Consider the following 72,089-nt stretch of genomic DNA (forward strand, 5'->3'; position numbering starts at 1 on the left):
CACATGCAAAGTATTGCATCAAAAATTGTTATTAGACACCCCTGTTACACAGGGGCAGAAAAATTAGGCCTTAGGCCTTAGGCCACGTGCAAAGTATTGCATCCAAAATTGTTATTAGGCGCAACATAACACTGCAACCCCTCCCAATATCTGTAATTGGAGCGCAACAAGGAGCCACGTGCAAAGTATTGCATCAAAAATTGTTATTAGACACCCCTGTTACACAGGGGCAGAAAAATTAGGCCTTAGGCCACGTGCAAAGTATTGCATCCAAAATTGTTATTAGGCGCAACATAACACTGCAACCCCTCCCAATATCTGTAATTGGAGCGCAACAAGGAGCCACGTGCAAAGTATTGCATCAAAAATTGTTATTAGGCGCCCCTGTTACACAGGGGCACAAAAATTAGCATTGCACAGACCCTTCTGCAAGGCCTCCCGCAGAAGTTTCATCTTCTGCTCCCTCTGCGATGGCAACATAAGATCCATTACCTTACTCTTGTAACGTGGATCAAGGAGAGTTGCCAGCCAGTAATGATCCCTCTCCTTGATAGCACGTACACGAGGATCCTTACGCAGGCTTTGCAGGATCAGGGAGGCCATGCAGCGTAGGTTTGCAGAGGCATTCGGGGCACAGTCCTCTGGGTCACTGAGGACGACAGGATCCTCAGCCACCTCATCCCAGCCACGTAAAAGTCCACGTGTTCCTTGGGACTGTAAATGATCCCTTGAAGACTGCTGCTGTTGATGCTGAGTGCTAGGCTCCACCTCCATGCTGCTGATACAATCCTCCTCCTCCTCCTCTTCCTCATCCTCCTCCTCCTCTTCCTGTGTTCCAGGTGGGCAAGCAGGAACAGTGTCTGGATAAAGGGGGCCTTGAGATGTAAGGAAGTCCTCCTCTTCCTCCCTCTGTTCTGCCTCAAGGGCCCTGTCCATTATTCCACGTAGGGTGTGCTCCAACATGTGAATAAGCGGGACAGTCTCACTGATGCATGCACTGTCACTGCTCACCATCCTCGTGGCCTCCTCAAATGGTGACAGGACAGTGCATGCATCCCTGATCAAGGCCCACTGGCGTGGTGAAAAAAACCCAAGCTCCCCTGAGCCAGTTCTGCTGCCATATTGCCACAGGTACTCATTGATGGCCCTCTGCTGCGTGTGCAGCCGCTGCAGCATGGCCAACGTAGAGTTCCATCTGGTGGGCATGTCACAGATTAGGCGGTTCTTGGGCAGGTTGTATTCCCTCTGGAGGTCTGTCAGCCGAGCAGTGGCATTATATGACCTCCGGAAATGCACACAGACTTTCCTGGCCTGCCTCAGGACATCCTGTAAGCCAGGGTACCTGCCCAAGAACCGCTGCACCACCAAATTGAGAACATGCGCAAAACAGGGCACATGGGTGAGTTTTCCACGTCGCAGGGCAGAGAGGAGGTTGGTGCCATTATCGCTGACCACCATTCCAGGCTTCAGCTGGCGTGGCGTCAACCACCTCTGAGCCTGCCCCTGCAGAGCTGAAAGAACCTCTTCCCCAGTGTGGCTCCTGTCTCCCAAGCACACCAGCTCTAGGACCGCATGGCATCTCTTGGCCTGCATTCCTGCGTAGCCCGTCTTACGCCTACGGAGCACGGCTGGTTCTGAGCCAACATCACCACAGGAAGAGGCCACAGAGGAAGAAGAAGAGGAGGGGGTGGAGGAGAGAGGTGTGTCACAAGCAGTTGTAGTGTTTTGGAGGCGTGGTGGTGGAACAACCTCCAAAACTACTGTGCCTTGACCTGCGTCCTTCCCAGCTGCCAGCAGAGTCACCCAATGGGCCGTAAAAGACAGGTAACGTCCCTGTCCATGCCTGCTGGACCATGAGTCAGCGGTAAGATGCACCTTACCACTGACCGCCCTGTCCAGCGAGGTATGGACATTGCCTTCCACATGCCGGTAGAGAGCCGGAATCGCCTTCCGTGAAAAAAAGTGGCGTTTGGGTACTTGCCACTGAGGTACTGCACATTCCACAAACTCACGGAAGGGGGCAGAATCTACCAACTGAAAAGGTAGCAGTTGAAGTGCTAGCAATTTTGCTAAGCTAGCATTCAACCGCTGGGCATGTGGATGGCTGGGAGCGTACTTCTTTCGGCGCTGCAGCAGCTGGGGCAGGGAAATTTGTCTGGTAATATCAGTAGATTGGCCGGATGTACTACCACTACTACGTTGTGACACACCTATTTCTACACCTTCGGTGCAGGCTGCAGAGAGGACTAGGGGTCTAGTGGGGTTTGAGGTCACAGAAGGGCAAGGGGAGGACCGCTTTGGTCTTTGGTGTGGGTCTTTCTGGTATGCCTGCCAACGAGCTGCATGGCAGGTCGACATATGTCTGGACAAGCATGTGGTGCCCAAGCGGGTGATGTTTTGGCCACGCGAGATACGCTTGAGACATATGTTGCAAACAGCAAAGGTAGCATCTGATGGACAGGTTTCAAAAAAGGCCCACACCAAAGAACTTTTGCTGTACCGTTGAGACACAGCAGCGCCACGTAATGCAGTTGGTGTACTGCCCTTAAGCTGACCCCTGGAGGGCTTCCTGCCTCTTTGAAGATGTGCCTGTGCCTCGTCCTCTTCCTCCTCCTCCTCTCTCCTACCAGGCACCCAGGTAGAGTCAATGACCTCATCATCCCCTCCCTCCTCATCATCAATGGCGACAACCTGGCAGTATGCTCCAGCTGGGGGAACATCACTCCCAGATTGTTGTCCCTCTCGGCCACCCCCTCTCCCTGGGCTCACATCAATGCCTTCCTCTATCAGTGTTCCGTCATCGGAGTCTTCAAAACGCTGTGCATCTTCAGCTAGCATGTACCCAACACTGTGTTGAAACAGTTCGGGGGACTCCTCAGGAGGACACGGTGGGACTAGGGAAGGATTGTGTGATCCCATTGTGCAGAGGGTAGAGGACGCCTTGGCAGCTGCTTTGCCAGACAAACTATAATCAGTCTGTGTGAGAGAGGATGAGGAGGATGAGGACGGCTTGGTCATCCACTCAACTAATTTCTCAGCATGTTGAGGCTCAACACGGCCAGCTCCCGAAAAGAAGGACGAGCGGCCACGGCCACGTGCTGAAGAGGATGCACCACATCCATCACCAGCGTTACCTCTAGATGCAGAGCCTGCTTGCCCTCGTGACTCTCTGCCTCTCTTTGTCCTTCCAGCCATAGTTATGCGTTCAGGTGTTATGTAACAAAATAGTCGCTGTCACACCGACTGCGTTCAGATGGTATTAAACAGCAACCACACAGTAAGAGCGACTTGGCTCAAGTGTAAAGTAACAAAATAGTCGCTGTCACACCAACTGCGTTCAGATGGTATTAAACAGCAACCACACAGTAAGAGCGACTTGGCTCAAGTGTAAAGTAACAAAGTAGTCGCTGTCACACCGACTGCGTTCAGATGGTATTAAACAGCAATCACACAGTAAGAGCGACTTGGTTCAAGTGTAAAGTAACAAAATAGTCGCTGTCACACCAACTGCGTTCGGATGGTATTAAACAGCAACCACACAGTAAGAGCGACTTGGCTCAAGTGTAAAGTAACAAAATAGTCACTGTCACACCAACTGCGTTCAGATGGTATTAAACAGCAACCACACAGTAAGAGCGACTTGGCTCAAGTGTAAAGTAACAAAATAGTCGCTGTCACACCGACTGCGTTCAGATGGTATTAAACAGCAATCACACAGTAAGAGCGACTTGGTTCAAGTGTAAAGTAACAAAATAGTCGCTGTCACACCAACTGCTTTCAGATGGTATTAAACAGCAACCACACAGTAAGAGCGACTTGGCTCAAGTGTAAAGTAACAAAATAGCCGCAGTGACACCAACTGCCTTTAGTTGCTATTAAACAGCACGCACGCAGTAATAGCGACTGCGGTCAAATGCGATTTAACAGCACGCACGCAGTGACACCAACTGCCTTTAGTTGCTATTAAACAGCACGCACGCAGTAATAGCGACTGCGGTCAAATGCGATTTAACAGCACGCACGCAGTGACACCAACTGCCTTTAGTTGCTATTAAACAGCACGCACGCAGTAATAGCGACTGCGGTCAAATGCGATTTAACAGCATGCACGCAGTGACACCAACTGCCTTTAGTTGCTATTAAACAGCACGCACGCAGTAATAGCGACTGCGGTCAAATGCGATTTAACAGCACGCACGCAGTGACACCAACTGCCTTTAGTTGCTATTAAACAGCACGCACGCAGTAATAGCCACTGCGGTCAAATGCGATTTAACAGCACGCACGCAGTGACACCAACTGCCTTTAGTTGCTATTAAACAGCACGCACGCAGTAATAGCGACTGCGGTCAAATGCGATTTAACAGCACGCACGCAGTGACACCAACTGCCTTTAGTTGCTATTAAACAGCACGCACGCAGTAATAGCGACTGCGGTCAAATGCGATTTAACAGCACGCACGCAGTGACACCAACTGCCTTTAGTTGCTATTAAACAGCACGCACGCAGACTTTTGGCCTGGCTCTCTAGGGAGCAGTCGGGTCTGTCCGCCATTGCACAGGTCAGGGACGGGGAGGGGACCCTCCATTCCACTCCACGGGAGATCAACCGATGCTTCGCTGATTACTACCAACGCCTATACAGCTCCAAAGTGGCATATGATCTACCCGATCTCTTGAACTACCTGGAGGAGGTGGACGTCCCTGTTCTCACTCCCTCTTCTGTGCGCAAACTAGATGCCCCATTCAAGCTTGAGGAGATACACGTCGCTCTAAAGATGATGCAGAAGGGGAAGACTCCGGGACCGGATGGGTTCCCGGTGGAATTCTTTAAGGCTCATGAGGAGGATCTGGCCCCTAGACTAAAATCCCTCTTCTCCTCGGCCCAGGAGGCGGGAGCACTCCCGGACTCGATGTGCGAGGCGGTAATTGTGGTAATCCCTAAGGCCGGTAAGGACCCTACCCTGTGCTCATCGTACCGCCCCATTTCCCTCCTCAACGTTGATGCAAAGCTCTTTGCGAAGATCCTTGCAAACAGGCTCAACACTGTCATCACGGCCTTGGTCCATCCGGACCAGACGGGCTTTATGCCCGGTCGCGGCACCGATATTAATCTTCGCCGACTACATACTCACCTGGCGCTGGCGGGCCCTGATGACCCCGGAGTGGTGGCCTCACTCGATGCCGAGAAGGCTTTCGACTCGGTGGAGTGGGGCTATCTCTGGGCGGTTTTGTCGCGATTCGGTTTTGGTCCCCGTTTCCTGTCCTGGATACAAATGTTGTATGCTCACCCCAAGGCGCGTATTCGCACCAACGGGACCCTCTCTCCTTCCTTCTCCTTGGAGAGGGGGACCAGGCAGGGCTGCCCACTGTCACCGGCATTATTTGCCCTGGCTTTGGAGCCGCTAGCCGCGCACATCCGACGAGACCCGGGGGTCCGAGGGATTAGGGTGGGTCCTCTTGAGGAGAAACTCTCGCTCTATGCCGACGATGCCCTGCTGTATTTGGCGGATGCTTCTGCATCCCTCCGTAATGCGCTGGCGCATTTTGAGACCTTTGGGCGTTTTTCGGGAGTGCGAATAAATTGGGACAAGTCGGTGTTGCTCCCGCTCCACCCCTCGCTGATGCGCACCGACACTCACACTTCTCTACGATGGGTGGACGAATTCACCTATCTGGGGGTAAGGGTGGGTCTTGAGTCGGGGTCATACATGGAGAAGAATATCCTCCCAACGCTAGACCACCTGACCAAACGCTGTGCGACGTGGCGTGCTCTCCCTCTCTCACCGGTAGGACGGGGAAACCTTATAAAAATGGTTATACTCCCCAAATTGCTATATTTCTTCCGCCAGACCCCTGTTATTATCCCGAAGTCCTTCTTTCGACGTCTGGACAGTATAGTAGTGTCGTTCGTGTGGGCGGGTAGCCCTCTCCGGGTTGCGAAACGCTCCCTCTATCTTCCTCTGTCCGGGGGTGGGTTGGCTCTTCCCAACTTTATTGCATACTATTGGGCGGCGGTCCTAGTGACGGTCCGGTGGTGGTTCTCTCAGCCACGACAGAACCCGGCGGTCACCCTAGAGGCGGCTGTCCTGGGATCCTACGCTGCCTTATCCAACCTGGTATTTCGGGGGCGCAGGGCCCACTCCTCCGTCACGGGGCCCATGGTGACAGTTATTCGGGTGTGGGCGACCTCCAGGGCTCGAATGTTGAAGCCCAACACTGTCTCCCCACACACCCCGCTTTGGGGTAACCCTCTTCTCCCGCACCTGAACACGGTCCCCGACCCGGTGGTCTGGGCTCGGCGGGGCATCCTTACCCTCCGGCATATTATGCCGGGGGGCGTGGTTATGCCCTTTCAGGAGCTGAGCCGGCTCCACAAGGTTCCATCCTCCCTCGCTTTTCGGTATGCGCAGCTCAGGCACGCACTCGCGGCCCAATTCCCGGAACCGGTGACGCTCGAGTCGGATTCGATTGAGCGCCTCCTGATCTCGGGTGTCATGGGGAAGCCCCTTTCGTCCCTATACCTGCGTTTCACGGTGGCGTACGACACGAACACGGCGGGGGTCCTGGCCAAATGGACTGCTGACATCCCGGATCTAGACGAGGAGATTTGGGAGGAATGTGTCTCTTCCTTTCTTCCGTCTATGATTGCCTCTAGAGACCGATTCATACAACTAAAATTTTTGCACCGGGCCTACTACACCCCGCAGAGACTGGCTAAGATCTACCCCTCTAGGAGCCCCAGGTGCACTAGGTGCCTGGGGGATACGGGCTCGTTCCTTCATATGGTCTGGTCCTGCCCCGGGCTGGCCTCATACTGGGGGGGGGTGGCGGAGGTCCTAGCGGACCGAAGTGGTGTAGAATTTGTGCTGGATCCGAAAGTGTTCCTCCTTAGCTACCTGGGCGAGGTTGAGGGTGACAGGTACACCAAACTGAGCATCACCTTTGCATTATTCTATGCCAGAAGGGAGATCCTGCTTCGATGGCGGGGTACCGAGCTCCCCACAGTGTCCTCCTGGCTCGCTACGATTCATAGGGTTCTCCCACTGTATAAGTTAACGTATGAAAGCAGAAACTGTCCAGCGAAATTTGAAAAAATCTGGTCGAAATGGATTGACTCTCCCACCTTATCTGTTGATGGTCCCCCTGTGATGGCTCCTGACTGAGGGGTCTGGTGGGTGGGTGGCTGTCCCCCCCCCCGCCCTTCTCCTCGTTGTCCCCCCCCCTCCTCTATCCACCTCTTTCCCCCGCATCGGGTGCGGGGGGTGGTTGCCTACAGGGGTGTGCCTCGAACCTGGCTACTGTACTACTTGTGGTATATGCCCAGGGAACTGTGTAACTGATCTGCTATCTTGCCATGGATGTATTATCTAGCCGCTGAAATGCTTTGACTTTGTGCAATCATTCTGTTGCCTCTGTGACTTGTACTGTCATTGATTTGTATGTGTGTTTGTCGTCTGTCTTCAAAAAATAAAAAACTTTTACTGTAAAAAACAGCACGCACGCAGTAATAGCGACTGCGGTCAAATGCGATTTAACAGCACGCACGCAGTGACACCAACTGCCTTTAGTTGCTATTAAACAGCACGCACGCAGTAATAGCGACTGCGGTCAAATGCGATTTAACAGCACGCACGCAGTGACACCAACTGCCTTTAGTTGCTATTAAACAGCACGCAGTAATAGCAACTGCGGTCAAATGCGATTTAACAGCACGCACGCAGTGACACCAACTGCCTTTAGTTGCTATTAAACAGCACGCACGCAGTAATAGCGACTGCGTTTCTGTGCAATTCAATAGCCCAGTTGCATTAACAGCGACTGCGCTTCTGTGCAAATAAATTGCACACGTGCAGTAACAGGTAATGCGTCTGTGTGTGCAATTAACTAGCACACGTTAAATAACACAGAATAATTATATTTAAAGTAAATCCCTAATGCAGGCAATACAACACGTTAGAGCGCTGCATGTAGAACAATCTCCTGCCTGATAGATAAACTAGCTGAGCTGTACAGTTTATAAATATATTGACAACGCCTAAGGATGTGAATATATTCTCTACAAACTGTACTTTTAACTATACTGACTACACTTCCTACTCTATCTATCTATCTATCTATCTATCTATCTATCTATCTATCTATCTATCTATCTATCTATCTATCTATCTATCTATCTTTCTATCTATCTATCTATCTATCTATCTAGTTAAGACACTGTGTCTCTATCTCTCTATCTCTCTCTGTCTGACTGACTGATCTTCTCTAGAACCGCCAACACACTACACGAGGTCGCCGTGCAGGCTGCCTTTTATAGTGGGGGGCGTGTACTAATCCCCCTGAGCCATAATTGGCCAAAGCCACCCTGGCTTTGGCCAATTATGGCTCTTCATTTTTTGAGCGCTGTGATTGGCCAAGCATGCGGGACATACAGCATGCTTGGCCAATCATCAGCGCTCAACGCCCCAGTGAATTATGGGACGTTTTGCGTCACTCGAATTTGGCGCGAACGTCCCGTTTTGTTCGAGTTTCGACGAACGATCGAACGACCGATGTTCGAGTCGAACATACGTTCGAATCGAACGCGGAGCTCATCCCTAATCCTGAGCACATTTACTACTAATAGAAATTCATGCATTGCCCCCTATTCAGGTGTCCGGCCCCTTGTCGGGCGCCGGGCATCTAAATTACAGCGGCTCTAATAGGTGTCCTGATTAGAGCCTTTGGCCCAGATTCACAAAACACTTACGCCGACGTATAACAAGTTACGCCGATGTAAGTGCAAATGTGCGCTGTCGTATCTGTGCGCCAGACCCACAAACAGATATGCGCCTAAAACCAGGCTACACCCCGCCGACGTATCTTGCTTAAGCCGGCGTAGAGTGGGCACACATTTAGGCTGGGAGCATGGTGCCGCTCCCATTGATTAGCCATTCAAACATGCAAATGAGGGAAATATGGCGATTCACTAACGTACATGCGCCCAACGCAGGCTATGTGAGGTGCGCGCAAGTTGTATGTCCGGCGTAAAGTTATTCCCCATAAAGGAGGTGCAACCCAGCAGCAGACATGCAAAGGTCTGCACCAGGGAATACAAGCCGGCGTATTTTACATTGGACGTGTGTCTGGCTGGGCGTAGGTTACGTTCACGCCGTACGCAGTAATCCGGCGTAGTTTAGGCAGTTGTTCCGACGTGGTTGTTAGCAGGCGCAGGGGGATGCATCCACGTCACGGCGCATGCGCAGTTCGTGATACGTTTCTGTCTGGCGCTCGGCCCATCATTTGCATGGGGTCACGCCTCATTTGCATGGGTCACGCCCACTTCCACCTACGTCGGCCTACGCCTTCGAAACTCACGCCACGCTGGCGCATCGTTGGGAGCACTGGCTTGCTGAATTCCATGCTTGCCTCTCTGCACTGCGTTAGCATAGCGTACAGTGGTTATTCTACGGCGGCGTAATGTGCGCCCACACTCTGTGAATCTGGGCCATTGGCTCTAATAGGCTTTCAAATGAGTAAACAGCGGGCACAATGCTGTGCGTTCGCTGTTTACACAGTGTTGTGTTAGGGAAGTGAATACATCGCTTCCCTAACACTGACCCGCCTATCAGGATGCTCGGGTCTGATTACCCTGTCACCTGATTGGCTGAAGCAACAGGCGCTGTGATTGGACGCCTATCAGGCGTCCAATCATAGCAGAGGACAGGAAGAGGACTGGAGAAGACATCGAGGACTTGGAGCGTGGAGGACAGCGCCGAGACAGGTAAGTGCCACCTAGTGTCAGAGGCACGAAAGTCCCTTAAGCAGGGTCTGGAATAAGAAAAATAAAACACATTCTTGAACCCAACATTCTCAGCACCCTTCTCTGTCTACCTAATTTCTCAAAGTCCAGGGATCCGGCAGGGTCAGGGTGTTTCCCTGCTTGTCCAAGGTGGTAATCGAGTGCACAACATCTTCTTCCCATACATTACAGATGACCACTCGATCCACATGAATGTGCTGGCCGTAATTCCAGATCCACCGGCATCCTCTAAACCGGTCAGCCTCAAGAATAGAGTCCCGTACGCGGAGGGGCCTTGGTTTAGCCAGGCAGTGCCAAACGGCTTCATCATACCATTGATCCCTGTTTTCTTCAATTTCCTGCATCAACTTTCTTGGTACATACGGAAACTCTAGGCCATACTCTTTGGCTACTCTGTCCATAAGCATCCTCTGCAAACTAGCAATTTTGGGCAACGACTGACGACTTCCTGTCCCGAGCAACACACATGAGTCTGGGGACCTCTTCGCCAAGGACTTAGCAGGTTTACGTTGCGCTCTTTTAACTGGCAAAATCCATTTGTCACTATCCAGGGTCTCCACCCAAGATGTTTCTTTGGAGTTGGCGGCTGTCCACTCTGCAGAGCTGCATGGGGGAGCAACAACCTCACCCTTGTTCTGTAGTAACCCCTGAACCATGGCTTCTCCCATGGCTCCGGGAACATATAACACAATTTTTTTTCTCCGCAAGGCAAATAAGCAAGAGCAGTCCCGGTCACTTTATTCCCAGTCTCCTTACCGATTCCTGGTGTGGCCTTCCTGGATACATCACCGCTCACAAGGTCCGGTTCCGGCGGGTGCTGGGGTAGGCCTCTACCGCGGCCGCGGGAGGCCTTGACATATCCCAATTTACGTTTCACAGGTGGGATTAGGGCATAAGCTGTGACAGCAGTATCCGCTGCGATGTCTCCGTATTGACAGCGACACTTGCTCCGGACTCACTTGGTGCAGCGGCTGCAGCACACGCAGGCTGAACCGCAGGGGTAAAGACGGCTTCCTCTGGAGTTACGGTGCCTGTCATCCAGTCTATCTGATAGGCGGGGGGTGGCACAGTTGGTTGTTCCACCTCAAACTGGTACTCTCCACAGGACAGGCATCGTCCGAACGGGCACAACTGCACAATCAGTCCCTCGCATCCAGGGCACAGCCTCTCTCGATCTGGCAACTTCTGGTCTTGGCGCTAAACACGCACACGTGTTTCACGCAGTTGCTGGGAACTCCTCCTCTTTCTACTCTTTTGGCAAGTAGCTCACAGGCTTTTCTCTTTTATGGCTCTGCCCACGGCCCACGCGGATGGCAAATAAATCTGTACCCTTTACCCCTTTCTCTCTCTTTTAAAGCACAGTCCAACACTTCCTTGATTGCAGACTTTCAAAAAAAGTAAAACACATTAATCCGGTTGTCAGAGGCAATGGCAAATGACCCCGGACGAGCCCCCACGTATAGCACTACCCCTGAAGGAGCTGCTGGTTTTGATTGGGCCTGTACTCTGCTATTAAACTCCACTTACTTGGCACAGCTGTGGCACAAAGTTGGTGTAAAGCTAATAGTAAAGGATAACCCCACAATACGCAATATAACAATAGTATACCTTTGTTATTACTTGGGCATCCAAGGTTCAACCTGCTAGAAAAGGAACACTCCACACCAATTATCTTAACCAGGAACAAATTTTACTGGAACTGGTAGAAAATAATAATGACAGTATTTGCACTGTCACACAAACAGCACATTAGATATTCACAACAGTTAGTACATATAAAGTTGTCTTATATGACCCCTGAGAGTATGTCTCCAAGTGGGACCAATGTCCAAAGCGCCAATGCCTCAACTTTGAGCACCTTCCCACTTCCAGCACACTCCTATAACCAACAAGATTGCAGAGCTATAAATATGGTACAACACAATTATTAGGGAGCTCCCCCTACTTTATGACGCAGTCCCTTTTAGAATTAATAAGATGAAAGGCCTTGCAACGAGAGATGCAGTCTTTTATAGCTGGATTCAGAGACGCCGCCGCAACTTTAAGGCGGCGTAGCGTATCGTATTTACGCTACGCCACCTTAAGTCAGAGAGGCAAGCACTGAATTCACAAAGTACTTGCCTCCTAACTTACGGTGGCGTAGCGTAAATAGGGCCAGCGTAAGCGCGCCTAATTCAAATTAGGATGAGGGGGCGTGTTTTATGTTAATGGAGGGTGACCTGACCGTGTACATATCCCAGTGTGCATTGCGCTAAAGTACGCCGCAAGGACGTATTGGTTTCGACGTGAACGTAAATTACGTCCAGCCCTATTCGCGGACGACTTACGCAAACAACGTAATTTATTTTACATTTCGACGTGGGAACGACGGCCATACTTAACATTGACTAGTCCAGCTATTTGATGAAATAACTTTACGCCTGAAAACGCCTTACGTAAACGGCGTATCTTTACTGCGACGGGCGCACGTACGTTCGTAAATAGGCGTATCTAGTCATTTACATATTCTACGCCGAACTCAACGAAAGCGCCACCTAGCGGCCAGCCTAAATATTGCACCCTAAGATACGACGGCGCAGGCTGTCGTATCTTAGCTAGGTTTAAGTGTATCTCCGTTTGAGAATACACTTAAACTTAGGACGGCGCAGATTCCGAGTTAGGTCGGCGTATCTACTGATACGCCGGCCTAACTCTCTCTGAATCCAGCTATTAGTCTTCTGTCTTTGGCTAGCTATTTGTGTTGTAGTAATTGTAATCCAATGGTTGAACAAACAAGAATTAAAGTAAGGTGAATGTTAGAACTGTTCTTGTAATGCAATACACCTGTAACTGCCTCCAGTGTAATCGGCATTAAATAACAGTGTCAGTATTACAGCGGAGAGTAGGCTTGAGGCCTGCTTAAACTCAGTCTTCTTGGATAAATCTCCTCTGCGGGACCACAGGTACCAGCAACACTTGTATTAAATGGCTAGGTGTATAAAAGTGTGTTAAGAAACTATGGGCAACAGACCTTTCACCCAACTAGGCCTGGAGAGTAAAACAGCTCCGCTCTCTTGGACTCAGTCTTGCTTTACGCCAGCCAGCTCTGCCACAACACTCCGCACGGCAAGATTTACGGGACCCTCTCGTGGCTCCGGCAAGTGTCGCTGAATCCTTCCCATTCCGGTCACGCAGTCCTTCTCGTACTCCGGTACAAAGCAGAGTCTCCAATGGTTCACTCCGCAGTGGATGTAAGCCCTCCAGAAAACTCCCCATAGGTCCTTGCCGGCAGGTCACATGTCCCGAAGAGAGCTAACAAAAGCCCCTGCATCTCCTTTTATCTGCTACCCAGCATGCAGTTCAGTGCTGAGTGTTCATGGGTAGGTCACTTGGCATTCTAGGTAGGTAGGTCAAAGTAAAATGTAAACAAACAGTCACTTCCTGTCTTTACTACTAGACGGCGTCAAATACTAAATTCTAATACTGTTAGAGATTAACATTGCTGTACATTAGCAGGCAAAAATACCAGCGCAACATATATATTTTGATCTTTTGCTTTAAAAAATATATTTAATTCCACCTGAACTGGAAGTGATGTCGATTCGGTCCTTCAAGGCCATAGAGATGATCAAAGAGTATCTACTCTTTAATCGCCTATGGGAGCAGCCGGCCACACCATCGGATCGTTTCTCGGGTGAACTGGTGGAAACAGTAAGCCTGAGAAACACCAGCTATTGCCTGGAGGGGTGGGGGGGTTTGGGTGGGGTATCCGAGGGGCAGAAAGCATTCCAGCATCTCATGAGAAAGCCAGCAACTGGTTGCACAAAACAGTAGGAGGGTTTAGACCAGTGTTTCTCAACTCCAGTCCTCGGGGCGCACCAACAGGTCATGTTTTCAGGATTTCCCTCAGATCAAACTGCTGTGGTAATTACTAAGGCAGTGAAACTGATAAAATCACCTGTGCACAATAATGGAAAGCCTGAAAACAAGACCTGTTGGTGCGCCCCGAGGACTGGAGTTGAGAAACACTGGTTTAGACTGATATCTTAATTCATAATCCCGGCAAACCAGTTGCAATCTGCAAGGTATATACAGTATACATATTGCAGTCGGCAAGTCGTTTTAATTATGATTCCAGTACCTATAAATTAATTTTGAGTTTATTGTTCATCCTTTAAAGCTTTTATATGTATCAGTAATGAGTTTTGTCTGTTTTCTTCCCTAGGCTTGGAGGGTAAAGTCTTTGTCTTTCCCAAAGAAACCAACACATCTCATGTCATTTTAAGACCTACAATTACACAGCCATTGAGTAAGGTCAGCGTCTGTCTACGTTCTTATACCGACCTTTCCCGCCATTATACTACCTTCTCTCTCGCTACTCCCGAGAAGGACAATGCCTTTCTCTTCTACTTACAGCCACCAAACACTTTTTCTATGAGTGTCAACCAGGAAGACACTTATTTTAAAACAGACTCAGAGACTTTGGGCTGGAGGCACACTTGTGTGATCTGGGACTCCGACACCGGAGTGGTCCAGCTTTGGGTCAACGGGAAACCCTACCCCAGAAAGGTCTCCATGAAAGGGTCTTCTATCGCAGCTAAGACCAGCATTGTTCTTGGACAGGACCAAGATTCTTTTGGTGGAAAGTTTGAATCTAAGCAGTCATTGGTTGGTGAAATAAGTGATGTCCACATGTGGGATTATGTCCTGACTCCAGAAGATGTACAGAAGGCCTATTATTGTGACTTCCATGGAAATGTCATTAATTGGAAGTCTCTAGTCTATGAAATCAAAGGGGATGTTCTTATCCAGCCCAAACTGTAATGTCTGTCTATCGGCTTATAATACACACCTTGAGGTTGATTTACTAAAGGCAAAGAAGCTGTTTATGTTGCAAGGGAATTTTCCTTAGTGTATGAGGTGCATCTCTGCTGACATCCATCATTTGGTTTAGAACACATCTGTGTGACCTGGAACTCCGACACTGGAGCAGAGGCATACCTAGGGTCTCCAGCGCCCTTGGCGAGAATCTGTATCGGCGCCCCCCCCCCGGCACCCCCCTTTGTTAGAAATGTGGTGGTAGTAGTATACAGTATAATATAGTATACAGGTGGAGCGGCGGTAGTAGTATACAGTATAATATAATATACAGGGTTTGTATATGGAGGTCGGTCAGTATCTCTCCCACATCCAGAGAGTGAACTTAGGCCCCGACCCCGGGTACACACCTGTTGTCTGAGGCAGAGCCGTGTGCCGTGTTGGCCGGATCACACCCCGGCTCTGTCCGCCTCATACCTGTCCCATCACACCGAAGCCCCGTAAACCGATCCCCAGCTGGCACTCACCACTCTACAGCCTGCCATTACTGCCCTGCATTCCCATCATCGGGCCACCTATACCCACACAGCCGTCACATCACCGCTCCCTCACCGCCAGCAGAACATTCCTCACCTGCCCTGTGTCCGGTACTTCCCCCCGATCCGTGTCCCGTGGGAGGCGCCTGGGCCGCAGCTGCTTTCTGGTTCTCTCAGACAGGGGACGGCTTATTACATATTCATAACTCCCTCATGCTGGGCAGCCAATAAAAAAAGGGAGCCTATAGCTTTCAGACCACGCCCTGTATGGCTGGATAACGATGATGTTCAGTGTCTGTAGGCCCACCCCTCAGCTCATGAATAATGTGTGATGAGAAGCGCTGCTTTGATTCCTTCACGCACGTGACCTGGCTCACCTGTGTACAACACTGGGAGGACACGCCCGTAACACCCAGCTGTGCAGAAAAGTAAACCCTAATTTGGGGTGGGGGGCCTCATAGACGGGGCAGAGATCGGTGGGTGCTGGGGACAACGTCCATAGGGGGACAGAGCAGTAGAACACTGCCAATTTGCACCCCTGGTGGGCACCAGTCTCGCCAACCTGTTGGTACGCCCCTGCACTGGAGTGGTCCAACTTTGGGTCAATGGAAAACTCAGAGGTGAAGCTCTGCTCACTTCCATCATCCAATCATCTGCAAGAAAGACACAGGTGTTTTCCTGGCATGTGATTGAGTATTCTTGTCACCACATTGACTGAGTTAAGTGAAAATTCTCCTGCAAACAATACCACCTGTTTGCCTTTAGTAAATCAATTTCTCCGTTTTTATGACGCCCCAACTTCTGGTTTTCATTAAAAACAATAATTTATTTGTCATCCACATCAGCAAAGAGAGTTCTTATATACTCAACCCTTATATATGGGTATATTTTGTGTTGCACCATCCTCCTCGTAATTACAGAACCACAAAAATAAATAACAGGAAGGAATTTTAACCCTTTTTCTGCAAGTAGAACCTTTGTGAGTTTTTTTGCCACTTTTTGCCAAACGACGTACTGGTACATCATGGCAGTTTGAGTGGTTATACTGGGGCCATGGCTGCAGTCATGACTTCAGTACCCTATTTTAAAAGCAATCCTAGTGGCTTATTAGCTGCTGGATCACTTCTACAGGAAGTGGGAGGTGTCATTCCTCCCCTCCCCCCGCCCTTCAGTGCCTCTCCGGGCTCTCCTGTCCAACCGCAGAACCCGCGACCGAAGCCAGTGGTTCTGCCGGCTTATCATAGAGCTGAACTTCCATGATCATCTCTATGGTCTAAAACAATTGTCTCCAAAACAAAGCAATATTTTTTTACTTTTTGCTATAATAAATATCCCCAAAACATATATTCCCCAGTTTAGGCCTGTGAAGGACTTTTATGCAATTGCCTATATGCTTCAGTCTAATTCTCTCCCTGCTAGTTTAAGGTCTGTGTGTGTGTGTGTGTGAAGAAGACCTGTGTTTACCCTTAAGAGATGTGTATTGTATTGTCAGGCTAAATGATTAGATAAGTGGCTCATGTTATTTATTCTGATTGCTTCATTGTGGTAATTACCTCTTCTATATGCGGGGCCAAGCTGTCTAGATAACGTATTCTGTTACAACTAGTAATTAACTTCACTGATGTCATTATCTAAAGAAATGTGTCTTGTCAGGGTCGGCACCAGAGTGTCTACCTATAATCTGTATGGAAGCCCCCAGTGTGTGAAAAGGGGGTGGAGATTTCATTGTTCTTTGATTGATGATTAGCTTGTAAACTGTATATATAACTAGGAGAATGCTGCCATTAAAGTGTCTCTTGTTCCAGCAGTAAGCTTGGCTCATGTGTGGATTATTGGGCGATCCCAGGGATTTCTACTCATGGAATACTGGGAGATTTTCTTTTATGGGAAGAAGGGAATGTTTGACGGGGATATCATTCTACTACCGTCACAAGGCCGATACATATTTTTGGTAAAAAATAAATAAAATAGCAATAATCGTATATTGATCGGTTTGCGCAAAAGTTATAGGCCCTGATTCTCAAAGGAGATACGACGGCGTATCTCCAGATACGCCGTCGTATCTCTGAGTCTGGGCGGTCGTATCTATGCGCCTGAATCATAGAATCAGTTACGCATAGATTTCTATTAGATCCGACCGGCGTAACAGTCTGTTACGCTGTCGGATCTTAACTGCATATATACGCTGGCCGCTAGGGGCGTGTACGCTGATTTATGCCTAGAAATATGTATATCAGCTAGATACGCAAATTCACGAACGTACGCCCGGCCGACGCAGTACAGATACGCCGGTTACGTTAGGCTTTTCCCGGCGTAAAGTTACCCCGCTATATGGTGGCGTACATGCGGCGTACCAATGTTAAGTATGGACGTCGTTCCCGCGTCAAATTTTTTATATTTTACGTCGTTTGCGTAAGTCGTCCGTGAATGGGGCTGGACGTCATTTCGGTTCACGTCTAAACCAATATGTCCTTGCGGCGTACTAGGGAGCAATGCACACTGGGATATTCCACGGACGTCGCATGCGCCGTTCGTGAAAAACGTCAATAACATCGGGGTCACAAGTTATTTACATAGAAAACGCCCCCCTGTTCCAAATTTGAATTAGGCGGGCTTACACCGGCCTATTTACGCTACGCCGCCGCAACTTACGGAGCAAGTGCTTTGAGAATACAGCACTTGCCAGTCTAAGTTGCGGAGGCGTAACGTAAATAGGATACGTTACGCCCGCACAAAATTACGCCGATCTACGAGAATCTGGCCCATAAGCGTCTACAAAATAGGGGGTAGTTTTATGGCATTTTTATTAATATATATATATTTTTTTTGCTAGTGATGGCGGCGATCAGCGATTTTTATTGTGACTGCTATGACTAAGCATCTATCCATGATGTGAAACATGTTGGCTTTTTTGTCTCCTATGTCCACTTTCTACCATTGATTGCATTTTTGCATGAATTTTTGGATGTTATACAGCTTTGGATTTTATCCTTTGTTCATTTTGTTTCAATAAGTCGCCTATCAGAGTGCGGCAGTCCAGGAACATTTCTTTTTTCCACGACTGCGACATTATGGCGGACACATCGGACACTTTTGACGCTATTTTGGGACCATTGTCATTTATACAGCGATCAGTGCTATAAAAATGCACCGATTACTGTGCAAATGACACTGGCAGGGAAGGGGGTTAACGACTAGGGGGCGAGGAAGGGGTTAAGCGTGTCCTAGGGAGTGATTCTAACTGTGAGGGGGCGGGGCTTACTGTGACAAGACACTGATCACTGTTCCTGATGACAGGTGAGCAGTAGATCACTGTCATGTTTACAAGGCAGAACAGGCAAATGCCTTGTTTACCTAGACATCCCCCCGTTCTGCAGCTCCGTGGCACATGATGGCGGGACAAGTCCTGGGGGTCCCGCGGGCACGCGAGCGCTAGTGGCGGCACGCGCGCGCCCACACGGTTTCAAATTTAAAGGGGACGTACCTGTACGCCCATTTGCCTGTCCGTGCCATTCTGCCGAAGTAAAAGTGCGCGCCAAGGCACAGATTCTGAAAGGGCTTACGACGGTGCAATGCAATGTGCGCCGTCGTAAGTCCTAATCTTGGCCGTCGTATCTATGCGACTGATTCATAGAATCAGTTACGCATAGATAACCATTAGATCCGACAGGCGTAAGGCTCTTACGCTGTCGGATCTTAAATGCATTTTTTTTTTCGCCGCTAGGTGTCGCCTCCATTGTTTTCCCGATTGAGTATGCAAATTACCAAAAAATATGCGAATTCCCGAACGTACGACCGGCCGACGCAGTGAAGTTACGACGTTTACGTACGATTTGCGTCACGTAAAGTTGCCCCTGCTATATGAGGGGCAACCAATGTTAAGTATGGCCGTCGTTCCCGCGTCGAAATTTAAAAATGTACGTCGTTTGCGTAAGTCGTCCGTGAATAGGGCTGGACGCCATTTACGTTAACGTTGAAACCAATGACGTCCTTGCGACGTCATTTAGCGCAATACACGTCGGGAAATTTTAGGATCGGTGCATGCGCAGTACGTTCGGCGCGGGAACGCGCCTAATTTAAATGATCCACGCCCCCTACCCGGATCATTTGAATTAGGCGGGCTTGCGCCGGAGGATTTACGCTACGCTGCCGCAACTTTACAGGCAAGTGCTTTGTGAATCAAGCACTTGCCCATAAAACTTGCGGCCGCGTAGCGTAAACGAGATACGTCACACCCGCATAGTTTTACGCCAGTCTACGAGAATATGGCCCCAAATGTCTAAGTTTAGGGTAAATAATTATCTCCAAATATTTCCAAAAAAAATATTATTTATTGATTCGTTTTACATCATAAAACATTGAATGTGTAAAAAAAGTGCAGTATGGCAAAATCAATAAAAACAAATTCATTGAAATATTTTGGGGTAATTATTGATTATGTGTTAATGAGTTTCTGTGGTTCAACAATGAGAGTTGCCAATGATCGGTGACGGGAACGGAGGGTCTCACAGCTCAACTAAATGAAAATTGTAATCAAGATTTCAAATGAATTGTAATTTTATTTTTCATATTAACAATATTTCTTTCTTGTCATTTTATATTCTTGTTCACAACAATATAGAGAGTATAAAGAAATATAAATCATCTGAAATAAAATATAGAGAGAGAAACAATATGCAAGCTGCATTCTTATTTTTTTTCCCCCCAATAATTGTAACACCCTACTCAGCGCCAATACAGAAGATCGGTCCACCGCACGTATTTACATATGGTAATAATATCACACCTCAATATATCGCCAGCTGCCACTATAACAAATACATTTCATTAAAACAAAATAGCGTTAAAAACACTCAAACACTAATAGTGGTTGAGTACATGGACCATAGGGTGAGTACATGGACCATAGGGTGAGTACATGGACCATAGGATGAGAACATGGACCATAGGGTGAGTACATGGACCATAGGATGAGTACATGGACCATAGGGTGAGTACATGGACCATAGGGTGAGTACATGGACCATAGGGAGAGTACATGGACCATAGGGTGAGTACATGGACCATAGGGTGAGTACATGGACCATAGGATGAGTACATGGACCATAGGGTGAGTACATGGACCATAGGATGAGTACATGGACCATATGGTGAGTACATGGACCATAGGGTGAGTACAAGGACCATAGGATGAGTACATGGACCATAGGGTGAGTACATGGACCATAGGGTGAGTACATGGACCATAGGGTGAGTACATGGACCATAGGGTGAGTACATGGACCATAGGGTGAGTACATGGACCATAGGGTGAGTACATGGACCATAGGATGAGTACATGGACCATAGTATGAGTACATGGACCATAGGGTGAGTACATGGATGATAGGATGAGTACATGGACCATAGGGTGAGTACATGGACCATAGGGTGAGTACATGGATTGAAAACTGGCTACAAGGGGGAGTTCAGAGGGTGGTGATAAATGGGGAGTACCAGGAATGGTCAGGGGTGGGTAGTGGGGTCCCTCAGGGTTCTGTGCTAGGACCAATCATATTTAATTTGTTCATAAATGACCTGGAGGATGGGGGTAAACAGTGCAATCTCTGTATTTGTGGACGATACTAATCTAAGCGCGGCAATAACTTCTCCGCAGGATAGGGAAACCTTGCAAGAAGATCTGAACAAATTAATGGGGGGGGGGGGGGCAACTACATGGCAAATGAGGCTCAATGTAGGAAAATGCATTTGGGTGGCAAAAATCTCAATGCAATCTATACACTGGGGGGAGAACCTCTGGGGGGGATCTAGGATGGAAAAGGGGGTCCTAGTAGATGAGAGGCTCAACAATGCCAAGCTGCTGCTAACAAGGCAAACAGAACATTGGCATCAAAAAGGGGATTAAAGAGATAAAACAATAAATTCTCCCGCTCTACAAGACTCTGGTCCGGCTGCACCTGGAGTATGCCGTCCAGTTCTGTGCACCAGTCCTCAGGAAGGATTTACCTACAGTAGCCCCCTTTGCTCCCGGGATACCTCCCCTCTGGGGGTCTCCCTAGGGTACCTTCTTTTTGTTGTGCCTATATTGTTTGGCTATTGTTTGGCCCGGTCTTTCCCAGTGATGTACGAGGGTGCATCAGAGGGGGCGGGGTCATGTGACGGGTGGCCGCTTCCCCTATATAAGAAATGTCACAGCTCCAGCGCGTCATTCCGCTGGGCTGTGTCCAGCGGAGAGAGGAGCTGCCTGCTGCGCTCTGGACGGATGGATCTTCTCATCGCTGGACCGGACCGCTGATCACCCGACGCTGGAGAGATCATCCGTCGCTGGATAGAAGATAACGTTGGAGCGGGGGGGGGGGGGGCGGACCGAGAGTGGATTCACATAACTGGATTTTTTTTTTTATTAATAAAGGATTTTTTTCTACGGTGTCTGTGTGTTTTTTTTTTTTTAACTATTTACACTTCCTTCATGGTAGAGGTACAGTGTACCCCATTACCAATTCACATAGGGGGGGCCAGGATCTGGGGGTCCCCTTTGTTAAAGGGGTCTTCCAGATTCTGATAAGCCCCCCCGCCCGCAGACCCCCACAACCTCCGGGCAAGGGTTGTAGGGATGAGGCCCTTGTCCCCATAAACATGGGGACATCCTCCCCATGTTGAGGGCATGTGGCCTGGTGCGGTTCAGGAAAGGGGGGGGCGCACTCTGTCCCCCCCTCTTTTCTGCGGCCGGGCCAGGTTAACGTGCTCGGATAAGGGTCTGGTGTGGATTTTTGGGGGAACTCCACGTCATTTTTTTTTATTTGGGGTGGAGTTCCCCTTTAAATCCACACCAGACCTGATTCCCCCAAAAATCCACACCAGACCCTGGTATGGATATTTGGGGGGAACCCCACGTAATTTTTTTTTTTTAATTGACGGCGGGGTTCCCCTTAATATCCATATCAGACCTGAAGGGCCTGTTAAGGGAATTTGGGGGGACCCCCAGCTTTTTTATTTTTATTTTTTATGAATGAATCATCTCTGTAATTGCCAGAGCCGACAATTCATTAGAGCCGCAAAGTTTTAAATGCCTTTTTTCCTTTCAGAAATGACACTTTGTGCAGGGACAGTTCTATGTACGGGAAACATGCGCTATTTCACATGCTGACTTTACACCTCCCCTAGGTACGAAATTTAAAGTAATATTACACTTTTATTGTTTCACTATAAGCATTATTAAATTCACTGCTCCTGAAAAAACAGCCGTTTTTAAAACTTTTTTTGCATTGATACATGTCCCCTGGGACAGGACCCGGGTCCCCAAACACTTTTTAGGACAATAACTTGCATATTAGCCTTTAAAATTAACACTTTAGATTTCAAATGTTCGAGTCCCATAGACTTTAACGGGTTCTAAAGTTCACACGAACATTTGGTGTGTTCGCAAGTTCTGATGTGAACCGAACAGGGGGGTGTTCGGCTCATCCTTAGCATCCACTGACACAGACAGCGGGGCTGGGCTGCGCCCCACCGATCCCTCGTTACTGGAGTTGACTGAGAGGGCGGGAGTTGACGGCTCCTCTTCTTGGGTCCCCCGCCAGAACTCCTGGCTCCTCCTCTCTTGCTGTGCCCCAATAGGAAACCAATTCCCAATAGGGGCACCCGTTCAGGCTCACTCCCAAGGCCTGCTGCTGCATCCATTGGCACAGACAGCGGGGCTCCGCCCCACCAATCCCTCATTACTGGAGTTAACTGAGAGGGCGGGAGCCGATGGCTCCTCTTCTTGGGTCCCCCGCCAGAACTCCTGGCTCCTCCTCTCTTGCTGTGCTCCAATAGGAAACCGATTCCCATAAGGGCACCCATGCAGACTCACTCCCAAGCCCTGCTGCTGCATCCATTGGCACAGACACCGAAACCCCCCCCCCAGCCTGCCCACCCTCACTAGAGTTGATTGTTTGGAGCAGGAGCCAATGGCTGCTATCAATCTTCCCACTGCGGAAGATGGTCATGCTGGATTGAATTGGGCTCAGGTAAGAATAAGAGGGGGCTAGGGGGATTCTGCAGCAGAGAAGGTGCTTGAGGCTTTAGAAACACTTTAAGGTGGGGGGTCAAAAACTGGTGGCCCTCCAGCTGTTGCAAAACTACAAGTCCCATGAGGCATTGCAAGGCCGACAGTTACAAGCGTGACTCCCACAGGCAGAGGCACGATAGTTTCTCAACAGCTGGAGGGCCGCCAGTTTGAGACCCCCTGCTTTAAGGCACTTTGATATTTTCATAACTCCACCCAAGAGCCCACCCACTGCTTCCATCAGGGCTGAGGGCTCTTGAGAGGAGTACCGTGGCAGCTCTGTATAGCGCCCTGCCCGCCCCTCCCACCAGCATTGCATAGAGACCCCGAACACTCCCAAATAAGCAACACGGAAATAATTTGGGTTTGCAAAAAAAAGTCATCGTTGACAAAAATGGAATGTTCCACATCTGTTGTGGTCGGGAAGGCTTGGGTTGCACATTGGCGCGGGTCAATGCTTTCCTATAGGACATTGCCTGTGTGGGTCCTGGAGGCTCCTGATGTTTAGTCTCTTGTATTGTGCAATGGTGGTCCCTGGGGGGGTGTGATGGGGGGGGGGTTGGAGGAGGAGGAGGTGTTGTTGACAAGGAGCAGATGTTATAAGACCCCCGCCGTCTTCTCATCCCGCCATTACTAGAAGGATCTGAGCGCTGAGAGGAGCTGAGGCTGGAAAATCGGAGAGAGATTCAACCAGACGGACAACTCAGAGATCGGAGGTAACAAATAAATGATCGGGGGGGGGGGGTTACATGGGATGTGTATGGGGTGATTGACCAGGGGGGGGGAATGCAGATCAGAGAAGTCAGAAATCGGGAGGGGTCACCTAATACAGAAATATCTATCTGTGCGCCCCCCCCCCCCCATCTCCGTCTTCCCATCCTGCTGCAGTTGACCTTTCTTAATGACCAGGGTTGGGTGCACCCTAAAAAATGATAAATTCACAGATTTGTAAATCTTTTCTTGTATCTTTTCTTGTGACAACACTGAAGAAATGACACTTTGTTACAATGTTGTGTAGTGAGTGTACAGCTTGTATAACGGTGTAAATTTGCCTCAAAATAACTCAACAAAAGTAAGTACACCCCTAAGTGAAAATGTCCAAATTGGGCCCAAAGTGTCAACATTTTGTGTGGCCGCCATTATTTTCTGGCACAGCCTTAAACCTCTTGGGCATGGAGGTCACCAGAGCTTCACAGGTTGCCACTGGAGACATCTTCGCCCCCTCCATGATGACATCAAAGAGAGTGGCGGCTGGTGCTCCAAATTTTTGGGCGCAAAGTCGCAAATAAACTGACAAAAAAAATATCAATTGCAGCCTCACTGTGCCCATCAAACGCAGAAACTGTGCCCATCAATTGCCACCATTGTGCCATCAAACGTAGCCATTGTGCCATCAAACGCAGCCACTGTGCCCATCAATTGCTGCCAGTTTGCCCCATCCAAATGCTACCAGTTTGCCCATCAAATGCCACCAGTTTGCCCCATCAAATGCCGCCAGTTTACCCCATAAAACGCCACCAGTTTGCCTCATAAAATGCCACCATGTTGCCCTATAAAATGCCACCAGTTTGCCCCATCAAATGATGCCATGTTGCCCCATCAAATGCCGCCATGTTGCCCCATCAAATGCCGCCATGTTGCCCCATCAAATGATGCCAGTTTGCCCCATCAAATGCCACCATGTTGCCCCATCAAATGATGCCAGTTTGCCCTTTCAAATGCTGCCATGTTGCCCCATCAAATGATGCCAGTTTGCCCCATCAAATGCCGCCAGTTTGCCCCATCAAATGCCGCAATGTTGCCCCATCAAATGCCACCCGTTTTCCACATCAAATGCCGCCAGTTTGCCCCATCAAATGCCACCATGTTGCCCCATCAAATGCCGCCAGTTTTCCCCATCAAATGCCACCATGTTGCCCCATCAAATGCCACCCGTTTGCCCCATCAAATGCAGCCAGTTTGCCCAGCCCCCCCCCCCTCCCCGCCAGGCACTTACCTTTCTCGGGTCAGTGCCATCCTCCATGCTCCCTCCGAGTCCTCGATGTCTTCTCTGCTATGACTGGATGCCTGATAGGCGTCCAATCACAGTGCCCGTTGCTTCAGCCAATCAGGTGACCGGTAACCACACCCGGTGCACCTGATTGGCTGAGAGGCGGGTCAGTGTTAGGGAAGCAATTTATTTGATTCCCTAACACAGCATTGTGCCCGCTGTTTAACAATTTGGAAGCCTATTATAGCCCACAGGCTCTAATCAGGGTGATCACTTCCAAAACACCAACGCCGCTATAATTCAGATGGCCGGCGCCTTGAATAGGGGGCTGCAGCAGCGACAATAGATAGATTCTTGCAATGCATGAATTTATCTATTGTTGATTGACGGGTGCAGGAGAGAGGGGGCGGCGCTCCTGTGCCCTCTATGGACGCACCGCCACTGATCACGGAGCTGGTGGATGTTGGAGACCTTGCGCTCCTCCACCTTCCGTTTCAGGATGCCCCACAAATGCCCAATAGGGTTTAGGTCTGGAGGCATGCTTGGCCAGTCCATCACCTTTACCCTCAGCTTCTTTAGCAAGGCAGTGGTCATCTTGGAGGTGTGGTTGGGGTCTATTGTTGCGGGGGGGGGGGTGAATTTTTTTGCCGTTGTAATTGAGATGCCTGGTGCCCGACAAGGGGCCAAACACCTGAATAGGGGGTGGCAGCGACGACCATAGATAGATATCTATGGTGATAGAGGGAGGGCAGGAAAGAGGGGGTGGAGCCAGTGCTCCCTTTATGGACGCACCACCACTGGGCACAGGGTGACCGAGAACCCCAGTCTGATTTGCATTAATCAGACTGTGACACACCCCCCCCCCTTAACAGTAGATCCCTCCCAGCAACATAGCCCTCACCCCCAGAAATAATAGATCCCCGCCAGCAATAATAGACCTCCCAAGCAGCAATAGACCCCTCCCCCCCTCCCCACACACACAAAAATATAGATTCCCTCCAGAAACAATAGATCACCCAGCCAGCAGTATCAATAGACCCTCCAGCACACCCCAGCACCCCTCGCCATTGTTAGGGGATGTTATGGGATGCCCACTTGACTTTTCATCAAAATAATTCTTCAGGGACACAACATGGACACGGCCGTACATGGTCAATGATGTAACTTGTACCCCGTGATGTCATTAACCAACTATGGTCATGCCCATATATGGTCACTGACATCACCTGGGAGGACCCGCCCCTTTGTATATATCAGCTGTCATCAGCCAGACTTGTCATCCGGCATGAGGGAAGCGATGGAACAAGACATGTTCCGTTTGGACTGAACATTCAGCTCGTGGTGACTTCTTTGGTCGCTGTCATGGATATGCAATAGTCTGGCAGCTTACCTGTTTCCATCTGTCCATTAAGAGGCCTGACTCTGTTCTGGTTACCTTCTTATCTCCTCTACTTCCTGTATGGCCCCACCCAGGCCATCCCAGGAAGTCTATATTAACTGTTGCACTACAGGTCTGCAGTGCTGTTCAACCGTGTTGTTTGCTTAAGTTCCTGTCTGCAGTGTGCTACGATTACCTTCCTGTGTACCGTTTTTGGCTCGTCCCTGACTTCTCCTGTTTGCCTGTGCCCTTGACCTTTTGCCTGTCCCTCGGGTACCCCTGTCTGCCTGTTGCCCTGACCTTGGCTTACCCATCACTTCCGTTTGTCCTGCTTGCTGCTTCCCCTCTCTCTCTGTGGAGCGTGACCTAGGGGATCCCAGGGTTCGCGACCTGGATCCAGCGGCGGCGAAGGCCATCCTCACCACTAGAGGCTCTGGTGAAAACAAAGCTGGGCCTTATACTCCGCTCTCAGATAGCAGCAGTCGGCTATAGGGTTCACTACCCTGAGGTGCATCCCTGACCCCAACAGGGTGCACTTGTCACCTGGCCACAGGTGACGTGATAGTCGCTAATTGAAGCCCAGATACCATTGGCCATAACATTTTTGTCTGTTTCTACTAACAAATGCTGACTATTGTTTAGCAGAGAGTGATTTTTATTTATTTTTTGTAGGCTATTCAGAGAGATGGAGCTGAGTGTGGTGGCGTTGTTGATGGTGGTGGTCTCTATGTCTCTTGCACAGGAAGGTAAGTGATAGAGCCTGTGTACACTTACTGCTGGAGGAAATAAGGGATGTGTAATATTTCCACTCTTCTCCACTTTTCTATCTCTCTTTATTTAACCGATTATGGACCAGCGCACGCAGATTTACGTTGACAGAATGGCACGGCTGGGCAAATGGGCGAATATATACGTCCCCTTTAATTTGCCACCACGCGGTCGCACGTACGCTCGCAAAACTGCCGTGAGCTACGTGACCGTGCCTGTGGGACCTCCAGACTCGATGTCCGCCGGTGTCCCTTGATCGGGTCACAGAGCTGAAGAATGGGGAGCTGTCAGTGTAAACACAACGGCCCGGATTCACATGCATCGGCGCATATTTATGCCGCCGTAGCGTATCTATTTTACGCTACGCCGGCGCAGCGCAGAGAGGCAAGCACTGGATTCACAAAGCCAGTGCTGCCAAATCTGCGCTAGGTTTCTTAGACTCCATTCACACCTCAGCGTAGGTGATCTGCCGCATATTGCGGCGACATCAAATAGGCGTTTTGTCCCGCGATTTGCGGCGACAAAACGCAACGTTTTAAACAATGTTTTTTGCTGGAGGGGTGATTTTTTACATGGTCGGCTATGCCCGAACGCCGAAGCTGCCCGAAAAAAAGGGTCCGGGACTTCTTTTGAGCTTCAGGCGTCTCGGCATTCGGCATTCGGCGTGGAGATGTGAACCATCTCCATAGCCGACCATGTAAAATCACCCCTCCAGCGTATTAGGGGCGGCTGCGGCGTCGCGCTTCAGGCGTATATACGCCTAGGTGTGAATGCAGCCTTAGGCCCCGTACACACGACCAAACATGTATGCTGAAACTGGTCCGCGGACCAGTTTCAGCATACATGTTCGGTCGTGTGTAGGCGCGAGCGGGCCGAATTCCAGCAAACATTTGCCCGCCGGGCCTTTTCCCAGCAGACAAATATTCCTGGACGTGTTTTAAAACCGTCCGCTGGAATCCTGCCCGCTCGGACATGTACGGTCGTCAGTACAGACCTACCGTACATGTCCGAGCGCCCGCCGTCCCTCGCATGCGTCGAATGACTTTGACGCATGCGTGGAAGCCTTTAAATGGCAGGCCCGCCCACGTCGCCGCGTCATCGCCGCGACGACGACGCGGACACGCCCCGCGTATTGTTTACGCGCGGAATTCTGTACGATGGTTAGTACAACCATCGTACAGAAGCCCTCTGGCAGGCATGTATGGTGAAAACGGTCCGACGGACCGCTTTCACCGTACATGTTTGCTCGTGTGTACCGGGCCTTAGACGTAAGTCGTCGTAAGTGGAAGGGGGCGTGAGCCATGCTAATGAGGCGTGATCCCATGCAAATGATGGGCGGATCGCCAGATAGATACGAATAACGAACGGCGCATGCGCCGTCCCGTGGATGCATCCCAGTGCGCATGCTCAGAATCATGTCGGAATGAATGCCTAAGATACGACGGATCACTGCCTACGGCGTGAACGTAACCTACGCCCAGCCCTATTCACCTACAACGTAAACGACGTAAAATACGACGGCTTGTAGGCAAGTTACGTCGGTCGGATGAAGCCTATTTTCAGGCGTATCTAGTTTTGTGGGCATGGCGCACAGATACGACGGCGCATGTTTACACTTACGGGGCGGATTCAGATACATTAGAGTATCTTTCGGCGCGGCGTAACGTATCTCAGATACGTTACGCCGCCGTAAATTAGGGCGCAAGTTCCGTATTCAGAAAGAACTTGCGCCCTTAGTTGCAGCGGCGTAACGTATGTGGTCCGGCGTAAGCCCGCCTAATTCAAATGTGGATGATGTGGGCGTGTGTTATTTAAATTCACTGTGACCCCACGTATTTGACGTATTTTACGAAAAATCCCAGTGCGCATGCTCGAAATTACGCCGCAAATCGTCATTGCTTTAGATGTGAACATAACTTACGTACAGCCCTTTTCGCGAACGACTTACGCAAACTACGTAAAATTTTCAAAATTTGACGCGGGAACGACGTCCATACTTAACATAGGATACCCCTCATATAGCAGGGGTAATTTTACGCCGGAAAAAGCCTAACGTAATCGGCGTAAAAAAATGCGCTGGGCGGACGTACGTTTCTGAATTGGCGTAACTACCTAATTTGCATATTCCTTGCGGAAATATACGAAAGCGCCACCTAGCGGCCAGCGGAAATATGCAGCCTAAGATACGACGGTGTAAGACACTTACGCCGGTCGGATCTTAGGGAAATTCTGGTGTATCTTGCTTTCTGAATACAGAAAGAAGATACGCCGGCGCTTCGTAGCACTTACGCGGCGTATCAATAGATACGCCGGCGTAAAGGCTATCTGAATCCGGCCCACGCGGCATATCTCGAGATACGTCGGCGTAAGTGCTTTGTGAATCCGGGCCAACATCTCCCCGTGATTCCTAGTGACATGTCAGTGATCGTCTGTTCCCTGTCATCGGGAGCGGCGATCAGTGACGTGTCACGGTAAGCCACGCCCCCTAACAGTTAGAATCACTCCCTAGGACACACTTAACCCCTTCCCCGCCCCCTACAGGTAAACCCCTTCGCTGCCAGTGTAATTTTTACAGTAATCAGTGCATTTTTATAGCACCGATTGCTGTAAAAATGACAATGGTCCCAAAATGGCGTCAAAAGTGTCCGATGTGTCCGCCGTAATGTCGCAGTCACGATAAAAATTGCTAGTAAAAAAAAAAAATCGTAAAAATGCCATAAAACTATCCCCTATTTTGTTGAAGCTATAACTTTTGCGTGAACCAATCAATAAACGCTTATTGCAATTTTTTTTAACAGAAATATGTAGAAGAATACGTATCGGCCGAAACTGAGGAAAAAAAACTTTTATATATTTTTGGGGATATTTTTTTTTATAGCAAAAAGTAAAAAATATTGCTTTTTTTCCAAAATTGCCGCTCTATTTTTGTTTATAGCGCAAAAAAATAAAAACCGCAGAGGTGATCAAATACCACCAAAAGAAATCTCTATTTATGGGGAAAAAAAGGACGCCAATTTTGTTTGGGAGCCACATCGCACGACCGCGCAATTGTCAGTTAAAGCGACGCAGCGCTGAATCGCAACAAGTGGTCCGCTCATTGGCCAGCCAAATGGTCCGGGGGTGAGTTAGCAGTTAAAGAAGTTCCACAAGGGAGAGCTTGGCTCTTTCCCTTCCCTTCTGGAAGCTCTGCTTACTGTAGGCCCTTAGATCATCACCCAGTGGTGGCCGGTGCTCAATATTTTTTTTTTGGGAGGGGGCGGCACAGTAATATCACACAACTGGGTGGGCTCAGGGCACAGTGCTCTGCGCCCCAAGCCCACCCTTTTTTTAAGCCAATTAGAGCCTTTAAGCTCTAATCATGTGCTTGAAAAACCCATTGGAATGCACGCAGATTAGGGGCCGGGCGCATGGATTGAGAGGCAGCGCCCCAGCGCCCCTAACGGATGGGCCGCCAATGGGATAGCCAAGGGCTATGTAAGGTCTGAGCCATGACCTGAGTTCATCCACATGGAGACAGACAAGTTTTTTAAGAACTGATCTCTCATAGACACCCATCTGTGGCATGTAGTCCGAGTGGAGTATTGGCCTGGTATTGGACAAGTAATGGGGTCACGAGAAATGAAATTGAAGCACCACTCCACTGGTAAGAGGACCAGATACAACTTTATTCCATATGATCCTAAAAATACCCAACAAGTTTTGAGGGGGTCCATGTACCCCCCCCCCCCCCTCATCAGGGCTTGACTGGCAACAATGTGAACAAACCAAAAGTGATCTGGACCTACAATTGTATTCCCCCCCCCCCAGTGTGAATTCAGCAGCTTGTCAGTTAGCAGACTTGGAGGTTTTTGGAGGGGACTGAATGCTCGCCTCTTTCCTTGCGATCATGGGCCCTGGCATTTGGGGGAATGGTGCTCTTTGTGAGCTGTATGCCTGGGACCCTGTATATGCCATATGAGAGTGACTCATTCATACTGTTGGGACATACAGTGTAAGGAGATGCTAATGCCGTCACCTCCAGCCATCTGTCTGTTCTCTGTGCTAATTGACCCGGCTATTGTGTGAAGATGTCTTGTGTTTACACTTATGATAATGTTTATTGTAGAGCAGGTGAGCGAGGAGACGTGACGTCTACCCTGAAAGGTCACATCTATGAGTCACCTAGTCTGGGTAAATGATTAGTTAATTAGCTCATGTTAATTTTTGTTCTGGTTACCTCCTCTTTAACTGTATATAAGGTTGTATTCTTGGGTCTAATAAACTCTCCATGTTCAGCAGACAAACAAGTCTTGTCTCGTTGTGTGCTTGAGAGCAGCTGGAATATCTGATATCTCTATCCAGACTGATGGGAAGCGGTATATGACAGAAGCACTCAAGCGGAGTGTGGGACGTTCCGTTACAACAGGCTTGGCGCCAGTCTCCCCTGTCTCTCTCCACACCCTTCAAGCTTCCGCACATTTGTCTTCAGAAGTCCACGCCGAATATTGCAGAGATTCCACTGTCAATCTTAGTGGGCTTCTTCAGAACCTCAAGGGGAGTCAACAATATATGCTGCAATCCCAGTATCTTAACCACTTCACCTCCAAAATGTTTACTCCCCGTTACGACACAGCGTTACTTTAATTGACAATTGCGCAGTCGTGCAACGCTGTACCTAAAAAGATATTCTTTTTTTTCCCTACAAATAGAGATTTCTTTTGGTGGTATTTGATCACCTCTGCGGTTTTACATTTTTTCTACCTATAAACAAAACATTTTTTTGCTTCCTGCTATAAAACGTCCAATAAAAAGGCCCCTCATAGAGAGCACATTGGCTGTAGGGAAATCCAGAAGCTCCAGCTCATGCAATGCAAGCTCTGGCCAAAGGTCCAGCCTGGACACCCAAAAATCCACGTGGTCCTCAGTTCTGTCCGGGTCCACGTGGAACCAATGCAGCCAGCACACATTTGGTACAGGCTTCACCTATGATTGCTGCCTGTCAAAACCGATCGTGTGTGGGTCCCATAGGTTGTATACCCACTTCCCGCCCGGTCAATAACAGATTGACGTCCGGGAAGTGGTTTTGAAATCCAGACTGGACGTCAATTGACGTCCTGCAGGATTTCATGCCGCGCGCGCCCGTGGGGGCACGCAGCGCGGCGATCGGTGATGCGGGGTGTCAGTCTGACACCCTGCATCTCCGATGTCGGTAAAGAGCTTCCGGCGGAGGCTCTTTACCACGTGATCAGCCGTGTCCAATCACAGCTGATCGCGATGTAAACAGGAAGAGCCGTTGATGGCTCTTCCTCACTCGCGTCTGACAGACGCGAGTAGAGGAGAGCCGATTGGCGGCTCTCCTGACAGGGGGGGTTCGCACTGATTGTTTATCAGCGCAGCCCCCCCTCGGATTGCCACAGTGAACCACCAGGGAAGGGCAAAAAAAAAAGGGGGGGGCAATAAAAAAAAAAAAGGCAGTATAAAAAAGGGCAGTAAAAAAGATGCCAATCAGTGCCCACAAATGGGCACTGACTGGCAATATGGATACATCAGTGCCACCCCACAGTGTCCATCAGTGCCACCCCATAGTGCCCAACCATGCCCAGTGCCCACCTCTCAGTGCCCATCTGTGCAACCCATAAGTACCCATCAGTGCCACCCATCTGTGCCACCCATGAGTGCCCATCTGTGCCACCTATGAGTGCCCAGTGCCGCCTATGAGTGCCCATCAGTGCCGCAAACCAGCGCCGCCAATCAGTGCCCATCAGTGCCACCTCATTGGTGCCCATCAGTACTACCTCATCGATGTCCATCAGTGCTATCTCATCGTGCCCATCAGTGCCGCCATATCAGTGCCCATAATTGAAAGAGAAAACTTACTTATTTACAAAAAAAATACAGAAAAAAATAAAAACATAATTTTTTTTAAAACTTTCGGTCTTTTTTTAGTTGTTGAGCAAAAAAAAAAAATCGCAGAGGTGATCAAATACCACCAAAAGAAAGCTTTATTTGTGGGGGAAAAGGGACGCCAATTTTGTTTGAGTTTAGTGTAGCACGACCGCGCAATTGCCATTCAAAGTGCGACAGCGCTGAAAGCTGAAAATTGGCTTGGGCGGGAAGGTGCGCCCCGGTATGGAAGTGGTTAACCATCAGTTAAAAAAAAGCCAACTTGCTTTAAATTTAACCGATGGATTGGCAACCGATAGGTCAAAACCGATCGTTAGTAGGCACAACCATTGGTTAAAAACCCGTGCATGCTCAGAATCAAGTCGACGCATGCTTGGAAGCATTGAACTTCATTTTTTTTCAGCACATCGTTGTGTTTTACGTCACCGCGTTCTGACACGATCGGTTATTTAACCTATCGATTAACCTATGACAATGGTCCTTCAGACCGTTCTCATCGGATGGACTGACCGTGTGTACGCGGCTTTCGTCTCTTTTGCCAATCTATATATATAAAACTCAACGTGTGTGTGTATGTATGTATGTATGTATGTGCCAGCATCACGTCCAAACGGCTAAAGATATTAACATGAAACTTGGCACACATCTTACTTATATGTCAGCAACAAACATAGGATAGGTGGTTTAACCCTTACCCACCCCCATTTGCCATGGTCGGGGTTTTTCTTTAAAGTCCCATTCAACTCTATGGGAAATACATGTTACTACATAACTTCCAAATGGCTGTAGATATTTCGATAACACTTGGTCACATGTTACTTATATGTCCACTTACACTATAGGATAGTTAATTTATCCCTTAACTACCCCCATTTCTGAGGGTCTGGGTTTTTGTTTAAAGTCCCATGCAAATCAATGGGAAATGTATGTTCCCACATAACTTCTGTACGCCTGGAGATATTTCAATAATACCTGCTACACATATTACTTATATGCCAAATAAAAATATATGACAGTTAAATTAACCCTTACCTACACCCTTATATAAAAGATGGGTATATTTATATTACTATGATTTTCCTCCCCAAAAGGTTAAGATAGGAAGACCGGGCAACGCCGGGTATTCAGCTAGTGCTTCAATAAAAGGGCACTGACTCCACCCACCACATTACCAGGGGAGTGGCAACACATAAACACACGGGTTCAGCATCTGCAAACTACATATATATATACAAATTTAAAAAGGAATATAATTGCCTTCCTGAGATTTATCAGTGGATCTATTTTTTTATTTTATTTTAGATTCTAGAATTCGTAAATAAATTCAGAATTTTTTGCTCTGGACCTAAAGCTTTTATATATTTATATATATATCAGTAATGAGTTTTGTCTGTTTTCTTCCCTAGACTTGGAGGGTAAAGTCTTCGTCTTCCCCAAAGAAACCGACACGGATCATGTCATTCTAAGACCTACAATTACAGAGCCATTGCAGAAAGCCACCGTCTGTCTACGTCCCTACAGTGAGCTTCCCCGTCCCTATACTTTGTTCTCTATTGCTACTCCAAGATACGCCAATGCCTTTCACATCTCCTTACAGCCTCCATACACCTATAGTGTATTCATTAATAATGCAGTGTCTGCTTTTGCACCAAACTGGAAGCCTTTTTATGGGAGGCACGTCTGTGTGACCTGGGACTCCACCAATGCCTATCTTTGGCTCAATGGAAAGCTCTCCCCCGAAAAGAGGCAATATTATTATCTCAACTATATTGATGCTGAAAGCAGGATTGTTCTGGGACAGCGCCAACACTCATTTGGTGGAGGGTTTGATGCTTCTGAGTCATTGGTTGGTGAAATAGGTGACGTCCACATGTGGGATTATGCCCTGACTCAGGAAGACATCCAGAAGGTCCTCTCTGGTGATCTCCATGGAAACGTCATTAATTGGAACTCCTTACGTTATGAAATGAAAGGGGAAGTTCTTGTCAAGCCCGAACCTCAACGTAAGTCTATCATCTTACTATACATAATGTGAGGATGGGACCCTGTGCTGGGTGAGAAATGGCTGCTTTACGCCAAATTCTGGAGAGAAACACATGTTAATTGGTCAGCTGTGGTTTGGGCTTTTTAAGTCTGACCTGAACAGCATTCAGGGCCCCACCCTACAGACAGGAGGTCTGTTCCTGGGAGCCAGGTGAGCTCCCATATCTCTGAGGCCCCGTACACACGAGGAGACACATCCGATGAAAAAGGTCCGCGGACCGTTTTCATCGGACATGTCTGCTGGGAGCTTTTGGTCTGATGTGTGTACACACCATCAGACCAAAATCCCTGCGGACAGAGAACGCAGTGACGTAAAAGACACCAACGTTCTCTGAGGCCCAGTACACAGTAGAGGATCTATCCGCTGGAATTTATCCGCGGATCAGTTTCAGCGGATAGATCCGCTGGTGTGTACAACCCAGCGGATATTTATCCGCGGATATATTTCGGGCCGACCGATTTCCAGCGGATAAAAATTTCTTAGCATGCTAAGAAATATATCCGCTGGAATCGGCTCCAGCGGATCGATCCAGTGGTCTGTACAGACTCACCGGATCAATCCGTCCGATTCCTTCCCTCGCATGCGTCGTAATGATTCGACACATGCGTGGAAGTCCTTATATTACAGCGTCGCGCACGTCGCCGCGTCATCATCGCGGCGACGGCGCGACACGTCACCGCGGAGGGAATTCCGCGCGGATTTTGATCTGATGGTTAGTACAACCATCAGATCAAAATCCGCCAGAGGATTTATCCGCGGAAACGGTCCGGAGGACCGTTCCCGTGGATAAATCCTCTCGTGTGTACGGGGCCTGACACGGAAGGTCAATGCTTCCACGCATGCGTCGAATCAATTTGACGCATGCGCGGGATTTCAGGCCGCTGGTTATACGTCATAACCAGCGGACATGTCCGATGAGTCGTACTAACCCATACTTGCCAACTGTCCCGTTTTTAAAGGGACAGTCCCGTTATTTGGGACCTAGTCCCAGCTAATTTAGCCTGGCTATTGGTGAAGGCAGGTGCGGCTTCTGGGTCTCAGCAGGGACCTGAGCCTGCGGTGTGTGTTTGGGATGCAAAGCTCCTTTCTGTCCCCTCCCCTCCTTCCAGTCTCGTGCTGTGCGGATCCTTGTTATCTCTGACTCAGCCTCCCCCTCCAATCAGCAGCGCGGTGTGCTGTGAGACCTCGGAGGCGGAGCTCACTGTAGCTCCTGTCGGCTGGCCAGAGGAAGGGAGGAGGTGAGTGAGCTGAACTTTTCTGGGAGAAGTTTCCTAGGGTGGATAGTAGTAGTACACACTTTCAAGGAGATTTTTTCTTAGGAGAAGAATCGGGGGAGATAGTGAGTTTGAGTGTGGGGGAGGGGAGGGAGTGTGGGGGAGGGGGGCAGGGTGAGGTCTGCAGCCCAAACACATTTTGGCAGATCACTTCTAAGCATGAACACTCTGTGCAAACATCATCCAATCCAATTGCTCAGACTAGATAATGTGGGGTCATTTATAGCCATTCATGTAACCTGTGTGTGTATGTGGTGAGTTCACACCTCTGATTGTACATTTTTACAGGTTCTGAGTCTGTGCAATCAGAAGTGTGAACTCACCACTTACACACAGGTTACATGAATGGCTATAAATGACCCCACATTATCTAGTCTGAGCAATTGGATTGGATGCAGAGTGCTATAAACTGGATTACATAGATCTGTACTTACATCTAGTACTGTTGTAGGATTCATTGTTTTAAATGTTTTTAGTGGATGAGTTTTTTTATTATTATATACATCGCTATCTGACCACTTCTCAGTCCCCCTCTCCTGTACATACTGCCCCCAGCTTGCATCACCCCCAGATCACATCATACAGACATCACTCCGAGCTTCCTACCCCCCCCCCCCCCCGCTGAGGGACATCATTCCATGGTCACTTTCCTTCCCTTATCTTCCCAACATCACTTCCTGATTACCCCATAGACACCACAAGAAATCCCTCCCCATTATGCCACCGCCATACCCTCCAAACTCCTCTCCTGTACTAACTGTGCCCATCATACCCTCTGCACTCCTCCTCCTCTCCTGTACATACTGCCCCATCATACCCTCTGCACTCCTCCTCCTCTCCTGTACATACTGCCCCAGCATACCCTCTGCACTCCTCCTCTCCTGTACATACTGCCCCATCATACCCTCTGCACTCCTCCTCCTCTCCTGTACATACTGCCCCAGCATACCCTCTGCACTCCTCCTCCTCCTCCTCTCCTGTACATACTGCCCCATCATACCCTCTGCACTCCTCCTCTCCTGTACACACTGCCCCATCATACCCTCTGCACTCCTCCTCTCCTGTACACACTGCCCCATCATACCCTCTGCACTCCTCCTCTCCTGTACACACTGCCCCCATCATACCCTCTGCACTCCTCCTCTCCTGTACACACTGCCCCCATCATACCCTCTGCACTCCTCCTCTCCTGTACACACTGCCCCCATCATACCCTCTGCACTCCTCCTGCTCTCGTGTACACACTGCCCCCATCATACCCTCTGCACTCCTCCTGCTCTCGTGTACACACTGCCCCATCATACCCTCTGCACTCCTCCTCTCCTGTACACACTGCCCCCATCATACCCTCTGCACTCCTCCTCTCCTGTAGACACTGCCCCCATCATACCCTCTGCACTCCTCCTGCTCTCGTGTACACACTGCCCCCATCATACCCTCTGCACTCCTCCTGCTCTCGTGTACACACTGCCCCCATCATACCCTCTGCACTCCTCCTCCTCTCGTGTACACACTGCCCCCATCATACCCTCTGCACTCCTCCTGCTCTCGTGTACACACTGCCCCATCATACCCTCTGCACTCCTCCTGCTCTCGTGTACACACTGCCCCCATCATACCCTCTGCACTCCTCCTCCTCTCCTGTACACACTGCCCCCATCATACCCTCTACACTCCTCCTCCTCTCCTGTACACACTGCCCCCATCATACCCTCTGCACTCCTCCACCTCTCCTGTACACACTGCCCCCATCATACCCTCTGCACTCCTCCTCCTCTCCTGTACATACTGCCCCCATCATACCCTCTGCACTCCTCCTCCTCTCCTGTACACACTGCCCCCATCATACCCTCTGCACTCCTCCTCCTCTCCTGTACACACTGCCCCCATCATACCCTCTGCACTCCTCCTCCTCTCCTGTACACACTGCCCCCATCATACCCTCTGCACTCCTCCTCCTCTCCTGTACACACTGCGGAGTGGGTGGAGCTTCGGGGAAGTGAGTGTGGTAATTAAAGCGGGGGTTCACCCTTAGAGGGCACTTTTTCCCCTTAGATTCCTGCTCGTTTTCTCTAGGGGAATCGGCTATTTGTTTTAAAATATGTGCAGTACTTACCCGTTTTCGAGATGCATCTTCTCCGTCGCTTCCGGGTATGGGCTGCGGGAATGGGCGTTCCTTCTTGATTGACAGTCTTCCGAGAGGCTTCCGACGGTCGCATCCATCGCGTCACGATTTTCCGAAAGAAGCCGAACGTCGGTGCGCAGGCGCAGTATAGAGCCGCACCGACGTTCGGCTTCTTTCGGCTACGAGTGACGCGATGGATGCGACCGTCGGAAGCCTCTCGGAAGACTGTCAATCAAGAAGGAACGCCCGCTCCCGAAGACCCATACCCGGAAGCGACGGAAGAAGATGGACCTCGAAAACGGGTAAGTACTGCTCATATTTTATTACAAATAGCCAATTCCCCTAGACTGAACGAGCAGGAAGCTAAGGGGAGAAAATTTTTTTTTTTATAAATGGGTGAACTCCCGCTTTAATTAATAGCTGTGCTGCAAAGTGTCCCTGGAATTTTTTTTCAAATGTTGGCAACTATGCTAACCATCGGACATGTTTCCAGCGGACAAGTTTCTTAGCTTGCTAAGAAACTTTTGTCCGCTGGAAACCTGTCCGCTAGGCCGTACACACGGTCGGATATGTCCGCGGAAACTGGTCGGCAGACCAGTTTCAGCGGACATGTTCGGTCGTGTGTACGGGGCCTGAGAGAAGAGAGAGGCTGCATGGGTTGCAGCTAGAAGCTGTGTGCTTCAAGAGGATAAGTCGCTGTGTGCGAATCAAACGCTGTGTGCAGATAAGTCGCTGTGTGCGAATCAAACGCTGTGTGCGACTGTTGATTCTTTGCAAGATTCAGGAATGATGAAACCCCCCTGCGAGGGCAGCTTTTGTATCTGTGAACTTTGAGGTTTTTAAATAAAAGTGGGCTACCAGGCCCTTAAAAACTCAGTATTGGATTGGCGTACTCACTGAAAAACAAACCTACCATTGGAGTCTGATCCCCCAATCTTACAATAAATAAAAATAAATGTACTTCTGCGGTACTAATGTAGCACTACCCCCGAAGGAGCTGCTGGTTTGTTTTGGGCGGCACGTTACCTCTATCTCCGCAATCTAGGGTACTTGATGAGAGCTGCAGTAAAGGGAATGTCTTTTCTGTACTTTTATTACCCAACAGGGTAAAAATGGTAGAAGTAAATGGAAGGTGAAGAGATAGCAGAATGGAAGACAGCAAATTCCGGAGTAACTGGGTAGGGAAACAGTCCTACTTCCAACGACACTTTACTTCGCCACTCCAGCCAGAGTGGGTACAGCGCACCTGGACAGGCCTCTCTCACCGGCCTGGCAGCCAGAGTGTCACTCGAATTTAGGATTACGTCTCTGCCTCAGACCCTCCCAAAGGTTGGAGACAATTATGGTCCGGAATCCTCTTTCAGTAGATTCAGCACCCGGACCTCCTTCCGGTAGTTTTGGTCAAATTAGCAACTGACAGGCGACCGACATCCAGCCTCTCAGAACCAAGGTTGTCCTCCGATGAATGGACAGGCTCCTCCTGGAACACCAGCCTCGTGCTTGGTATCCTTCGGACAGGCTCCTCATCGGTCAGCTTCCTCCAATTGGACGGACAGCTCAGGACCACCTTCAGATTGGGGACCCAGTCGATCACTGGGCCCACACAGCAGATCAATTGCTCCGGGCCAACGTGGTCCCGGAACCAGGAACACTGCGACACACGCACTTCCCGGCCAGGAGGGCCATTTTTGGGGGTGTCGTGGAATGGCTACCCCAATGGTGGGCACCACACGAGGAAGAACCCAGAGAGACTGCCATTTGCCCCTAAATACCCTCCCCAGCATGCACACCCTCCCTGATTGGCTGCTGGGGGGAATATCCAACCGCACTTGACTCCACTGCTGCCACCTATCGTCCCGGTGTGGAACTCTCTCCCCCGGCAACGACAGCATGTACAGTCAGCACAGCCAAAGCTAGAGCAGAGGCCCCAAATTTAAACAATTAGACTGGTTCAGAGCCAACTATTTCTCGGAACTTTATCCTAAATTTCCAATAGCACCGGTTCTAAAAATAGCCAGGCGCTAAACTAATATAAAGTATGTGCTTTATATAAAATCTAAGAGGTTGCTGCTTAACACCAACTGGTATTAGCAGATCAGAGTAAAAAGAAAAATATGTGAAGTGTTCCCTCTTTTCCCCAAAAATACAGCGGCCCGGATTCACAAAGCACTTGCGCCGACGTATCTCCAGATACGCCGCGTAAGTGTAAATATGCGCCGTCGTATCTATGCGCCGGACTCACAAACTAAGATACGCCTAAAAACAGGCTTCATCCCACCGACGTAACCTGCCTACGCTGGCGTAGAGTGGGCGCATATTTAAGCTGGACGCATCTGGCGCTCCCATTGATTTTCTATTCAAATATGCAAATGAGGGAGATACGGCGATTCACAAACGTACTTGCGCCTGACGCAGTGCCGCGTAAAGTCATACGTCCGGCGTAAAGTTATGCCCCATAAAGGAGGTGTAACTCAGCAGCATCCATGCAAAGGGATGCACCAGGGAACACAAGCCGGCGTATTTTATGTAGTTTACATAGGACGTGAATATGACTAGGCGTAGGTTATGTTCACGCCGTAAGCAGTGATCCGACGTATCTTAGGCAGTTGTTCCGACGTGATTCTGAGCATGCGCACGGGGATGCGTCCACGGGACGGCGCATGCTCCGTTCGTTACACGTACTTGTCTGACACTCAGCCCATCATTTGCATGGGGTCACGCCTCATTTGCATGGCTCACGCCCACTTCCACTTACGCCGATCTACGCCTGAGAAACCCAGCGCAGTTTTGGGAGCACTGGCTTTCTGAATTCAGTGCTTGCCTCTCTGCGCTGCGTCGGCGTAGCGTATCTTATTTGCACTACGGCGGCGTAATGTGCGCCTGCTCTCTGTGAATCCGGGCCTATGTGATGTAAATGCAAAATAAATAAAATAAAATAGTGACCCCTAGTGGGAGTATTGCTTATGACACCAAAAATATATTATACAGTGGAACCTCAGATTGCGAGTAACGCGATAAACAAGCGTTTCGCAATACAAGCACTGTATTTGCTAAAATCCTAAACTCTGTTTGCGAGTGTTGTCTCACAAAACGAGCGGGATTCAGGCCGCAGCGGGTCTAGTACCACATTTGGCCTGAGGTGGGGGGGGGAGCCGGAGCCGAATGGCGCCAATCGGCGGCCTTTCCGAAACGGCCGGAAGGCCCGAGGACAGTTCGGCTGATCTCGGCAAACCTCGGAAAGGCTCGTGAACGAAGTCTTTCTGAGGTTTGCCGAGGTCAGCCGAACTGTCCTCGGTCCTTTCCGGCCATTTCCGAGACTCTCCGGGTGCCCCCCGCCTCTGGCTGCATGCAGTATTGCATGCCATTAAAGTCAATGCGGAACAAATTATTCTCGTTTCCATTGACTTCAATGGGGAAACTCGCTTTGATATGCAAGTTCTTTGGATTACGAGCATTCTCCTGGAACGGATTATGTTCGTAATCCAAGGTTTCACTGTATATGTCACAATGAAAGTGATATGTGCAACCAGTGACCTCTAGTGGGTACAGAAATGATAACACATATACCAACTAACATTAATATGTACAACCAGTGACCTCTAGTGGGAAAAGAAATTATAACACACACACACACATATATATATTCAGGCAACGTCCATTATTCCAGTGATATCTTCCATGAACCAATGCTGTCCACACACAATCCACCGGTAAATGATAACAAATGAGTGACTTAACATCACGTGGACTCTCCACCAGTCACACTATGCACTCACCTCCCAGAGCGGCCCCCAATTGGACAAAGTAGCACCTTCCCCTTTCGGGTAAATGAAATGAATAGGGAAGAACTCACAAAGCCACATCCGTAAATTGAAGAAAAAACATAGAGGGCTACTTAATAAAGTAACCAAAGGGTCAGACTTTTAAGTCATGGAAACAATGGAGAAGTATAAGTTAAAAATCATATAAAATTATGTAGTTTGTATAGTGAGCCCTTAAATGTCTACGCATTTCGCCGTTGGGCTTCTTTAGGACAGCAATCAGGGTTCAACAGGGATGACAAACAAAGAGAATGAGTCTCACTATCTTAAAATGGACTGAGCCTCATGTACAAAATCCGGTAACCAGAAAATTGTCACTGTGTGGTAAATTTCCAAAGAATATTCGAGTCGAACTTATTTTCGACTCAAACATCGGGCTCATCGCCAAATTAAATACAAGACATTGTATCTTTTGTATCACACAAATCAACTCCTTGGCCCGGATTCACAAAGCACTTGCGCCAACGTATCTCAAGATACGCCGCGTAAGTGCAAGTACCGGACCCACAAACTAAGATACGCCTAAAAATAAGCTTCATCCCGCCGACGTAACTTGCCTACGCCGGCATAGCGTGGGCGCATATTTAGGCTGGACGCATGGTGGCGCTCCCATTGATCAGCCATTCAAATATGCAAATGAGGAAAATACGGCGATTCACGAATGTACGCGCGCCCGACGCATGCTAAGACTGGTGCGCGTAAGTTGTACGTCCGGCGTAAAGTTAAGCCCCATAAAGGAGGTGTAACTCAGCAGCAGACATGCAAAGGTCTTGCACCAAGGAATACAAGCCGGCGTATTTTATGTAGTTTACGTTGGACGTGAGTCTGGATGGGCGTAGGATACGTTCATGGCGTAGGCAGTGATCCGGCGTATCTTAGGTAGTAGTTCCGACGTGGTTGTGAGCATGCGCAGGGGGAGGCGTCCACGGCACGACGCATGCGCAGTTCGTTAAACGTACTTGTCGGGCGCTCGGACCATCATTTGCATGGGGTCATGCCTCATTTGCATGGGTTTGCATGGGACAAGCCCACTTCCACCTATGCCGGCCTGCGCCTTCGAAACCTACACCACGCCGACGCAGCGTGGGGAGCACTGGCTTCCTGAATTTCATGCTTGCCTCTCTGCGCTGCGTCGGCGTAGTGCACAGGGGGATACGCTGCGGCGGCGTAATGTGCGCCTGCTGTCTGTGAATCCGGGCCCTTGTTTTTACAGCCTAGAGGCATAGAAGGGCCCGAAATCCAAGGAGCACCTTTGGGCTTTCAAGGAGCAAAAATTGCGCATAATTTACATATTTAATTTTTCTGACTACCAATCACATTTTTGGAGGCCCTTGAGCACCATGACAATCAAAACACCCACAAAATGAGCACATTTTGGAAAGAAAACACTCCGAGGTTTTTTTAAGAGGCATATTGAGTCTTTGAAAAATTCTATTTTTTACCACAAGGTTTTGTAAAATGCAGTAAAAAAAAAGAAAATTATTATTTTTACACAAAGTTGTCAATCGATAAGCTATTTTTAATACACAGCATATGCATACCTAAAATAACACCCCCCAAAAAAATTGTATGAGACTTTTTTCCAGCCTAGCCATGAGGAGGGGCCCAAAATCCAAGGGGCACCTTAATGCTTTCTATGGGCATAAATTTCACATCTAATTCCCTGACTACCTATCATATTTTTGAGGGCCCTGGAGCACCAGGATAGTAGAAACACCCATAAAATTACTACATTTTGTAAAGCAATCACCCCTTCATTAACCCCTTCCCCAGCCTGAACGTCTTTTGAAGACTTCATTTTTTGCCAAGTTTTTTAGAAAATGTGAACTGAAAATAAACATTATTTTAACACAAACTGCTAGATTGAAGTAGGGGCGCGTATCTTTAAGGCGGCGTAGTGTATAGTATTTACGCTACGCCGCCTTAAGTCAGAGAGTCAAGTGCTGTATTCACAAAGCACTTGCCTCCTAACTTACGGCGGCGTAGCGTAAATGGGGCTGGCGTAAGCGCGCCTAATTCAAGTGAGGATGGGGGGGCGTGTTTTATGTTAATGTTTGGTGACTTGACGCGATTGACGTTTTTTACGAACGGCGCATGCGCCGTCCGTGTACATATCCCAGTGTGCATTGCTCCAAAGTACGCCGCAAGGACGTATTGGTTTCGACGTGAACGTAAATTACGTCCAGCCCCATTCACGGACGACTTACGCAAACGACGTAAAAATTTCAAATTTCGACGCGGGAATGACGGCCATACTTAACATTGACTAGGCCACCTAGGGGGCAGCTTTATTTTTACGCCGGCATACCTCTTACGGAAACGGCGTATCTTTACTGCGACGGGCGCACGTACGTTCGTGAATCGGCGTATCTAGGCATTTACATATTCTACGCCGAACTCAACGGAAACGCCACCTAGCGGCCAGCCTAAATATTGCACCCTAAGATACGACGGCGTAGGAGACTTACGCCGCTCGTATCTTAGCCTAATTTAAGCGTATCTGGTTTCCAGAATACGCTTAAATTTACGACGGCGCAGATTTAGAGTTACGTCGGCGTATCTACTGATACGCCGACTTAACTCTCTCTGAATCTGGCTATAAGTTCACATTTTTCATATGCCAGGAACCACCATGCACCCCTTTAAAGTGACTTCAGACCAGGCTTAGAACAGTTGATGTAACCTTACTAGCGATTTTGCGTCACAGTCCACATGAACAGTTCAATCCCACATCCCCTGTCTATCTCTGCTAGGCTGCCCAGGCATACCTCAACAAGTTGATAGCCAAAAGCTAGTGTTTTCCAAAGCTTGGTGGTTCTCTGGGTTCCCGGTGACTTCCAATGGACTGCAGAACACAGCAGTCCACCTTGGGAGCTCCACAGCAGTCACATTATCTTCTTGAGCAGGCCAAAGCCATGGAACTCAGCCTTTCCCCATATATCAATCACAGTGCAGGTAGGCTGGTTCCAAAAAGCCTGGAAACAGAGGCACCGATCATTAACCCCTTCCCCAGCTTGGGCCAGCCAACTGCCTAACTAACACATTGTACCACTGTGCCCATCGATTGTCACCACTGTGCCATGCCAAACGCAGCCACTGTGCCATCAATTGTTACCACTGTGCCCATCAATTGTTACCACCATGCCCATCAATTGTTACCACCATTCCCAGCAATTGTAGCCACTGTGCCCAGCAATTGTAGCCACTGTGCCCAGCAATTGTAGCCACTGTACCCAGTAAAATGCTGCCACTGTGCCCAGCAATTGTCGCCACTGTGCCCTGTAAAATGCCCCCCCCCCCCACCTGGCACTTACCTTTCTGGGGTCAGCCGTGCTTCTAACGTCATTCGATGTCTTCTCCTGCCCTCGATGATGCTTCAGCCAATCAGGTTACCGGTAACCAGAACCAGTGAACCTGATTGGCTGACACGCCTGTCACTCTTAGCCAAGGAACGCACCCCCCGTGCGTCCCGAGGATAAGCATCTGGAAGCCGTTTACAGCCTGAGGGTTGTAATCGGAAAGCCTATCAGAGCCGCTGGCTCTGATATTCACTTCCACAGCCGCCGTTATTCAGATGGCCGGCGCTCGCCAGGGGGCCGGCCATCTGAATATTCGGCGGCAATACATAGATTCATGCAATGCAATGCATGAATCTATGTATATTGTGTCAGTGGCGTGTGCATGACTTTAGTACAACAGATGTCCTACTTCACTTACTTACCACCTTAACCAAAACCTTAGTATCCCCCCAACCTCTGCCCATTAAATTGAAACCACACCATTGCTTGTTGGGGAAAAATAGGCCGTAGCAGCCTGATTTATTAACATAATATATTTTAACACAAACTAAGCAAGAACATCTGCTAACTTAAAACTACCTGAAGTTGGTCCCCGCAGGCAAAGCCTCTATCCTTCCGTAAAATATCTATATATATATAAACATATATATATATGCCCTTTTTGATGCACTCCGGTCTTCGGATTCCTCTGCAGGCCTCAAGCCGAACAGGCTCAAAGGCGTCTCACGACCGTAGTGCTCCATACTCCATTCTTCCAGCTAACCTCCGTTAACTGGCATCACCCTCATCATCGCCTGTCACCGACAGGTCATTAATTTCATTCTCAAAGTCTATTCCTTACCCGCAGGGACCAACCAACGCTGCCACGACAACCCATTTTTGAACCTGTAACAAAATATAAAGAAAACAAACACACACACACAAATCACACATACTACAACCCCCCATGATGCTCTACCACTACAATAAGGGGTGGGTGGGCGGGAACTTTCTTCCGCGCTGTGTTGCCGGGAGGGCGGGGACCAAACATTAAATAAACTCCCTTCCCCCGCCCCCCGGGACCTGACAGCCAACCATTAATTTTTGCTGTCCCCTGTGACGTCAGTCATGCCAGCCCTCCACCGAGTCCACTGCGTTCCCCTGCTCTGGGCTTTTCTTGACTTTAGTACAACAGATGTCCTACTTCACTTACTTACCACCTTAACCAAAACCTTAGTATCCCCCCAACCTCTGCCCATTAAATTGAAACCACACCATTGCTTGTTGGGGAAAAATAGGCCGTAGCAGCCTGATTTATTAACATAATATATTTTAACACAAACTAAGCAAGAACATCTGCTAACTTAAAACTACCTGAAGTTGGTCCCCGCAGGCAAAGCCTCTATCCTTCCGTAAAATATCTATATATATATAAACATATATATATATGCCCTTTTTGATGCACTCCGGTCTTCGGATTCCTCTGCAGGCCTCAAGCCGAACAGGCTCAAAGGCGTCTCACGACCGTAGTGCTCCATACTCCATTCTTCCAGCTAACCTCCGTTAACTGGCATCACCCTCATCATCGCCTGTCACCGACAGGTCATTAATTTCATTCTCAAAGTCTATTCCTTACCCGCAGGGACCAACCAACGCCACCAGCACCCAAAGGTAAAACCTTACCCTTGGGTGCCCCTCCACACCCTAATGGCCCTCTGAATCCCATCCTGTAACCCCAATACCCACATGTCAATCCCAACTGGGCTAAGGTGGACCCCATCTCCTCGCAGATACCTCCAGGTCTCTTCCTCTAATTCCATATGGCGTACCACCAACCCCCCGTTCCTCACTACAAACTTGGCCACGTCCCTATTAATTTTCCTCCGGGCCCTGTTGATTCCCGCTACCGACCTAGCCATACGCCATGCAGTCCGAGCCACAATGTCGGACCACACGACGATCATATCCGGAAAGGCCATCCGAAGTCTCAAGATATCAAACTTGATATCCCGAGTGATGTCCATCATTGCTCTGACCCCTAGGTCGTTGCCCCCCACGTGCAAGAGTAAGACGTCAGGGGGCCTGTCCAGCCGCGCAAAGCGATGCACTTCCGGAACCACCCTACCCCAGAGCATTCCCGGAATCCCTAACCAGTGCACGCTTGCCTCTTCCCTCGGGAAACCCAACTGCCGACCGCTATGTCTAAGCTCAGCCCGTTTTGCCCCCCAAAAGACATAAGAATGTCCCATTATCCATACTAGTGCCGGGGTCCCACCTGAAAGAAAAAAGACAATTGCACCGGGTAATCCACCGCATAACCCAGCAACACTCAAACAGATCACACCACACCCCAGACCCCCTCCCCACCGCCACTTGACGTTACCGTCCTAAACATCCAATAGGTGGGGACGGACATAACTCTGAAACCTCCTAGATTCCCATCTGCCTATGCGCTGTATGGCTTCCGTACCCAATCCCCAACGGGCCGCCTCTGAGGCCGCCCCTATCCTAAAGGAGTGGGAAGAAAAACCCTTGCCATCCAACCCCATGGCTAACAAACACTTCCTAAAAACAGCCCCGAACTGATATTTTGACAACGGCAACCCGTCCCTATGTACCAGAAACGACCCCGTCGCCTCAGGCCGTTCGGCCCCGAAGGCCCGCACCGCCTGCACCGGACATAAAGGAGAACCCGTAATTGTAAATACCTGTATGGACTTGCCCCGTCCCCCCTGGTCCGTCTTTGACTTCGGCAGCCAAATAGATACCCTGTCCTGCCCACAAGCCACATCTTGAGAGCCCAAGCCCCCTTGACATTTGGTAGACGGGCTGACCAACTCACTGATCCTGAAAGCCCCGAAGAAAGCTAACGTGAAGGCCGCCCTGAACAGCAAAAACTCATATTCCGAAGAACAAATAACCGGTAATTTTTCCAGCATTCCTTCCAGTAGAGCAAACGACACGGGGCGCCTGGAGTCCCTTGTCGTTCCTGCCTTTCTATAACCTCTCAGCGCCTGCCGCACCCAGAAATCCTTCGTGAAGTCCTGGCAACCCCGCAATTTAAAAAGGAACGCAAGACCTGCCATCTTTTTGTTCAGCGTGGCCACAGACGTGCCGTCCTCCATGTTCCTAGCCACGAAGTACAACACCAGCCATCGTGTCTCCGACCCGAACGGGTCCACAGCCACCATTCTTGCCAAAGCCTCCCATTCCAACCACACCTTGCTATACGCCCCCCAAGTTGCCTCACTCACCGACCTCCTGAGCCATTTTGATATCACGCCAATGCAACCCTCCACAGCCAATCCGGACAAGGCTCTCCGTGTCGTTCCGCCTCCGGGGCCAACTCTCGGAACCTGTCCCACTGAAATCGAGACAGCGCGTCAGCAATAACATTCTCAACCCCAGGCAGATGAACTGCATGGACAAAAATATTCAACTGTAGGCACCGTAGAACCAGATGCTGCAACACCCGAACCACCGGCGGTGATGAAGCCGATACCCTGTTAATGACCTGAACCACTCCCAGGTTGTCCCCATGGAACCTGACCTTCCGATCCCTGAACTCCGAGCCCCACAACTCAACCGCCAGTACCACCGGAAATAATTCCAATAGCACCAAATTCTTAGTGAAACCCGCGTCCACCCAGTCTTGCGGCCAAGGACCCGCACACCACTTGCCCTGAAAGAATGCTCCAAAGCCTGTGGAGCCCGCAGCATCCGTGTACAGCTCCAAGTCAAAGTTACTGACCGGTCCCGCCATCCACAATGCCCGGCCGTTGAATGACTCCAAAAAGGAGTGCCACACCCTCAGATCATCCCTAAGAACCCTGCCGAGCGTGACAAAGTGGTTAGGGGAACTCACGCCCGCGGTCGCCGCCGACAGCCGTCGGCTAAACACCCGCCCCATGGGCAAAATACGGCACGCGAAATTAAGCTTACCGAGCAACGACTGTAGCGCTCTCAGCTTCACTTTCCTGACCCCCAGCATGCCCCTGATTTCTGCCTTCATCGCCTCAAGTTTGTCCTCCGGCAGGCGGCATTCCATTGCCATGGAATCCAATGTTATGCCCAGGAAAGTCATCTCCGTGCTTGGGCCCTCCGTCTTCTCGGGAGACAAGGGGACCCCGAAGCGCTCCGCCATGTGTTCCAGCGTTGCCAGCAGAATCGCCGCGATCCGTGACGCCGCCGGTCCAACGCACAGGAAGTCATCCAGGTAGTGGATGATAGAACTCACCCCGGCCACGTCCCTAACCACCCATTCCAAGAATGAGCTGAACATCTCGAACAGTGCACACGAAATGGAACACCCCATGGGCAAGCACTTGTCCACATAAAACTGCCCCCCCCAATGACACCCCAACAGCCGAAAGCTGTCCGGGTGCACTGGCAATAAGCGGAAAGCTGCTTCAATGTCCGATTTTGCCATCAAGGACCCCCGCCCATAATGTCGCACCCAATGGACAGCCGCATCGAATGACGTGTAGCTCACTGTGCACGCCTCCTGGTCTATAGCGTCATTAACCGACCCCCCTTTTGGGAAGGAGAGGTGGTGTATCAGCCTAAACTTGTTGGGTTCCTTTTTGGGCACCACCCCCAGCGGAGAAACTACCAGATCCCCCCAGGGTGCCGACGAAAAAGGACCTCCCATGCGCCCCAGAGCTACCTCCTTCCGCAGCTTCTCCGAAACCACTTCCGGATGTAAGAGCGCAGACCGCAAGTTGCGCGGAACCGGGGGTACCACCCCCAGCGCACACGGTATTTGAAAACCCTCTGAGAAACCCTTTTCCAGTGCCCGAGCCGCCCCCCTGTCCGGATACCTACCGAGAAACGGCCGCATCCTTTCCACCATCACCGGTGTCGTCCCTCTTGTTCGCAAAATCTCCGGAACGTCCCTTCCCCTGCTTGAAGCACTTGGACAACGGGTGGGAGCCTCCGCAACCAGAGCACTCGTGTTTGTATCTGCAGGTGCCTCCGAATTTGCAAGTGCCGGAGCTAAACTGCCAACACACCCCTTTTGCCCGACCGGCCGGTTGTCCAAGGGAAGATGGACCCCCGGCCCCCCCCTTGAAAGGACTGCCCCGGAACCCTCGCCGCCGTCATCAAACACAGCCAAAGGTTCATATCCTTTTGATTCCAGCGCAGGTCCTGCCGCACCGCCATCCGCTGTCGGAATTGTTCATCATATCGCAGCCAAGCGGATCCTCCGTAGATCCTGTGTGCCTCCCCTATCGCATTCTGATATATGAAGAGCCCTGAGCAGCATTCCGGCTTCTTCTCCCCTACCACACACGCTAGGATGCTGAACGCCTGCAGCCAATTAGTAAACGTCCGTGGAATCAAGCGATACCTGCGCCGTTCCTCCTCCTCCTTTTTGGATTCATCCGGCTTCCCCCTGTCCAGGTTGAACTTCTCTAATGGGAGTAACGCGAAAATCTCCACATACTCACCCTTCCATATCTTCTCCCGGACCTCTGCCTTCAAATGTGTCCCCAGCGACGCCTCATAGCATAAGTACACCTCACATTTTGCCGCGTCAGCGAGGCGGATTATTTCCTGTCGCGCAACCTCACTTGCCACCGCCCCTTTTTCCACTGTTGCTGCCGCCGGAGCCGCAGCTGCTCCCGAACCCCCGCTCACCGCGGGGGCGGATGCCACCACCGGCCCAGCCGTCACCACCGCCGGCAGAGTGTTAATTGTAGCGACCACCCCTCCCCCCACCGGAACCGCAGGGGGGACCCAAGCCGCAACCGGGCCCGCCGTCGCCCCATCTGAGCCCTCAAATCTGCCCACCAGCTCTTTTATGCCCGCTAAAAAACCTGCAAAACCCCCCCCCCCAGGGACACCCCCCCCGCCCGGTGTAACAGACTGAGAGCCCCCTGCCCGTGTATCCGCCCCCCCCCGAGATGACACCCCCCCCCCCGCTGCCCCCAGCAGACATCACACCCCTCCCCACAGTACGAGGCAAAGATAAAAGTGACTTACCGGGCTGCCTAGGTGATGACCCACCAGCCGCTCGTCCCGTCTCCACCGCTGCTGCTACCGTCCTGGATGGTTGCTCGTCCTCCGAATCCGTCAGCTCCCCTTCCGACCGTAGCGTGGATGGATCCTCTTCTTCTGCTGATTGCACCCCAGGGGAAGGATCCCTGGCTGCCGTGGGCCTGGCGTCCGCCTGGTCACTCCTCCGCGCGCCCGACCCGTTCACCGACTTCTGCGCCGCTTTCCGTGGGCCTGGGGGGGTCTCCCCATCCCTGCTGCCCCCAACTAGGTCGCCGGTGGTCCCCTCCCCTTCAATCCGCACCGCGGCAAGGCTGTGGGCCGAGGAAATGGAAAGCCCAGCAGCCGGGCCTCTAGGTCTCCCACGCTGAGGCGCCGCACCCCCCCCGGTGGCGCGGGGGGCGGGGCCCGCCGAATCACCCTCCGTACGCCGCGCGGGCCCAGGTGCTGCTCCAGGGCTGGCCGAACGGCCGGCTGCCGCGCCACGGCCCCGATTGGGATTCCTCCCGTTCCCCCCCTTTGTGGGCAATGCTGCGCGCTTGGCGGGGGGGCCCGGAGGGGCCCGCGAACGGGGGCTCCCTTGTCTTCTTTGGGCCCTGGGGGATGTGTCTGGGGAAAAGCGCTCCGGCGGGCGAGAACGCCGGGCGCGTCCTGTGTCCCTCCCCCCCGCATCCTCAATAGCTGCCGACCTACCGAAAATAGGCCGCAGCTGGTCCCGAAGCCACTCAGGGCCGTGCGCCGACGCCTCCGCCTGCAGCTGATCCAACATGAGCTGCACTTCAGACATCCTCACTGAACTTTCTTCCGCGCTGTGTTGCCGGGAGGGCGGGGACCAAACATTAAATAAACTCCCTTCCCCCGCCCCCCGGGACCTGACAGCCAACCATTAATTTTTGCTGTCCCCTGTGACGTCAGTCATGCCAGCCCTCCACCGAGTCCACTGCGTTCCCCTGCTCTGGGCTTTTCTGGAGCCAGAGAGGGGGGCGCTTTTATCTGTAGCAGTAATGATCTTTATATGTTTTCTTCCCTAGACTTGCAGAGTAAAGTCTTCGTCTTCCCCAAAGAAACCGACACAGATCATGTCATTCTAAGATCTACAATCACAAGGCCATTGCAGGAAATCACCGTCTGTCTACATTCTTATACCGACCTTTCCCGCCCCTATACTCTCTTCTCTCTCGCTACTCCCGGGAAGGACAACGCCTTTGTGATCGACTTCCAGCCACCAAACATTTGTTCCGTATCTATCAACCAGGAACTCACTAGTTTTAGGACAGATTCTGAGTCTTTGGCCTGGAGGCACATCTGTGTGACCTGGGACTCCAACACTGGAGTGGTCCAACTTTGGGTCAACGGGAAACTCTACCCCAGAAGAGGCTCCATGAAAGGGTCTTCTATCGCAGCTGAGACCAGCATTGTTCTGGGACAGGAACAAGACTCTTTTGGTGGAAAGTTTGATGAGAAGCAGTCATTGGTCGGTGAAATAAGTGACGTCCACATGTGGGATTATGTCCTGACTCCGGAAGACATCTCTGGCAGACACAAAGGGAATGTTATTAATTGGTTATCTCTATACTGTGAGATCAAAGGGGAAGTTCATATCCAGCCCAAATTCTACTGAAAGCCAATGAGCTCATCATATACACTTTGGGCCAGATTCATATAGTTGCGCGGCGGCGTAACGTATCTCATTTACGTTACACCGCCGCAAGTTTTAAGCGCAAGTGCTTGATTCACAAAGTACTTGCCTGTAAACTTGCGGCGGCGTAACGTAAATCCGTCCGGCGCAAGCCCGCCTAATTCAAATGGGGCGTGTGTCATTTAAGTTAGGCGCGTTCCCGCGCCGAACGTTCTGCGCATGCTCCGTTTGGAAATTTCCCGCCGTGCTTTGCGCGAAATTACGGCGCCCCAACGTGTTTTTTGAACGGCGACGTGCGTTACGTCCTTTCGTATTCCCGGACGACTTACGCAAAAAAAAAAATATTTAAATTTGACGCGGGAACGACGGCCATACTTTAACATGGATGGTCTAATTTTACACCACCTAAATAGCACTCGTAACTTTACGACGGGAAAAGCCGACTAGCGACGACGTAAGAGAATGCGACGAAGGCGCGTACCTTCGTGGATCGCCGTAATCAGCTAATTTGCATACCCGACGCGGAAAACGACGCGAACTCCACCCAGCGGGCGCCGGAGTATTACACCTACGATCCGAAGGCGTACGAAGCCGTATGCCTGTCGGATCGAAGCCTAAAGCCGTCGTAACTTGTTTTGAGGATCCAAAACAGCGATACGACGCGGAAAATTTTAAAATACGCCAGAGTATCAGTAGATACGCCGGCGTATTTCGACTGTGAATCTGGCCCTTTGTTGTTAGGACGCCCCAACTGCTGATTCTGAATTACGAAAATCAAATAGTCAATGATTTTTTATCTAAATGGTAACATATATAACAAAAGATAGTAACATAAACCATCTGAAATAAAATATCTATATATACAATCTGCATTCTTTCTGTGTTTTTTTTTCTTTGTTCTAAAAACCTGAAATCTGATTGGTTAGTCTTATTCACCTTCCACCCCTCCCTTCTACTTCAAGTATTTGTAGGAGGTAATAAGGGTTGGAGCCCAAAAGGAGATCCCTTGAACCCTTTCAGCCCAGCACAGGGGGCAATAAGTGTGGTAGCTGTGATCTGGTAAGTCCAAGAACAATCACCGCACTGCAAATATCTGGCATCCACTGAATGTTCCCGGTTTCGGTTTGGGGTACTTCACAAAAATGTGGATGTCAAATCTGAACCCCATTGAAATCAATGGGAGTGAAGCCCCCTTTGTCCTAAACAGGGGCTACTATCTAAATGTAGTTTTAAGCTGGGCTGTAATCAGCTTGGGTTGATTGTGTAGATTTGTATTTAGTCTTTCCCTAAGCTTAAAGGGGTTGTAAAGGTGTCATACTTACCTCCACTGTGCAGCTTTGAGTGGCCCCGATCCTGGTCTTCCGGGGTCCCTCGTCGGCTGTCTCGGCTCCTCCCCGCAAGAGCTAACCCCCCTCTGGAAAGCGCTCTCCCAAGGGGGTTAGCTTGCGGGCGCGCTATGGCTATGGCAACTGACTGTATCACTGGGTCCCACCAATGGCTGCACTGCTATCAATCATCCAATGATCGTCCAAAGAGCCGAGAAGCCCGGCCCGAGATGCCAGCACATTCAAGACGTGGGACTTTTGAGGGCTCAGGTAAGTGAACGGGGGGCTGGGGGGCCTGTGAGCATTGGATGTTTTTTCACCTTAAAGTGGAGATTCACCCAAAAAGTTTTTTAACATTAGGTTGATGCTCATTTTGTGAAGAGGAGTCGGGTGTTTTTTTTAAAATCGAAGCCGTACTTACCGTTTTAGAGAGCGATCTTCTCCGCCGCTTCCGGGTATGGGCTGCGGGGCTTGGGCGTTCCTATTTGATTGACAAGCTTCCGACAGGCTTCCGACGGTCGTATACATCGCGTCACGATTTTCCGAAAGTAGCCGAACGTCGGTGCGCAGGCGCCGTATAGAGCCGCACCGACGTTCGGCTTCTTTCGGCTACTAGTGACGCGATGTATGCGACCGTCGGAAGCCTGTCAATCAAATAGGAACGCCCATACCCGAAGACCATACCCGGAAGCGGCGGAGAAGATCGCTCTCTAAAACGGTAAGTACTGCTTCGATTTAAAAAAAACACCCAATTCCCCTTCACAAAATGAGCCTCAATCTAATGTTAAAAAAAAAATTCCGGGTGAACTCCCGCTTTAATGCATAGGCTGCATTAACCACCTAAGACCCGGACCTTTATGCAGCTAAAGGACCCGGCCAGGTTTTGCGATTCGGCACTGCGTCGCTTTAACAGACAATTGCGCGGTCGTGCGTCGTGGCTCCCAAACAAATTTGGCGTCCTTTTTTTCCCACAAATAGAGCTTTCTTTTGGTGGTATTTGATCACCTCTGCGGTTTTTATTTTTTGCGCTATAAACAAAAATAGAGCGAAAATTTGGAAAAAAAATCAATATTTTTTACTTTTTGCTATAATAAATATGCCCCAAAAATATATGAAAATTTTTTTTTTTTTCCTCAGTTTAGGCCGATACGTATTCTTCTACCTATTTTTGGTAAAAAAAATCGCAATAAGCGTTCATCGGTTGGTTTGCGCAAAATTTATAGCGTTTACAAAATAGGGGATAGTTTTATTGCATTTTTATTAATTTTTATTTTTTTACTACTAATGGCGGCGATCAGCGATTTTTTTCGTGACTGCGACATTATGGCGGACACTTCGGACAATTTTGACAAATTTTTGGGACCATTTAAAATGCATTGTTTACTGTGAAAATGACGATTGCAGTTTGGGAGTTAACCACAAGGGGGCGCTGATGGGATTATGTATGACCTAATATGTGTTTCTAACTGTGGGGGGTGTGGATGTAGGTGTGACGTCATCGATTGTGTATCCCTATAAAAGTGATCACACGATCGATGACGCCGCCACAGTGAAGAACGGGGAAGCTGTGTTTACACACACCTCTCCCTGTTCTTCAGCTCCGGGGACCGATCCCGGGACTCCAGCGGCGATCGGGTCCGTGGGTCCCGCGGTCCCGGAGCTTCGGACCGGGCCGCTTCTCTCTCCAATTGGCCCGGCGGTGGGGGAAGGAGGAGGGAGCCGAGTGGTGACGTCAAGGGTCCCAGAAGTGGAGACAGTATACCTGTGAAAGACAAGTATCCTCTCCTCCCACCCCCCCGAAAGGTGCGAAATGTGGCACCAGAGGGGGAGAGGAATCAGATGACGGGCACAGTGGCGACAATGGCATGGCATAGTGGCTGTGTTTGGCATGGCACAGTGGCGACAATTGATGGCACAGTGGCTGTGTTTGGCATGGCACAGTGGCGACAATTGATGGGAACAGTAGCTGTGTTTGATGGTATGGCACAGTGGCTGCGTTTGATGGCATGGCACAGTGGCGACAATTTTATGGCACAGTGGCTGCATTTGATGAGCACAGTGGCGGCAATTGATGTGTTTTTTTTTCGTTTGTTTGCACCCCCCCAAAAAAATCTGAGAACCAGCCGCCACTGATGTGCGCCCCCACAGGCGTGCGGTGGCTGTTATCCTGCTGGACGTCATACGAGGCCTTGCGATCTCTTTACCGGAAGTGGGAGCTCAAAGAATCAAGAATCCCTTAGTGTGACACAGTGATGGCAATCAAGGCAAAGCAGCTGGTTCTGATAGCAATCCTTAGGCAATGCAGATAAAAGGTGTCTGTATACAGTGTTCAGTGTCTGATATTAATGGCTGGTTGTTGGACTTGTTTTAAGCAAGTGCCCTCTCACCAATCCTGACAACATTCAGGAAACCTCTTGAAGAATGATGAAACGATTCTCCTTACAGCATGCAGGCAGAGATGGCGATCGGTCTGCTGAATCAGTGGCCCGTCCAACTTTGATGCTTTCAGTGATGGTGCAGGGGCCGCCCCTCAGGTAGCGGGCGACGTCTGACCCATTTGGGCTAGAGCTTTAAGGCTGTGTACCACGTGGTAGACTGCAGTCTTCTCTCACAGTGGCAAGATGGTGGTCTCACGATGGGACCCAGGAAGCAGGAGAGCGTGGGCATGCATGGTAGATCGTTTTATAGTCTCTCCCATAATTCTCCCCTGGAGCGGATGGCTAGCTGGGAGGTGTAGTCCATGGTCAGTTCTGCAGTTCAGCGATGTCTGCTCAGGAGACTACAGTTCCCACAATGCTTTCCTCTAGGCTCAGAAGTGTGATGTCAGTAAACCGATCCCAGCACTAAGGGGATACAGGAACAGCCGGGGACAGCATAAGGCAAATCTCCAACATCAGATAGCTGTAGTTCCCTCCCGGCTACATCGGGTACTGCTGACATGTTTTCAATCCTTTTTCATGGGAAAGAGACTATTCATGTGGATAGAAGGCGATCTTGCATCATGTCAGCCAATGAAAGCATTCTCATCTCAAGACCCCAGTGGAGCCCGATCAGCAATCATGTAGGCAAGCAGTGGCATCCGGTGCTTCTAATTTTTGGGGGGAGCAAACAAACTGAAAAATACTGTGCCATCAATTGCAGCCACTTGTGCCCCATCAAATGCAGCCACTTGTGCCCATCAAATGCCGCCACCTGTGCTCATCATATGTCACAACTGTGACCCCCGCCTGCTGTCTGCCTGGCACTTACCCCATCTTAGTGGTGGGTCAGGCAGCGTTGACGGTGGCGAGCTGTGGGACGTCTCCTGTGTCCTCCTTTACAGGTTGCTTTTTTTGAGTTACAGAGGAGGTCTAGGGCTAGAATTATTTCTCTCGCTCTAACGATCACGGCGATACTTCACATGTGTGGTTTGAACACCGTTTTCATATGTGGGCGCTGCTCATGTATGCGGGCATTGCAGTTTTTTGAGTATGGGGCTGTGAAGCCCATGGAGACCCGGGTTTAGAGTTTGGGTCCCTGATAGAAAACATGGGGCCCCATACAGCCTACCTGATGGGGCCTCCCCTTCTGCCCCACTCTAGACCCCACCCCTGGCCCCTCCCCTGACCCTTTCTTGAAAAAAGGATGGTTATGGCTGGACGGTGTCCTCTAATAGAGGCTAATAGAGGACAAAATTAGAATTAGACTTGAAAAACGTAACATTAATAAGTCACCGGGAACAGATGGCTTGCACCCGAGGGTACTTAGAGAACTCAGTCAAGTAATTGCCAGACCATTGTTCCTAATTTTTAATGACAGTCTACTGACTGGAATGGTACCAGCTGATTGCAGAAAAGCCAATGTAGCACCAATATTTAAAAAGGGCCCAAAATACATCCCTGGGAATTACAGATCAGTCAGCCTAACATCAATAGTATGTAAGCTCTTAGAGGGGATGATAAGGGACTATATACAAGATTTTAGTAATGAGAACGGTATCATTATTCACCGATCCCTCGTTACTGGAGTTGATTGAGAGGGCGGGAGTTGATGGCTCCTCTTCTTGGGTCCCCAGCCAGCACTTCTGGCTCCTCCTCTCCTGCTGTGCCCCAATAGTAAACCAATTCCCATAGGGGCACCCGTGCAGGCTCACTCCCAAGCCCCGCTGCTGCATCCACTGACACAGACAGTGGAGCTGGGCTCCGCCCCACCGATCCCTCTTTACTGGAGTTGATTGAGAGGGCAGGAGCCAATGACTCCTCTTCTTGGGTCATCCGCCAGCACTTCTGGCTCCGCCTCTCTTGCTGTGTCTCAATAGGAAACCGTTTTCCATAGATGCACCCGTACAGACTCACTCCCAAGCCCCGTAGCTGCATCCATTGACATATTTCTGTTATTTTCAAAATAATAAGGCAAATTATTTAGTCCATCAGTTTTTGTCACCCATGTCCAACTGGAGAGATTTCCCCTTCACTTCTGTTCTGTTCCATAACCACCACAGAAAGGGGATTCTAAAGACCCCTGCCACCATCACCGCCTGCCACCATCACTCACTACATCCATCATCACCCCCTGGCACCATCAGACATCACCCCCTGCCACCATCACCTCCTGACACCATCACCCACGACAACCATCATCACCCCCTGCCACCATCAGTCATCAACCCCGGCCACCATCATCACCCCCGGCCACCATCAGATATCACCCCCTGCCAACCTGATGGTTGGCAGGGGTGATGATGGTGGTTGATGGTCATCGCCCCCTGCCACCATCAGACATCAGTCACCCCTTGTGGCCTGCCACCATCAGACATCAGTCACCCCCTGGATTGCCGTGGCCTTGAAGGGCAGGCCAGCAGGTGGGCAGAGACCAGGGGAGGCTCCTCCTTCCCCTGATTCCCCCCCCCAGGAGTCTCCCCTGAGGGGCCGGGGGCCATGGTCGTGGCCGGCCCAGGCGTGGGTCACACAGACGTTAAATTGTGATGTTCTTTTGTTTTCAGTGTTTTTTTTACTGTGATTATGATTTGTTTTATTATTGTGAATGATGTATGAATGTGGGGGTGACATTCCTGTCTGAAAAGGGGTGTCACCCTCATTTGTGGTGGAGCAGGGTTCCCCAGGACCAGGGAGAAGTGATCCCAGGTCCATGTGAATGGTGTATGAATGTACAGTGACATAATTGGAGCCTTGGCGGGGCGTTGCTTCTCCCAAGTACCGTGCGGTGTACTTTGGTCTAATCCAATTCGATGAGGATGTGGGGTGTGTGTGCTAGGGACCACAGTGGTGTGCATGCATGCATTCTACTTGTGCCCTGATTAATGTGTGGGTTTAACGTGCAAAGATGCCTTCTGCGAGGCGTCTCCTGGCTGCTCTTCCCTCAGAAGACGGGGTACCCTCGGTCAAGGGGGGATTGTGTGGTTCAGGGGTCAGGTCATCACGTAGGTCAATCTCCAGGCCCCTTCTCATGGCAAAGTTGTGCAGCATGCAACATGCACCGATAATCTGGCACACAAAGTTTGGGGAATACAACAGGGTACCCCCAGACTTATCCAGGCATCGGAAACGGGACTTCAGGAGGCCAAAGGTGCGTTCCACCGCTGCACGGGTACGTATGTGTGCTTCATTGTATCTTTCCTCTCCTGGGGTTTGAGGGTTCCGGAATGGAGTCATGAGATGGGGTCCAAGTGCATATGCCGCGTCACCTGGAAGGGAAAAGACAGGAGGATGTTAGTCATGAATGTGCCCCTCGTGATGTCTGCATCATGGAGGGGGGACAGTCATGCCTGACACCCATGTCACTCACCAACCAGCCAGCTGTCCCAATACATGTTCTGTTCAAATTCTCTTGGGATGTTGCTTTGACGGTATATGAAGCTGTCATAGCTGGATCCTGGGTGTTTGGCTATCACCTGTACGTTGATGGAATGCCAATGCTTCCGATTGCGGTATAGGTGCTCTGTCTCACGGGGGGGCTGTAGTGCCACATGTGTGCAATCAATGGCCCCCCACGGTGTGTGGGAATCTGGCAATTCTGTAGAAATCTGTCATTGTCTTCAGCCGCAGGTCCTCCTGGGTGGGTTTCAGGGTCTTTCCCAGTGACGTACGAGGGTGCGTCAGAGGGGGCGGGGTCATGTGACGGGTGGCCGGCGCTTCCCCTATATAAGTAATGTCACAGCTCCAGCTGTTTGTTGACACGTCGCCTCTTCTCACTGCAATGATGGAAGCGCGCCTTGCATCCCATTTATATAGGCATCACCGTCCCATCATGCACGTGGGTACCTACCGGAGCATGATGGGACGGTGAGGCCTATATAAATGGGATGCAAGGCGCGCTTCCATCATTGCAGTGAGAAGAGGCGACGTGTCAACATCGGAAGAAGGGAGAAGAAGAGAATAGAAGAAGATGACGTCACAGAAGACCGCGCTGGCTGCCTGCTAGTAATTGAGCTAACACACGAAGATAGCAGGCAGCCAGCGCTGAAGGAGAAGGCACCGGACAGCTGGAGAAGAACCGGGGTGTGCCGAGTCAACAGCGGAGAGCGGCGAAGATACAAGAAGACCCCCGGAGAGCGGAGAAGACCCCCCCGGAGAGCGGAAGAAGAAACCCCCCCTGGAGAGCGGAGAAGACCCCCGGAGAGCGGAAGAAGAAGCCCTCCCTGGTATTAGAGCTAAAGAAGACAGGGGGGCCTCCGGAGCAGACTAATAAATGATTTTAAAAACCCTTGTGTCGTGTGTTTAATAACTATCACTTTGCCTCCAGGTGAATGGGTAGGGGTACGATGTACCCCATATCCATTCACTTAGGGTGGGGGGCCCGTATCTGGGGGCCCCCTTATTTGAGGGGACTCCCAGATTCCGATAAGCACCCCGCCCGCAGACCCCGACAACCAACGGCCAGGGTTGTCGGGAAGAGGTCCTGTCCTCATCAACATGGGGACAGGGTGCTCTGGGGTGGGGGGGCCCGCAGTGCGCCCCCCTGCCCCAGAGCACCCAACCCCCCCATGTTGAGGGCATGCGGCCTGGTAGGGCTCAGGAGGGGGGGGGCGCTCGCTCGTCCCCACTCCCATTCCTGGCCGGCCGGGTAGCGTGCTTTGGATACGGGTCTGGTATGGATTGTAGGGGGACCCCCTACGTCGATTTTTCGGCGTAGGGGGGGTCTCCTTACAACCCATACCAGACCTAAGGGCCTGGTATGCTCCTGGGGGGGGAACCCATGCCGGTTTTGATTTTACAAATTGCCGTGGAGTTTTCCCTCAGGAATGCATACCAAATGCCGTCGCTTGAATGGGCTTTTACATGGTGTTACTAACTTTCCACTTTGTAAAACCAGCCCTAATTTTACACTTGCAAACTAAAACTTACGGCGAAAAAACGAAGCTGAAAAGCTTTGTGGATCACCCTAAGTGCTAATTTGCATACTAGAAGTGGCATTTCGACTCGAAATGCCCCCAGCGGCGGATGCGGTACTGCATCCTAAGATCCGGCAGTGTAATTCAATTACACATGCCGGATCTTCTGCCTAACTTTGGAAAACTGATTCTGTGGATCAGTTCCAAAGTTAGGACAAGGGATACGATGGAGTAACAGCAGTTACTCTGTCGTATCTCTTTTGTGGATCTGGCCCAAAAGCTTTGAGGATCGCCCTAAGTGCTAATTTGCATACCAGAAGAGGCATTTCGACTCGAAATGCCCCCAGTGGCGGATGCGGTACTGCATCCTAAGATCCGGCAGTGTAAGTCCCTTACAGATGTCGGATCTTCTGCCTAACTTAGGAAAACTGCTTCTGAGGATCAGTTCCAAAGTTAGAACCAGAGGTACGACAGCTTACGCCGGAGTATCTCTTTTGTGGATATGGCCCTTTGTGCTTAGTTTTTTCGCCGTAAGTGTTAGTTTGCCTGGTGTAAAACTAGGGCTGCTTTTACAAAGTGTAAAGTTAGTCACACCTTGTAAAGGCCCATTCAAGCGACGGCATTTGGTATGCATTCCCGAGGGAGAACTCCACGGCAATTTGTAAAATCCAAACCGGCATGGGTTCCCCCCCCAGGAGCATACCAGGCCCTTAGGTCTGGTATGGGTTGTAAGGAGACCCCCCCTCCGCCGAAAAATCGACGTAGGGGGTCCCCCTACAATCCATACCAGACCCGTATCCAAAGCACGCTACCCGGCCGGTCAGGAAGGGAGTGGGGACGAGCGAGCGCCCCCCCACCCTCCTGAGCCGTGCCAGGCCGCATGCCCTCAACATGGGGGGGTTGGGTGCTCTGGGGCAGGGGGGCGCACTGCGGGCCCCCCCACCCCAGAGCACCCTGTCCCCATGTTGATGAGGACAGGACCTCTTCCCGACAACCCTTGCCGTTGGTTGTCGGGGTCTGCGGGCGGGGGGCTTATCGGAATCTGGGAGTCCCCTTTAATAAGGGGGTCCCCAGATACCGGCTCCCCACCCTAAGTGAATGGATATGGGGTACATCGTACCCCTACCCATTCACCTGGAGGCAAAAAGTAAAAGTTATTAAACACACAACACAAGGGTTTTTAAAATAATTTATTATTCTGCTCCGGATGCCCCCCCTGTCTTCTTTATTAGCTCTATTACCAGGGGGGGCTTCTTCTTCCACTCTCCGGGGGTCTTCCACTCTCCGGGGGTCTTCTTCCACTCTCTGGGGGGGGTTTCTTCTTCCGCTCTCCGGGGGTCTTCTCCGCTCTCCGGGGGGGGTTTCTTCTTCCGCTCTCCGGGGGTCTTCTTCCACTCTCCGGGGGGGGGCTTCTTCTTCCACTCTCCGGGGGTCTTCTCCGCTCTCCGGGGGGGGTTTCTTCTTCCGCTCTCCGGGGGGGGGGGGCTTCTCCGGACTCCGGGGGTCTTCTTTTATCTTCTCCCCTCTTCCGCTGTTGACTCGGCGAACCCCGGTTCTTCTCCAGCTGTCCGGTGCCTTCTTCTTCAGCGCTGGCTGCCTGCTATCTTTGTGTGTTAGCTCAATTTCTAGCAGGCAGCCATTGCGGTCTTCTGTGACGTCAGGGTCTTCTCTTCTGTTCTTCTCCCCTCTTCCGATGTTGCCTCGTCGCCTGTTGTCGCTGTAATGATGGAAGCGCGCCTTGCATCCCATTTATATAGGCATCACCGTCCCATCATGCTCCGGTAGGTACCCACGTGGTGGGTACACGTGGGTAGGCACCCACCACGTGGGTACCTGCCGGAGCATGATGGGACGGTGATGCCTATATAAATGGGATGCAAGGCGCGCTTCCATCATTGCAGTGACAAGAGGCGACGAGTCAACATCGGAAGAGGGGAGAAGAACAGAAGAGAAGAAGGTGACGTCACAGAAGACCGCGCCGGCTGCCTGTTACTAATTGAGCTAACACACAAAGATAGCAGGCAGCCAGCGCTGAAGAAGAGGGCACCGGACAGCTGCAGAAGAACCGGGGTTCGCCGAGTCAACAGCGGAAGAGGGGAGAAGATAGAAGAAGACCCCCGGAGAGCGGAGAAGCCCCCCCCGGAGAGCGGAAGAAGAACCCCCCCCCGGAGAGCGGAGAAGACCCCCGGAGAGTGGAAGAAGAAGCCCCCCCTGGTAATTGAGCTAATAACGAAGACAGGGGGGGCATCCGGAGCAGACTAATAAATTATTTTAAAAACCCTTGTGTTGTGTGTTTAATAACTTTTACTTTTTGCCTCCAGGTGAATGGGTAGGGGTACGATGTACCCCATATCCATTCACTTAGGGTGGGGGCCGGTATCTGGGGGCCCCCTTATTTGAGGGGACTCCCAGATTCCGATAAGCCCCCGCCCGCAGACCCCGACAACCAACGGCAAGGGTTGTCGGGAAGAGGTCCTGTCCTCATCAACATGGGGACAGGGTGCTCTGGGGTGGGGGGGCCCGCAGTGCGCCCCCCTGCCCCAGAGCACCCAACCCCCCCATGTTGAGGGCATGTGGCCTGGCACGGCTCAGGAGGGGGGGGGCGCTCGCTCGTCCCCACTCCCATTCCTGACCGGCCGGGTAGCGTGCTTTGGATACGGGTCTGGTATGGATTGTAGGGGGACCCCCTACGTCGATTTTTCGGCGGAGGGGGGGTCTCCTTACAACCCATACCAGACCTAAGGGCCTGGTATGCTCCTGGGGGGGGGAACCCATGCCGGTTTTGATTTTACAAATTGCCGTGGAGTTCTCCCTCGGGAATGCATACCAAATGCCGTCGCTTGAATGGGCCTTTACAAGGTGTGACTAACTTTACACTTTGTAAAAGCAGCCCTAATTTTACACTTGGCAAACTAAAACTTACGGCGAAAAAACTAAGCACAAAAGCTTTGAGGATCGCCCTAAGTGCTAATTTGCATACCAGAAGCGGCATTTCGACTCGAAATGCCCCCAGTGGCGGATGCGGTACTGCATCCTAAGATCCGGCAGTGTAAGTCCCTTACAGATGTCGGATCTTCTGCCTAACTTAGGAAAACTGCTTCTGAGGATCAGTTCCAAAGTTAGAACCAGAGATACGACGGCTTACGCCGGAGTATCTCTTTTGTGGATTTGGCCCAGAGTTCTTAAGACGCCCCAACTGCTGATTCTTATTTACAGTGATAATGATGATTTTTTTGTCATCCCCATAAGTAATGAAGGTTTATAATGACAATAATGGATCAAACAATCAAGGAATCAATGTTCTCTTATGCCGCGTACACACGATCGGAATCTCCGACAGCAACTGTTCGATGTGAGCTTTTGGTTGGATATTCTGACCGTGTGTAGGCTCCATCGGACATTTGCTGTCGGAATTCCCGACAACAAATGTTTGAGAGCTGGTTCTAAATTTTTCCGTCAACAAAAGTTCTTGACGGAAATTCCGATCGTGTGTATCCAATTCCGACGCATGCTCGGAATCATTGTACTTCATTTTTCTCGGCGCGTTGTAGTGTTGTACATCACCACGTTCTTGACGTTTGGAATTTCCGAGCAACATTTTTGTGACCGTGGCCCGAATTCAAATAGGAGATGAGTGCGGGCCGTCGCATCAATGCGCCTGATTCAGAGAATGAGTTACGCATAGATTTCCCTAAGATCCGCCAGGTGTAAGTGTCTTACACCGTCGTATCTTAGGCTGCATATTTACGCTGGCCGCTAGGTGGCGCTTCCGTATAGTTCCGCCAAAAATATTCTAATTAGGTAGATACGCCGATTCAGAAACCAACGTCCGCCAGGCGCATTTTTTTTACGTCGTTTGCGTTAGGCTTTTTCCGGCGTAAAGTTACCCCTGCTATATGAGGGGTATATGCGGTGTATCCTATGTTAAGTATGGCCGTCGTTCCCGCGTCAAATTTAGTAAATTTTACGTCGTTTGCGTAAGTCGTTCGCGAATAGGGCTGGACGTAATTGCGGTGGAATTTCGAGCATGCGCACTGGGATTTTTTCACGAACGGCGCATGCGCCGTTCACAAAAAACGTAAAATACGTGTGGTCAAGTGAAATTTAAATAAAACACGCCCCCAACATCCTCATTTGAATTAGGCGGGCTTACGCCACCACACATACGTTAGGCCTCCGTAACTAAGGGCGCAAGTTCTTTCTGCATACGGAACTAGCGCCCAAAGTTACGGCGGCGTAAGGTATCTGAGACTAGTTTTTACATCATAAAACAATGAATTCTTAAAAAGTGTAGCGTGGCAAAATCAATACATACAGGGCTAGATTCAGGTAGCCGGGCGCATTGTTACGGCCTCGTAGCGTATCGTATTTACGCTACGCCACCGTAGATCAGAGAGACAAGTGCTGTATTCACAAAGCACTTGCCTTCTAAGTTACGGCGGCGTAGCGTAAATGGGGCCGGCGTAAGCGCGCCTAATTCAAATGAGAATGAGGGGGCGTGTTTTATGTAAATAGGTGGTGACCTGGCGTGATTGACGTTTTTTATGAATGGCGCATGCGCCGTTCGTGTACATATCCCAGTGTGCATTGCTCCAAAGTACGCCGCAAGGAGGTATTGGTTTCGACGTGAACGTAAATTACGTCCAGCCCCATTCACGGACGACTTACGCAAACAACGTAAACATTTCAAATTTCGACGCGGGAACGACGGCCATACTTAACATTGCGTACGCCTCATACCAGCAGGAGCAACCTTACGCCAGAAAAAGCCTAACGTAAACGACGTAAAAAAATGCGCCGGGCGCACGTACGTTTCTGAATCGGCGTATACAGGTCATTCTACGCTGAAATCGACGGCAGCGCCACCTAGCGGGCAGCGTAAATATGCACCCTAAGATACGACGGCGTAAGAGACTTACGCCAGTCGGATCTTAGCCTAATTTTGGCGTATCTTGCTTTCTGAATACAGAAAGAAGATACGCCGGCGCAGATTTGAATTTACGCGGCGTATCAATAGATACGCCGGCGTAAATTCTCTCTGAATCTAGCCCACAATTTTCTAGAAATATTTTGGGGTAACTATCGCTTGTGATTATAGGCACTTGGCACCTCTAAAATCTCTTATGTGTTAATTAGTTCTGTAGTTCAACAATGTGAGTTGACAATCATCGGTGAAGGGAATGGAGGGTCTCATAGCTTAACGAAAACACATGAAAAGTGTAAAGAAGATTTTTAGCTGGATTCAGAAAGCTTTACGCCGGCGTATCAGTAGATACGCCAACGTAACTCTGAATCTACGCCGTCCTAAATGTAAGCGTATTCTGGAAACCAGATACGCTTAAATTAGGCTAAGATACGAGCGGCGTAACTCTCCTACGCCGTCGCATCTTAGGGTGCAATATTTACGCTGGCCGCTAGGTGGCACTTCCGTTGAGTTCGGCGTAGAATATTATGCAAATGCCTAGATACGCCGATTCAGAAACGTACGTGCGCCCGGCGCATTTTTTTTTACGTCGTTTACGTATGGCTTTTTCTGGCGTAAAGTTAGTCGAACAAATAGCTGGCCTAGTCAATGTTAAGTATGGCTGTCGTTCCCGCATCAAAATTTGAAATTTTTACGTTGTTTGCGTAAGTCGTCCGTGAATGGGGCTGGACGTAATTTACGTTCACGTCGAAACCAATACATCCTTGCGGCGTACTTTGGAGCAATGCACACTGGGATATGTACACGGACGGCGCAAAAACGTCAATCACGTCGGGTCACCACCCATTTACATAAAACACGCCCCCTCATCCTCATTTGAATTGGGCGCGCTTACGCCAGCCTCATTTACGCTACGCCGCCGTAACTTAGGAGGCAAGTGCTTTGTGAATACAGCACTTGCCTCTCTGATTTATGGCGGCGTAGCGTAAATACGATACGCTATGCCGCCGTAAAAATGCACCCGGCTACCTGAATCTAGCTATTTGACTGCATTTCTTTTAATACTAAAGATATTTCTTTCTTGTAATTTTATAATATTGTTCGGTACAAAAAATAGTAACATAAACCATCTGAAATAAAATATACAGAGAGGCAATATACAATCTGCATTCTTTCTGTGTTTTTACGTTGTTAAAAATCTTGAAATCTGATTGGTTCATTTTAATCACCTTTCTTCTACTTCCAAGTGTTTGTAGGAGGTAATAAGTGTTGTAACGGAACGTCCCACACTCCGATGGAGTGCTTCCCTCATATACCGCTTCCCATCAGTCTGGATAGAGATATCAGATATACCAGCTGCCCTCAACACACAATGAGACGAGACTTGTTTGTGTGCTGAACATGGAGGGGCAGATTCACGTACATCGGCGCATATTTGCGTCGGGCGTAGCGTATCTAAGATACACTACGCCGCCGTAACTTACTTTTTTTTTTGAATCCTCAAAGAATTTGCGCCGCAATTTACGGCGGCGTAGTGTGTCTTTGGCGGCGTAAGGGTGCGCAATTCAAATGGATGTGATGGGGGCGTGTTTTATGTAAATACATCGTGACCCAACGTAAACAACGTTTTTTTTGAACGGCGCATGCACCGTCCGTGCGGGTTTCCCAGTGCGCATGCTCGAAATTAAACCGGAACAAGCCAATGTTTACGACGGTGACGTCATTTTACGCAAATCCCTATTCGCGAACGACTTACGCAAATGACGTAGAAAATTCAAAATTCAACGCGGGAACGACTACCATACTTAACATTGAGTACGCCTCATAATAGCAGGGGTAACTACACGCCGGAAAAAGCCAAACGCAAACGACGCAAAAAAAAATGCCCTGGCCGGACGTACGTTCGTGGATCGCCGTAACTAGCTAATTTGCATACTCGACGCGGAATTCGACGGAAACGCCACCTAGCGGCCGCCGAAAAAATACACCTAAGATCCGACGGTGTACGAAGACGTACGCCTGTCGGATCGATCCCAGATGCCGTGGTATCTTGTTTTGTGGATACAAAACAAAGATACGACGCGGGAACTTTAAAATTACGCGGCGTATCAATAGATACGCCGGCGTAATTCTTTTGTGGATCTGCCCCCGGAGTGTTTATTAGAACAAAGAATACAGCCTTATATACAGTTTGAAGAGGTAACCAGAACATAACATGAGCTAATTAACTAATCATTTACCCTGACACGGTGACTCCGAGATATGACCTTTCAAGGTAGACATCCCGACTCCTCTCACCTGCTATACAATACACATTATCATAAGTGTAAACACAGGACATCTTCACACAATAGCAGGGTCAATTAGCACAGAGAACAGAGATGCCTGGAGGCGAGGACATTAGCATCTATGAATGAGTCACTCACTTACAACCAACCCTTTGAGTTCAGAATCAACAACCAGCCAAATAGTTCTCACAGATATCCTGGAATATATTGTGGATAATAATTACATAATAATCCCCTCTTAGGTAATCCATGATATCATTTCTCAGTCATCCTATGCCCCTAGTGGACATAGGATGATTTTAGACATAAGAGGGTCCGAGTCTGTCACACGTGTTACAACCGAAGAGGAGATCCATTGAACACTGCCAGCCTAGCACAGGGGGCAATACGTGTGGTACTTGCAGTTGTATTAAAATACTCCCAAAGCCCTCCCCCTCAACGTGACCACTCAGACTCTGTCTGCCCTCTCCCCATCATTCAACTACACATGGAAGACGTCCACCCTAAAGTACCTAGGTGTCCACCCTCCTATAAAACGCTTTACAGCCAACTTCCCTCCACTATATAAATCTATTTGCCCAGATTTAAAGAGCAATTGCGCCTGCGTAACCATAGTTATGCAGCGCAATTGCTTACTTGCCCCGGCGTAATGATTTCTCCTGATTCAGAGAGCTCGTTACGCCAACTGCAGCCTAAGATATGCGTGGCATAAGGCTCTCATGCCCTCATATCTTAGGCTGCATTCTTACGTTGGCCGCTAGGTGGCGTTCCCGTTGTGGTCAGCGTATAGTATGCAAATTGCATACTAACGCCGATTCACAACGTTACGCGAGCCCTGCGTACGCAGTTTACGTCGTTTGCGTACGGCGTTTTTTGCGTAAATCTGCCCTTGCTAAAAGCAGGTGCAGCCAATGCTAAAGTATACCCGTCGTTCCCGCGTCGCGAAATTTGAAATTTACGTTGTTTGCGTAAGTGAATCGTGAATGGCGCTGGACGCCATTCACGTTTACTTTGAAGCAAATGACGTCCTTGCGACGTCATTTACCGCAATGCATGTCGGGATAGTTTCCTGACGGAGCATGCGCTCTACGCTCGGCGCGGGAATGCGCCTAATTTAAATGATCCACGCCCCCTACGGGATCATTTAAATTACGCGCCCTTACGCCGGGCAATTTTAAAGAGCGCACACGCAATTTACGGAGCTACTGCTCCGTGAATCGCGGGTAGCGCAGTAAATTTGCGGGGGCGCAGGGTAAAAACGGTGCCCTGCGCCTACGTAAAAAATGCGTAAATGTTACTGAATCTACCCCATTGAGTCCTCCGTAGCCAAATGGAAAACCTTAAAGCTATCTCTCTTTGGCCGTCTGGCGACCATTAAGATGGCGATCCTACCCAAACTCCTCTACCTTTTTGAGACACTTCCGAGCCGCACACTTCAGAACCCTTCAGGGCAACTTGCTCAAGTTTTTTTGGAATTACAAGAAGCACAGGATTGCTAGATCAATATTGTACGCCCCCCCGCGGCCAAGGCGGTCTCGCCTTTCCCAACTTAGCCAAGTACCACTTGGCTGCTCAGTTGCGCCCGGTGGCTTCTTGGTGTGCCCTTCACGCATACAATAGATGGACACAAATTGAGAAGCTGTGGCTGGCCCCTACCCATCCTAACTCCATGCTTTGGAGTACAGATGTGCCTCTTGGAGGGTCCCAACTATTTTTTGTTTTGCTTTTCTTTTGCTGTTGGGAAATATGTAAACTCAATAAAAATTGTCAGTTTTCAAAAAAAAAAAAATACTCCCCGCGCTACCACTGATAAGTGTTTGGTGTGTATACGAGCTGATCAATAATTATCTGAAACACTGCCTCATAGAATATATGTTGGGGTGTTTGCTTTCCAAAATGGAGTCATTTTTTGGGGCGTTTCCATTGTCCTTGTGCTCCAGGGCCTTCAAAAGTGTGATAGGTAGCCATGACATTAGATGTGTAATTTAGGCTCCTTGAATGCCTGAAGGTGCTACTTGGATGCAGTGGCGTCACTAAGGTTGGTGTCACCCGGTGCGGAAAAAATTGGTGTCACCCCCCCTCCACCAACTATAGTTCCCCCTCAGTACAGACCCCCCTTCACTAACTACAGACCCCCCCTCTCTCAGTATAGACCCCCCTCCATCAGTATAGCCCCCCATCTATCAGTATAGACCCCCCTCAGTGCAGACCCCATCCATCAGTATAGACTCCCCTCAATGCAGACTCCCATCCATCAGTATAGACCTCCTCAATGCAGACCCCTCTATCAGTAAAGACACCCCCTCAGTATAGACCTCCTCAGTGTAGACCCCCTTTCTCAGTATATGCCCCATCCATCAGTGCAGACCCCCTCCCTCCATCAGTGCAGACCCCCCTCAGTATGGACCCCCCTCCTCCATAAGTGCAGACCCCCTCAGTGAAAACCCTCTCCTGCATCAGTGCAGACCCCCTCAGTGCAGACCCCCTCCTCCATCAGTGCAGACCACCTCCTCCCTCAGTGAAGACCCTCTCCTCCATTAGTGTAGACCCCCTCCTCCATCAGTGCATACCCCCCTCAGTGCAGACCCAGCTCCATCAGTGCAGACTCCCCTCCTCCATCAGTACAGACCCCCCTCCTCCATCAGTGCAGACCCCCCTTTCCCCTCCCATAGTGCCCCAGAGACCAGTGTAGGGGTAAGGACTGTGTGGCGTTAGCGAGTGGTGCCGCTGCCCACAGATGTCACCCCTCTGGCTGGTTTCTCCCGGTGCGGTATGCTAACCCCCACCCCCCCCTAGTGACGCCACTGCTTGGATGTTGGGCCACTGTATGTGGCCAGGCTGTA

General features: G+C 50.1%; 2 protein-coding genes across 2 annotated transcripts; both read left to right on the plus strand.

Moving 5' to 3' along the window:
• Positions 1 to 13,375: 13,375 nt before the first annotated feature.
• LOC120930819 (C-reactive protein-like) lies at positions 13,376 to 14,841 on the plus strand. Its single transcript, XM_040341997.1, has 2 exons — positions 13,376 to 13,475; positions 14,007 to 14,841. Exons 1-2 carry the CDS (start codon positions 13,376 to 13,378, stop codon positions 14,603 to 14,605), a joined length of 699 nt encoding a protein of 232 aa, XP_040197931.1. The 3' UTR covers positions 14,606 to 14,841.
• Positions 14,842 to 23,790: 8,949 nt separating this feature from the next.
• Positions 23,791 to 53,457, plus strand: LOC120933792 (C-reactive protein-like). The gene is made up of 4 exons (XM_040347188.1): positions 23,791 to 23,898; positions 27,223 to 27,296; positions 34,608 to 35,204; positions 52,772 to 53,457. The coding sequence occupies exons 2-4, from the start codon at positions 27,236 to 27,238 to the stop codon at positions 53,359 to 53,361; spliced, it is 1,248 nt and encodes a 415-aa protein (XP_040203122.1). The 5' UTR covers positions 23,791 to 23,898; positions 27,223 to 27,235; the 3' UTR covers positions 53,362 to 53,457.
• Positions 53,458 to 72,089: the final 18,632 nt, after the last annotated feature.

This window comes from Rana temporaria, chromosome 3 (genome assembly GCF_905171775.1).
Source record: "Rana temporaria chromosome 3, aRanTem1.1, whole genome shotgun sequence".
Classification (NCBI taxonomy): domain Eukaryota; kingdom Metazoa; phylum Chordata; class Amphibia; order Anura; family Ranidae; genus Rana; species Rana temporaria.

What these genes read in the sequence shown, in the direction of transcription:
- LOC120930819 (XM_040341997.1), top strand. Translation starts at nt 13,376, where the DNA reads ATGTCGATTCGGTCCTTCAAGGCCATAGAGATGATCAAAGAGTATCTA. An exon ending in ACCATCGGATCGTTTCTCGG is followed by an intron (nt 13,476 to 14,006) that starts GTGAACTGGTGG and finishes TTTCTTCCCTAG; the next exon opens with GCTTGGAGGGTAAAGTCTTT.
- LOC120933792 (XM_040347188.1), top strand. Translation starts at nt 27,236, where the DNA reads ATGGAGCTGAGTGTGGTGGCGTTGTTGATGGTGGTGGTCTCTATGTCT. An exon ending in TATGTCTCTTGCACAGGAAG is followed by an intron (nt 27,297 to 34,607) that starts GTAAGTGATAGA and finishes TTTCTTCCCTAG; the next exon opens with ACTTGGAGGGTAAAGTCTTC. An exon ending in TGTCAAGCCCGAACCTCAAC is followed by an intron (nt 35,205 to 52,771) that starts GTAAGTCTATCA and finishes TTTCTTCCCTAG; the next exon opens with ACTTGCAGAGTAAAGTCTTC.